Source organism: Callospermophilus lateralis, chromosome 4 (genome assembly GCF_048772815.1).
Source record: "Callospermophilus lateralis isolate mCalLat2 chromosome 4, mCalLat2.hap1, whole genome shotgun sequence".
NCBI classification, from domain to species: Eukaryota; Metazoa; Chordata; class Mammalia; order Rodentia; family Sciuridae; genus Callospermophilus; species Callospermophilus lateralis.
The window spans coordinates 134,000,297-134,072,385 of NC_135308.1; the positions used below are offsets into that span (position 1 = coordinate 134,000,297).

At 32.9% G+C, this 72,089-nt stretch overlaps 1 protein-coding gene and 1 pseudogene across 1 annotated transcript; one reads left to right on the plus strand and one right to left on the minus strand.

Annotated features, from left to right (window-relative positions):
* Nucleotides 1-27,797: 27,797 nt before the first annotated feature.
* On the minus strand, nucleotides 27,798-55,903 carry Slc6a15 (solute carrier family 6 member 15). The gene is made up of 11 exons (XM_076853191.1): nucleotides 55,600-55,903; nucleotides 51,585-51,742; nucleotides 51,112-51,238; nucleotides 49,853-50,034; nucleotides 42,188-42,298; nucleotides 38,517-38,758; nucleotides 38,223-38,415; nucleotides 36,345-36,537; nucleotides 33,826-33,985; nucleotides 29,298-29,460; nucleotides 27,798-28,178 (listed from the first exon to the last, which is right to left on the minus strand). The coding sequence occupies exons 1-11, from the start codon at nucleotides 55,886-55,888 to the stop codon at nucleotides 27,798-27,800; spliced, it is 2,199 nt and encodes a 732-aa protein (XP_076709306.1). The 5' UTR covers nucleotides 55,889-55,903.
* Nucleotides 55,904-66,382: 10,479 nt separating this feature from the next.
* On the plus strand, nucleotides 66,383-67,566 carry LOC143398534 (cytosolic 5'-nucleotidase 3A pseudogene; annotated as a pseudogene).
* The last annotated feature ends 4,523 nt before the right edge of the window (nucleotides 67,567-72,089 follow it).

Below are 72,089 nucleotides of genomic sequence, written 5' to 3' on the forward strand. Positions count from 1 at the left end.
ATAACAAACTCAAAACCAAATAATATTATTTATGTGTATGCATTTATGGGCAAAGGGATAACACAGAGATATATAATGAGGTAATAGGATAGATTAATTTAATAAAGTGATATCAGGTCAGGAAGTTTGAAGGCAGAGTTTCTTTTACAGAAAGTATCAAAGAAGATCTCTGAAATGGCATTTGATTCTTTATGCATTTATTCATTTATGAAACATGTCCTATAGGATAGGAAGATTTCTACCAATTGGGCAATATTTATGAATAAGTAGACAAAGATCTCTACCACCATTACCTTCCAGTTATTTTGGAAAATGGGGGGAGGTCAGAACCAAAAGCAAAAGATCAGGAAACAGTAATAAACATGGGAGAGTGTGATGTATGCTCTTTGAAAAAGTATATTTAAGTAGAAAAATAGCATCCTATTGCAATTAAAAAAATGTAATGCAGATAAGGTGGATAAGAAGCACTGTCAGAAAGTAGTCATTTAAATAAGGTGGTCATATAATACCTGTTGAGGAGATAACATTTGAGTAAAGACTTAAAGGATGCAAGAGATTTAGCCAAAGGTATATTTGGCTTGGATAAGAGTAATATGACAACATCTAATGCAAAATCTCTGCGTTTGCTTGGGATTATATGAAAGAACAAAGAGGCAGATGTGTCCATGGCAGAGTTGAGCAGGTGAATAGTAAGAGATTATTTCAGAGGCAATGGCAATCTAGGCTGTGTGGGACCTTATGGAATATTGTCATATCTTTAGGTTTGATTCTGCATAATAGTTCTATGTCTGTGTGTCAAATTATTTTGCTTCACAAATCCATGCTGCATTGTTTGAGAGGACAGATTTGCTAGCACAAAGTTGCACCTGCTCCAACTGAAACTCTCCCCCTTTTCTCTCCTGGCTTCCAAAAATCTTCCACCCCAAATCACCATCCACACATCTCCCCAACACATACATATTCCTATGTGCACTCAGAAAAGAGAACCAATTTATCTAAGTCAGTGGTTTTATTGCCATGGGTGACACTCAGATTCCTATCAGACTCAGAATCACTGATGGATCTTACTTACACACCTCAAAGTCCACAGCAGTGAGCCTGATTCAGATTAGGGTTGTGACTTAGGTCTCTAATTTGGTTTAAAACCTCATTGTGGTGGGCAGTCAGGTATATGGCCCATTGTTTTAGGTCCTAGCTACTAGTGTGGAGTCCATGGACCAGCAAACTTTGAAATCTGGGAGCTTGTTAGAAATACAGAATTTTAAGCCTTATCAGAAAAATTGAGAATCAGAATCTATATTTTAACAAAGTTCACAGATTAATTGCATTCATATTCAAATTTGAGATGCTTTGGTCTCAATTACTGCCTCAATTCTCAATTACTTTACATGGATGTTCATGTAGATACACTCAAGTTCTTCAAACCTGTTTCTTAGATGGAAGTAAATGCTGACCAAGGAAATGATATAATCTCCTTCCCAACAGAAACTCTATGTGAGACTTCTCATGTAAATCTGTTCTACTTTCTTACCCATATTTTTACAACCTGGAAACAATTTGTAAAATAGTTTATGTGGACAGAAATCCATCATACTAATTCTATGTAATATGATATTATAATAATATAATTATTTGTTAATTCACTGTTGAAACTTTTTTAAAGTTTCTCTAGAGAACTCTTGAAACTGAAATTTTCTCTTCTCCTAGCTAGAAATACGAGTGTACTCTTCTGGATGTTTGAAATTAGAAAATGTTTAAATTTATACAGGAAGAATTACATTAATATATTTCTCAGGGTTTGGCAAATAATATAAGTTTTTGTATTTTTTGTTCTCTGGTCTGGTCCTTTTTGTTTTTATGAATAGACACAAGGAATAAAATATTTGAGATCAGAATCTCGTTCTCCACAAACTATGTGTGTGTGTGTGTATATATATACACACACACACACATATATATATATTTAAACATATAGCATTAAATGCAGTGACATATCCAGCAAAAATAATAAACCTCAAAATCATATATAATTAGCCCATATAATTTCCACAGCTGCTAGAGTAACATCCCAAAATCCCAACATCACCACTAATGGATAAAATAAATATATCACAGAACATTTCTCTCCTCAAGTTCATGGCAAACAGCAATTTATAATTCTGATTCAAACATTGTATTTGAAAGCAAATATGCTGCAGAAATAGCAACCTGCAATATTGTATGTGGTTGCCAAAATTCCCAGTGGCTCACATTTGTTTATGTAATGTTGGCCAATTGAAAAACTGGTTGGTCTATTTTAATATCTGATTTTGAAGTTGAAGGAGTTTTTCATCATTAAAAGTCGATGCTTTCTGACATGGGAGAAAAATTCATTTGGAAAAACGTAAAGTTGATTAGTAAAATGACATTTAGCTCAATTCCATATGGTTCCCTAAAGATTATCACTCACTGGTAGGATTAACTTTGGAAGATCATTAGTGAATCAAATCAAAACTCAGTAAAATAAGATATTGGTCCAGGTGGTGAAATTAGTAAAATTCTTTGGGAGAAAGCATCAAAATATTGTCAGAAATTTATAAAGAGAGATAAAGATAGATAGAGAGAGAAAGAGAGAGAGAGAGAGAGAGAGAGAGAGAGAGAGAGAGAGAGAGAAACTGGCCTGCATCTTATATATTTGAACTTGACTCAAAGAATTGTCAGATAAAACATAATACATGCAAAAGGTGCTTATTAAAAGCAATTGAACAATTGTTTTCTGTGTGCTTAGAGAAATATTATGTACTATTTCATTCCATCTTATTAGGATTCTGTGAATTCATTTTTACTGCATTATGATTCTGCAAGTTCAGAAGACTAGTAAATTCTTTAGGGTTATTCCTCAGAAAACAAATACTCTTTGTTTATCAACCCTTCCATGTAAGGGTACACATTCCTGAAATATTCTCTATCCTTGCCCATATTTCCTAAGGATATAGTGGTATAAGGGCTATGGAGGATGAAGAGAATACATAATGTTTGTGATTTGATTTATTGGAATAGTTAAGATTCAAAAGGAAATGCTGTTATGCCTACATTTTTAAGATCAAAGAAATTGCTCTTCATAGCTAAATTAAATTGTCTTCATTTTAACTAAAACTGTCATAGAGTCTAATACTGGAAATTAAAATAACATGAAAAGTTTTCAATAGTGTATTAAAATAATTTGAATAATTCAGGAAGGAGGGTGGTAAAAAAAAAAAAAAACTTTCACTGAATTGTCTTAGTAAAACAAGAAAAAAAATGTGGTGTGTCAGTTTTCTTGAGCAGTGTAAAAACCAGAAGGGTAAAAAACTTTCTAATAATTAATATCATCTAACCTTTAGAAATTCTAAACAATGTTATCAAATATTTCCTCAAAATGTAGGTATGGCAACCCCAAAAATACAGACATTTGAGTCGTTGATAATTTGGAGGCTGTTGTCCAGAGGGGAAAAGTTTTAAAAAAAGTTCAAATATTTTGGACACTTATCTTCAAAGGAAAACAACCTCTTAGTGACATACACAACTTTTTCTTCTAGTTCAATAAATCCAAAACTTGTTCACTCACTAAAATTCCTCATGCTGTTTAATTAAATTTGAGATTTCAAAAGGTCATCCTTGAAGATTTTGATTAAGTAGAGCTCTATAAATGGAAAAAAAATGTTTTGAAAGATCCTAATAGAGTTGGATAGGACTCATATAGTTATGAGGATTTAGAATCTATGCCAAAAATGTAAATATACAGGATTATGTTAAAAAGATAATAAACAAAACAAAACAAAAGCCTGGTACTATGTAATGATTGACTAAATGTCTATGAATATTGCACAGTACTGGAGTGTGGAACTGCTTAAAGATTTTGATAAGTGAGACACTTTTTTTATAAACTGTAAAATCTAGCTTGCTTTAGGCCATATATTTTCTCAGAGATGAACCATATTGACCACACAGTGCAACTGGGCACTCGTGCCAGCTCTTGTGGTAAATGGAAACATTTAAGGCAAAAGAAAAACCCCAAGTAAAATCTCTGCAATTATTATTTCCCACACTGCATTATGCCATGTTTATTCTGACTGCTATTTCCTAGGAGATTGCTCCATCTATGGTTATTTTAGAATTCTGTTTTTGAAATGGAGGATAAAATAGGATAACAATTTTAGTGCTATTTAGAAGAAAATTCTCTAAAAATTTTCAGATTGTTTGATGAGATTATGTGATTTTATATACCTTTATGATTTTTTATATTTTCTAAAATTTCTAGAATATTTATGAATTTCTATAAATATCGGAAAAAAATTAAAGATACACCAAATGGTAATTTTAAGTGAGTTGAATATTATAATTATCAAGGATAACTTATATCAGTTGACTTATTCTGGTGACAAGATAATTAATCAAGTTAATAATTTGCATGTTTTCATTCTTGATAATATTTTTCCTTCCCCTTTTGTCAAGTTATGCCTTTGGGATGTCCTACCTAAGAAGCAAAGAAAAAGATTTGTGCAATCCTACTTCATTTTCTGTCACCGAGAAATTTGGTACAGATATCTGATATAAAATTTTGATGTACGTTTAGGCTATACTTTGCTGCCACAGGTTAAAGTTGACCAAGTTGGTCAAAACTGACCTTGTTCCTGTCTACTCTTAAGAATCAGCTGAGATTCTTCAGAGATCACTCTTCAAGACATGTATGAAGCCTCCTGGCTCCTTTAGCTTTCCTCTACCAGTGGTGCCACTTGCCAGGATAGAACAGGGTCTGGCTGACCATATGTGGCCATCAGAGATATTGCCATCTCTAATGACCCTCCTCTTTGCAGAATGTGCACTGGTTGGCTTCCTGTTCTCTAGGGTCCTCTTAATTTCCCTGATCAGCAGATTAGGGGACTCACCAGAGGTGCAGGACCTAGAGAAGGGTATTTCCTAGGAGATTGCTCCATCTATGGTTATTTTAGGATTCTGTTTTTGAAATGGAGGATAAAGTAGCATCGCATTTATTTCTGGGTCCTGGATGACCTTAGAGAGCAAGGGCAAAAATGTTGGCTGCATTTTCCTTGGCCCTTTTACTTCCTTGATTTTGGTCTCCAACTTTTTGGTTTTAAGTACCCAGCAAGCCAGTTTCACCAATCTTAAAGGGGAGTACCATATTATAACTTCTTTTAATTTTAATTATAAATTCTTATTAATTTTAATTATAAATTAATTATAAATTAATTTTAATTATAACTTCTTATAATTTTACAGTAACTCCTTTCATTTAATTGGGGGTAGTATTAGTACTGGAAGTCAACATTATATACTGTCTGTCCTATCAGTGATGGCTTATTATCGCAAATAAACCCAGATTGTTTTTTTTGTTTTTGTTTTGTTTTAAGAAGTAATACCTCTGCAAAACACTAACTGGCAATAGTTACAAAATTTACAAGGAAAATACAAAATGAAATGCTAGAAAAAAATGCAAAAACATAAAACACAGTCCTACGTGGACATTTCAAAGGAAAAACAATGTTTTTATATTTTTAATGTAACATGAGATGTACTTGTATGTCAGCCCTACCAAAAATAAAGCTGGAGGGTATAAAGGAAGTGTTCCTGTGTGAGAGTGATCACATGAGTCAAAAATTCTTCTGAGTTAATTTGAGTCTGATTTCATAGACTACAAATCTTCCTAACCTCCTACATTGATGAACTTGATCTGTTTTTAACTGATAAGATTATTGGTTACTGTAGTCATGGCTTTCAGAGACTGACTGAAATACTTATTGTTCTTGTGATAATTATTTATAAAAAAGTAATACTTTGCTATCCTAATTGATGTCTTAACATAATCTGTGCCCTATGTATGCCTTGTCCAGTCACCTGCCATCTGCCATTGTGGGCTTCTGGACTGCTCTGATGCTGAATGCCTTTGACTGTCCACCCCCAACCTACTAGAGATCAAGGACTTTGGGTTGCATCCCCCTACTTTGCCCTCTTTCAGACAAAGAAGTTTGGAGATGCTGTCACCCATTTTTCCATAGAAATGGAATGTAGAAATTATGATTTGAACATAACCCTCACTATTCTGCCACTGCAACTTATTTTTAAAACAGACATATTTCATTCTCTTCCTCTCTTCCTGCTCCTCCCTAATCTCTCCCCCTCCATAATCTCAAGGGAAACAGTTCCTGAATACACATCCAACATAGGAACAAAGTAATCCAGACTTTAGTAATGGTAATAGAAGATCTCAGAAATAACTATATCCCAAATCAACAAATGAATTACAACTCCAGATAGAGAACATGTAGAATGTAGCCTTTGAGTCAACACTTTAAAAATTGCCTGTTCCTGCTGATGTGCAGAATCATAGCCTTTGGGAGAGGAGTCCCCTGTGTTTCTTGTTTGCTAGCAAAAAATTAGAACTTCTTTTTCTCTTTCTTTCTTTTTCTTTCTTTGTTTCTTTCTTTTTTTTTTTTTTTTTTGAAGAAGTAGTTGTTGTTTAAGTTTGATGAGGGAGACTGAGGGTTTTTGGGAGAAGAATGTCTTTGTAGGGCAAGAAAATATAGCAAAGGCTGAGTGTTGTCTCTAAGGAAGTCATATTCTTTACCTTTTTTGGGGGGGAGGGCACCAGGGGTTGAACTCAGGAGCACTCGACCACTGAGCCACATCCCCAGACCTTTTTGTATTTTATCTCAGTCTCACTGAGTTGCTTAGCACCTCACTTTTTGCTGAGGCGGGCTACAAACTCAGGATTCTCCTGTCCCAGCCTCCCAAGCTACTGGGATTACAGGTATGTGTCACCACGCCCAGCTGAAAGTCATATTCTTTAGATCTAGATGTTTTACAGAAAGTCAAAACAAAGAGCACCTGGTGCAGTGAAATAATTTGTGTATCTGAGTTCCTGGAATTGGATATATACCCACTATATTTTTTCTGTTCTATTACTAATTTAAGTTTATTTTGTATGTTTACATTCTTGGGAAGAATATTTCTCACAGTAAATAATGGAGATCTTTTGCATCAAGCTCTCACGAGTTATTGATTAAAAATAATATTGGTTACTGAGCTCCTCCCAGATTTATTAAATCAGAATTTCTGAGAGCTAAGAAGCTGTGATTCAAATGAGCTTCCAAAGTCATTCTAATCACACTAAAATTGTAAAATTATTACTATAAAGGCATAAATGAATGTTGATTAAAGACCTTTATATTCATAAATTAAAATCATGTCATCACATTTCTAGAGGCAAATCCTTCATCTTTTTCTCAGACTCAGATAGTCTTCTCTGATCCAAAATAAGAAGGCAGGGAGGGGATAATGCAGAAGAGGCTGTGCCTAAGAAATCCCCTCCTCCTTCTCCTAATCTCTGACCCAGTGGTGAACTGACTGTTGTGTATAGGACAACAGCCATCATTTTATTGCACTCATTCACATCCATTATTTATTTTGAGGTACTTTAACTTAAGTAAATGTGATATTGTTTTTCTTCTGAAAGAACATTTTACAGAAGTAGGTACCCACAGTGGGTAGATGGTTGGAAAATACAGAGTAATTAATACTGTCTCTCATTGACTCATAGCCCTTTGGATGTGGTTTTTGGAAATAGAAAGAGGAACCTAAGAACAGTTGATAACATCTTAAAGTCTACATAGTAGGCAAAATATCCAATAGAAAATATAGTATTTTAATATAAACTAATATGACCCTACTGACAAATTATTATTAGGATACATTCAGGCATATGTGCATGTGTCCATTTCTCTCTAATTACTGACATACAACTGCACCTTTCAGTACATTCTCATGGAGGGGCTTCAGAGGGCACTGAAATTTGCAGTGCCAAAATCTAATCCAGACTTGTGTACTAAACCTAAACTCCCAACTCTCATCAAGAACAGTTATGTTTAAGCCTTCCCTACAATCCCTAGGCACAGTTAATATTACACAGAGTGGCTTAAAACACTGATATTTACTCTGGCAAGTGCTTTTCTTTACTGTAGATTGTGCTGATGCAATTAGAATTGCTTCTAATACTGGACTAGACTACTCAGATGTGAATGGCATTTTCAAAGTGAGAAATGGTTCTCTGGTAGCTTCAAGACAAGTGTCTTTCAGGAGGTAGAGAACAGAGTAGGCTTTGACACAAGGAAGCACATTGAGTTCTTGGAGTCTGCCCATAGGGAACTGGGTTTTACTGAAAATTCTTTAGTTAAAGGGTTTGAAGCTACATGGAACATTCCTAAACTCATCATAAAAGAACATTTTTTCCCCTAATTCTCACAGGTTATAGGTGAGATTAAGAACATTTGATTCATGCCAATTGGTCTTATGAACTTTAACCCCCTCCCCAAAAGATCAATGAACCATAAGATAAGCAATGTGCAGTGATGACTTACAACTTTAATGTTGCTTTCAGAGAATAGAAGGGGACCACCTGTTCATGAACTCATCCTAAATGAAGTGATACAATTATGATTGCCTGTTACCATGACTCATCGTTTCTGTGCAAGAGGAAGTAATAAAAGTAGACAAATTCCTCTCTACTTTGCAACAGTCACTTGGTTGTAAGCAAAACCAGAACTTCGCTCAATGGGAAGCCCAGAACTCTTCAGTTTTAGGAAAGCGGGGGTGGAGGGGGGGAATTTTACAGAGCTGGGGCCTTCCGGGAAACTGAGGCAACATGAAGATTACTGCTTCAAAACCCAATTATTGCAATCATGTCAAAATGATTTCAGACATGTCACTCAGTAACAAGAATGAATTTATTGAAGGGATGTGAAAGGGGAAAGGAGAGGGGAGACAATTTGCCTCTCCTGAACTCCAGTTGTATTGGGGATCCCAGGGAATTTTCCAGAGAATCCAGCCCAGGTCCAATTCTAGACTTTGACTGACAGCAAGGTAACATCAGCCTTTTAAGTTGCCACTGCCATGACAACTCTGTATCCTCTTGGCCCATCCTGCTTGGTTCTAATTGGATTCTTATAGATTTTATTGTTAGGAGGAAATATACTTATCTTCCAGAATCTGGTTTATGAAAAGAGTCACAAATACTCACCCCCCACCAAAGTTACTTGGGTTCCTCATATCAATGTTATTTCCTGGCTGCATTTCCTTTCAGATAAATAGGCAGTTGGCTGAGGAGTGTAACCTATCCTGTCTATTTAGGGCAGGCAGAGCTGAAGGCAAATACTTTTTGGCAAAGAAAGCATGAGAGGGTCAGCAGAGTGAGCCCATTTTATAGAATTATTCTCTTAACTTCATGTTCCCACCATACTCATCTGTCTTTCCCCTAATAGAAGGAGATATTTTAATTAGAACTAAAGACTGAAACCTGTAGACATAGAAGCTGAATATATTTAAGACAGGTTAGGGGTAAATAATAAATAGACATAGGAATTTGGTCTCTGCCTCTGTGTAACCTTTATTTCTTTAGGGAAAAAAAATAACAAGTTAAAATTATATGAAGTCTAAAGTACCTTAAATATACAAAAAACAAAGAAGTTTTGGAATAGATTAAGCAAGATTAGCAAATCCTTTATCGTTATTCAAGATGTATAAATGGAAGTACATGAGGGTTTATTATTACCCCCATCTTCCCTGTGTGTATTTGAAAATTATATAATAAAAGCTTCAAATAGGTTTTGTCCCAGAACATATAATCACTTTTTGTTTTTCACAAACTCTAACATATTGACCTTTTGAAGTGTTTTCCCCCTACAGTAATGTTTGGCCTTTTATATGTTGACATTTCTGTTGAAAATATTGTAACATCATACTGACGAGGGCAATGGTCCAGAATCTTTAGACCATAACCAATAAAGCAGCTGTAGTGAGTTCTAGTCCATGTTGAAAGTGGGAGAATTGAAAAGGAATTCTAAAAATATTCATTTCCAACTGATCCATTTAGCTGAAGAAGATACAATTACCTTCTTTCTCAAACATAGCGTTGGAGAATGAGCTTTGAGGAATGTCTGGGGTGAGTCTGCATGTCTCTGTGCTCAATAAGTTGCCAACTGTCTCTTCTTGGGAAAGGCTTTTAATCTGATGGAATGTTCTTCTTCCATTTTGACTCTGATGGTATGTTCTTTCTCCATTTTGTATTAAAATATCTCTTCTTCAAGAAGTGATAGAGCTAACATATGGTAGCACAGCATCAAAATTGTTCCCCCCAAATCTAGGAATACTGTCTATTTTTTACCTACAATTTTATGTTTCATCTTATATCCTTCCTTTAATCATCTGCTTCTCTATTTTCTGTTTCTATAATAATTTTTCTTTTCTATCTTATCAAGTTCCGTTATGTTAAGCTGTTTATGCTATAACATTATTTTCTCATCATTTCTTAATCATAATGGATTCTGGTTACTATTTAAGACACTTGTTATTGCTCCTTACAGTCAAAGATAATTACATATAAAAAATAGCCTTTCTCATTTATACTTATATAAACTTGTCTTCCATTATTTTCTTGAATGCAAACATAATTTATCACAGTATGTGTATTCCCATTGCGATTCTCATTTCTAATTAAATTCATCACTTTTGGAGATTCTCTTTGTTTTAGCTTTGACATTATAGTATGATGATAAATAGCTAGTCAAGAAAATAAAAACCACACTAGTTCTTCAGTGGAGAAAATTTAACACAGATATTTAGTTTAAAATGTATTGGCGTCTCCAAATATATACTAAAAACAAGTAACACAAAGAGAGTGAAGGGAGGAAACAATTACCATCTTTAAGGTTGCTGTAAATCCTTAAGGTTACAAATTTGTAAACTAAGAAGCTTGGAAACACACTCCTGTGAAGCTGTCTAGGTCTTCTTAGGCAGCAATCAATTGGAGCTGAAGTTCCAGAAGTGTGGAGGAGAGGTCAGTCAGCTGGTACATAGCCCCTGGGGAACACAAGTGGCTGTCAGGTAGGTGTGAGTACCCAAGGAACTTAGATCCAGTGCTTTGCAGAGACTGAGGTTCAAATCTCTAAGGACAGTGTTCTCCCCAGATGGAACTGGTTCCTTTAAGGAGACATATTGAAGCTATTTGGGGAAGGATCTGAAAAACTGAATAGTGGAACTAGATGCTGCCCCTGAATGAGGAGCTTTTGCTGGGCAGCACTGTCAGGAATTAACCCTAGCATCATGGAGTTCAGAACAGAAATGTGGGTTTGAGGTGAGAACACATACATAAATTATCACCCTGATGAATGCTTTCTGCTACTGTATACATTTTTCTCCCTATATTAGAAGATCCACATAAGAGAAATAATAATGTTATGCTCTCACCTAAAAAACATTTGATTACCCTTTATGCTCATGAAGATATGCTCACCTACTCTTAAAAAGGGCAGACACAGAATTCAATCAGTCATAAAATACATGCCTAGATATTGAATTACTTTCCAAATTCACTCATAGTCCCAACCAAATATTCTGTAATCTATAGTATAAAATTATACATCCATGATGATTATTAATAAACAATAAGGATAAAAATAGAATGGGTAACAGGTAATTGATACACAGACCATATCACTGCATACTAGGGAGAAGATGTGCTTACCTGCTATATAACTTGCTTATGTAACCAATCTATTGAAGCCAGTCAATATCAGACCCTGGTTTCCACCATTTGCTGGTTTCTGTAGTGATCTGCACTCACAAAAATGGGAATGTCAAGTTGCTGAGTTGACATTACTGAAGGCAGAGTTGGGACATGAGATGTGTCACATGAGCTTGCTCTAGCAGCCATTGCTTTCACAGTACTGGAAGCTGGAATTACACCTGCCCATTAATGCCATTAAAACAAAAGTCAAAGAGGACAGTATACTTGCTGGGGTGAAAAACCATAATTAGCAAGGATGAATTGGAGTTGTTGCACAGTGGGTCAAGAAGTTTGCCTATAATCTATGAGACTCTGTAGGGACTGCTCACATTCCTTCTATTTAAACTGGTAAAGGTGATGAAATATTAGAGCAAAGCACAACATGAATGAAAAAAAAAAAAACTAGCAAACATACAAATGCCATGAATCAGATCATTCACGAATAGAGGCTGAGATCACTGCCAGGTAAATAACAAAAACCAGCTTAGACTCTGACAGAAAGCAAAGTACATATGAACAGTGCAATGGATAAATATCATTGACTAGTAAGTGTGTGTGTGTGTGTGTGGGGGGGGGGGGGGGGGTACTGGGTATCAAACCCAAAGCCTGTTGCATATACCAACCAAGTGCTTTAACACTAGACTACATCCCCAATTCTAACTTTTAATATTTGTGTTCCCAAAATCTAACAGTATTTATGACATTTTTCTCAAGACAAATTAGCAACTGAACAAAATTTTTCTACCAGGATAATTACATAAACTATCATTAAACCAGCTGATGTCTTCTGAACTAAATTATCTAATCCATTAATGACTATGTGTTCCAAATAAACATATGTTAAAGATACAGCCCCCAAACAGTGATGACATTAACTTTGCTAGCCTAACAAAAATAAATAAATAAAAACTTCTGAGTATTCCTATTCCTGAGTATAGATTTCTAAATTCCTCCCTTTGATTTTCATTATATTGATAGCAGGCATTCTACAAAGCTCAAGATTAAACATTCATCTTCAATTGACTTTACAGCAGGTGCAAAATAATAACCAACCATTAATTTCAATACTGAGCTTGAAAAAAGAAAACACCAACAGACCAGTGTGCATTGTTTGCAGATTCGCAATAATATCCACACCCTTCAAAGTTTTCTCAAAGACTGAAGTGGAAGGAAGTTAAAAGCCACATTTCCCTGAATCCCAGTATAGTAGGGCAATGCAAAAATCTCAGGCAAGTGATGGGGTGATGTTTACATATGAATTGACCCCAAAACCTCACCTATGAGATAATACAAGAAGGTTTAGAGGTGAAATGATTGGGTTAAGAGAGCAATAACCTTATCAGTGCATTAATCTCCTGATAGGAATTCACTGAATGGAAACAGCAGGCTAATAGGATATGACTAAAGAAGATGAGTCATTAGGGGTGTGCCCTTGAAGTATATATGTGGTGATCTGAGGTTAGACTCTCTCTCTGCTTCCTGGCATGATGTCTTGAGCTGCTTCCCTCTGCCACACTCTTCCACCATGATGTTCTGCCTTACTTCAGGCCCTGAGGAATGAAGCCTGCTTTCTATGGACTGAGACCTCTGAGCCCCCAAATAAACTTTTCCTTCTTAAAATTGTTCTTGTCAGATCTTTTGGTCACAGCAGTGAAAGAGCTGACTAAAACAGGTGGGAAAGGAGGGTCATTCTGAAGTATCTGTGGGCAGGTGTGTGGGTATTAGCAGGCAAGCAGCAGGTGAAAGGTACTTTGGCAGTCACTGAGAATCCTGTGTCAGTCAGCTTTCCATTACTATAACAAATACCTGAGATAGTTTATAAAGAGAAAAAGTTTATTTTGGCTCGCAGTTTTGAAAGTTTCCGTCCATGATTGATTGGTCCTGTTGCTTTTGTGCCTACAGTGAGATAACAAATCATGGCAATAGTATGTGGCAAAATGATTAACTTTATAGTCAGGATGCAAAAGAAAGAAAGAGAAGAGGAAGAGGCTGAGGTCCTATATGACCTTCAGGAGACCAGAAGACCTTCCAACAGACCTCCACCTTTTAGAGTTCCAGTACCTCTCAATAGTGCCACAAGCATACGACCAAGCCTTTATGATAGGGACTTGCCCACAAGTGGGGGATTTATCCAAACCATAGCACATCGGATAACTACCCACTTTAGTGTTCCATCCCTTGAGATCATTCATGGAATCTTACCGAGGCTTTCTGGGCTCCTGAAAATGACTGGCATTGGTACAGCTGGCAGCCTGAATTACTGTTGACAATTGCCTTGCTTACTGTCATTTCCCAACTTCCAGTAAGTTCCTTTCTCAGTCCTAGCAAGGGTTTGGAGAGTCTCCAGCCATCCCTTTCAATCTCTTTTCTGCATCACACTAACAGCCAATCACCTATAAATGACAGAGGATTCTATCACATTTATCAGATTCTTTATCCTCATAAATAATGTGAGGAAGTTTGATGAAGCAGAAGGAATAACAAACAAACCAACAGGCAGAAAAGATCAATATTTGTTGATGTTTCTCTGAAATTACTGCAAGAATTTCCTAGTCACAGATATCCTTAGAGATGGATCGGAAAATACTAAAAAATAATGTTGTTTTAAGATTCTGGTAATCACAACTAAAATGACTTTTAATGCTACAATACTTTATTTCTATGAACCATCACATACCAATTGACGAGTTGGTATTCCGCAATATGATGAAATTGTTATTAAATTATCTAAAATGTGAAAGAACAATAGTGGTAATCCTATTAGTAGCTTACATTAGCACTTTAAAGTGCTTTGAGGTACAAGCTTCTGTAATTCCCTCATAGAACATTTACTATGAAAGAATTATTCTGTAATTCTTCCCATGCTTCCAGTTATTTTCAAACTATAGAAAAATTACCAACTAATGTATACACAAAATACCTAATAGAATGTTTCCTACAGGCAAGACCCTATGGTATGCATGTATTTTGGCATGTACCAAGAGTGTAACTTATGTGCTCTTTGATTTTACAGAAAACCTCAGAGTCATCCAAAATCCTCCATTCATATACCAATCTGTAACTGTAAATTCTAACCCCAATCCATCTATTCCTTTTCCTCTACATTATAGTCACACTTGCTAAGCGATTATCTTAATCACCCATTTAAAAACAGTCAGGGTTGCTGCTTCTTTTATGATAAAAGCCAAATGCCTTTAGGCAGCAAAGTCCTTCAAGGTAGGACTCAGGCCACGTCTCAAACTTTATCCCTACACTTACCCCTGCCTTCTCCCGGCTTCACCACTTCACTCTTATGCCTCTCTCCTTTCTTTAGCATTTGCTGTTTTATTAAATTCTTCCATGTGCCTTTTAAGGAAATCTTTATTTTGAAATATTTTCAATATAAATGTTGCCAGATAGTATTAAGCACTCTCATTTTTCCCAGATTAGAACACTTGTCCTAACCATAGTAAAATAATCACAATCAGGAAATCACTACCAATCAAATATTGACTAAATATTATCATCTAATTCACAAACCCTATTCAAATCTTACTGAACTTCCCATAGTATGCAATAAAGGATTAGGATCCAATCCAGTGTTGTATGATACATTTAATTGCATGTCTCCTTAGACTTATGTTATCTGAAACAATTTTTTTCAGACTCTTCTTGCATTTCATGTCTTTGACAGGTGTGAAGAGTATAAGCCAGTTGCTTTTTAGAAGCTTTATATTGATTTTGTACATGTTTTCTCCTCAAAAAAATCACAATGAGTAATTCTCATTTCACTTGTGATGCTAAATTTTATAATTTGTTTAAGATAGTGCTATATTTCTCCACTGTAGAATTAATTGATTTGTGTATGTATTAGGTAAAAAGGAATTTCAAAGTATTTTGTAGAAATATAATTTGAAAGTCTATAAATGTCCTATTCTTCATTAATCTTTCATCCACAATTTTTTGCAACCATTTATGATTCATGCATTTATTATTGCTGTGCTGGTTGTCAAATACTTACTTCACAATTCCACCATCCCCTTTGCATTTTTATTAGCTGGCATGATACTTGCCTTAGAGTTTACCATTTCTTCTATTATATATATACTGTTGCTTCTTTATGTATATATGCCTTGTAGATTTCTATTTCTCAGTGTTACAGATGTTACTATCATTATTTACACTGATCTTCACATTCTCCCATTTTTGGCCCATGAAAACCCCTTCAAAGTTGTTGAATATCCTATTGACATATCTTTATTGTTCTTTGAGCACTTTCTAATTCCCAACCCAACAGATTGTCCCAAGATCATCCTTGTATTTTTTCTGGCCAAGTCCTAGAGTCAGTCTCTTCCTCAAGGAACCCTGGTGAAGAATGGTAACTATAAACCAAGATTTGATTGCTAGTGTGCACATTTCAAATGGAGTATCATTATTTATTCATTAGGCTATAGAGAAAGTTGGGGAAAACAAATTTGTGTGTGTGTCTGTGTGTGTGTGTTTATACAATACACAAACTTCTTTATATAGTTATCTATAATTTACTTTATAAAATTATGATCTCACACTACAAATTCCAATTTTAGTCTTCCTCCTTCCTTGTTTATAACTGCATTTTTTTTAATCATAAGAAATTCGACTTCTTTCAACCTTCATTTATTTACTTATTTTCTCCCTTCCCCTGTATTGTATGTACCAGTCTTTTAGCAGTCTTGGCAAAAGCTCAAAGTTTATGGAAAGGAAAAAAAAATGATAAAGGAAAAGGAAAAAAAAAAGTAGGAAATCTCACCATGTCTTTTAACTAATTCACTTTCATCCTAGAATCCCTAGCTCAAATGCAACCACCATATAAAATGGGCCCTTTTCACACACGAACACACAGATTCTAAGTAAAATATTAGAAAATCAATTACCTTGTTTTTAAAATGGACTTTTTGTTCCATGCCTGCATCAAAGTTTTGATGCTTTATTCCAGGAAACTTGTTAAGATCTCAGATTCTGTAAGACCTGATCTTGCCACCTACTAGCATTGTGAAGTTAGGCAATGGATTTTAATTCTCAAGCATAAAATAGAACTCATAGTACTGAACAGCAAAGTCATACATAAGTCCTGGGGGAAAAAGATAAGATTGCAATTGTAAAGCTATAACCAAGAGCTTTACCTGACATGAGGTAAGCACTTAATCCAAAAATGTTAGTTGTTGCTGAAATATATTTTGAGTAACATTATTGCTACTACTATCAATCTCAATTTTTGTAAATAATAGTATTGGTACTCTCCATATTTATTTTCTCCAAGAATTTATGTATTCTAAAAATCATAATCATATATTATACTGGTGCCATTAAACTTGCTGAAAGAGAAGATTTATAGCAAAGAGAAATGCTGCCACACTTTTGATCATATTAGTCAAAATAGCATGAATAAATTTATTTTGCTAGCTTATCTATTACAAGGAGATATTATTTATTTTCAAAGATGATTCATGACGTGTTACACATGCTAATACCCCCCCCCCCACACACACACCTGCACACACAGGTATACACGTACCTAAGCAATGACAGAAACATAGGTTGACTCATCTTTTAACTATTTTTATTTTAATAAGAGTATTTTCAAAGTTTTTTTTTTAAACTAATGCCCAGAATTGCTTAGTTTGGTTTCTTATGCATATTTCATTTAGGAAAACAACACTTTTAATGTTTGTTTATCTGTTTTTCTTTTAGAAATCAGCAGTGTTCATCTTTATATATGTTTACAAAAGTTTTATTTCTACATAAAAATAAAAATATATATTTTTTAAATTACAGACTAGTAAAAGTGTAAAATACAAAGCTTTAAGCATAAAAATACCCAGCATTTTACACACTCATACACCTTCCAAAGCTTTAATTATCATTGTCAATTTACTTGGACATAATAAATGAAGATACTTGAAAATCTTATTTTGATTTGAGAATGTGCTACTGCCATCTTGTGGAATATTCTTGAATGACAGTGGTTTTATACTGGTTTTAAATTGGTGAGGTAAAGATTTAAACGCTATGATTCAATATTCTTTATTCTATTTGTTTATTGTTTGCTTTTTACCATTTTTGTGAATATAAAATATTTTAACTTATTTGTAAATTTCTGTTTTCTGACTAAGCTAATTAGTGTAGAATTTTAAAAATAAATTTCCTTCTCACATAATGTCCTTTAAATATGTATCAAAATTACAATTGTATATTTAATGGAAAACTGAAATATAATGGTAAGTATTTAATCATGTATAAAAATATTCATTTTAATGTTTAAATTGTGGCAAAATTGTATAAATTGGATAAATTTACTCTTTATCCAATTTTTCCAGGTGGAAAAATTGGATAAAGAGTAAAATAAAATGTCAGAAGTCTATAAGATTAGTTTTATTTGACATGTGTTATTTTAGGTACAAAGAATTCCACAGTATTAACTCATTATGTTGTCATACCAACTTAATGAGTTAAATACTGTCTTGATCCCTGATTTGAGATTAGAATATGAGGGCATGAAGAAGCTATGTGTATTACATGGTACCAGAGGTACTAAGGCACTATTTGAGCTCCTAGGCAACCTAGTTTCAAAACTACTGGTTCTCAATGATCAAGATGCTTATACAACAATCTTATATATTTATCCATGCTCCCTAAAAGAACCTAGAAATTGTCGTATTATGCCCAGTAAGATCACTTTAGGGAGTTTTAACAAATTAAATAGGCAGACCAATTATATCCTATAATGAGTATATTTGTCAGTTTTCTTTTGTTATAACAAAATACCTAAGGCTATGTACGTTATAAATTTTAAAAAAGGCTTAATTTAACACACAGTTTTTGAGACTGAACATCCGAGATCTCTTCAACCTCTGGTGAAAACCCCCTTGGTGATATCATATTACCTCTGATGGCCTCATGGTAGGAGCACAAATGAGGAAGAATGATGATATAGTGAGTTGGGAAGCCAGAGATACAGGAAGGGTCCATATTTGCTTTGTAATAACAACTACTCTTACAGGAACTAATGCCTATTTCAAAAGAACAACATTAATCCCTTCTGAGAACAGCAGTCCCAATTATCTCCCGTCTAGATTGTACTTCTTAAAGCTTCCACCATCTCTCACATCACCACACCCTGGGACCAGACTTCCCACACATGAACCTTTAAGCAGCTAACCACATGTGTGTTAGTCTGCTTTCCATTGGTGTGACTGAATACCTGGTAGAGACTACTTAAAGAGGAAAGGTTTATTTTGGCTCAGTTTCAGAGGTTCCAATCCAGGGTCAGTTGGCTTCATTGTTTCTGGGCCTGTGGTGAGGCAATACAGCATGGCAGAATAGTCTGGGAGAGCAGATTTGCTCACCTTATGGCAGCCAGGAAGAAGAGAAAGCAAGGAAAGGGCCGGGGAGGACATACACCTTTCCAGGACACATCCTCAGTGACCTACTTCCTCCAAGGAGGCCCCATCTTTTACAGTTTTCCACTGTCTGCCAATAGTCCATTCAAATATGAGCCCATTGATGGATTAATCCTTTGGGGAGATCAGAGCCCTCACAATCCAATCACTTCTCCAAAACTTCACCTCTGAACATTTTTGCCTTGGGGACCAAATTTTCAGCACATGAGCCTTTAGAAGACACTTCATATCCAAACCATAACAACATCCAAAACAAAGAGTGTGGGCATTCAGATAAAGCCATGTTTGTTCTCCTCTGATGTTTTCTTCCAACTTATCATATCTCTTTTTTCTACTTCTCTCTCTCTCTCTCTCTCTCTCTCTCTCTCTCTCTCTATATATATATATATATATATATATATATATATATATATATAATGTTTCTTCCATGCCAAGTGCTGATTAAGTTTTGGAAATCCACTTCTGAACAAAACAACACTTCTGAATTTGGGGAGCTTATAGGCTAATATACAAAAGAGAATGTGAATATAATGTAATGAGTGCTACTGCAAAGGTAGGCAGAGCACTAACTAGGACAACCAGCCCTACAGAAGGAAATACCACTTAAACTGAGAGTGGAAGGATGGTGTTTTGGTTTGGATGTGAGGGTTCCCCCGGTAGCTCATGTGTGAGACAGTGCAAGTTTAATGGAGAAATGATCAGAGAGTCTAATTCAATCAGCGAATTGATCCCCTGATAGGAATAACCTACTGGTAACTGAGTGTGGGTAGAGTGCAGCTAGAAGAGGTGGGGGTGTGCCTTTGGGATCTTATATTTTGTATCTGGCAAATGGAGTTTCTCTCTCTCTCTCTCTCTCTCTGCTTCCCAGTAATCATGTGAGCTGCTTCCCTCCAACACACTCTTCTGTCATGATGTTCTGCTTGACCTCAAGCTCCAAGGAATGGAGCCAGCTGTCTATAGACGAAGACTTTTGAAACTGTGAGTGCCCAAATAATCTTTTTCTCCTTTACAATTGTTCTTGTTAGGTCTTTTAGTCACAGCAGTGAAAAAGTTGACTAAAACAGATGGGTTGATTCTAACCAAAAACCAGGAAGAATGAGGAGTGGAGAGGAATGTGGAAACAGAAAATAGCATATGAAAGCAATTGATTAGAAGGAATTGAGAATAGTCAAAGGACTGTAACTACAGCAATTGCTATAGAATGTGCTAGAAGAGAGATTTGCTGAAGAGTAACATATCACGAAGAACAAAGGCTTTCATATTTAGGAGTTTGAACTAAGGAAAAGCAGAACCTAGAAAATATGGTGGTGCTTCAGAAGGTGTAAGCTTATGTAAAATGTGGAGTTTTACTTTGCATGGCTTAAGGCTTTATTTAATACACCACTATTACCAAGTTATTTTAAAATAAAATGTATTTTTTCTTGTATGTAGAAAAAAATATGAAAAATGTAAAAAAGGTCAACATAATTGAATCTTAAAAGGAAAATATAAATAAATAATAATTTAAATGTTGTTTTCCTAAGTGAAAGTAAGCATCAAGAAAACTGATATAATGTACTGATATTACACTAACAATCTGGATATTAGAAAAATATTTTGAAAAATTTCTTATTAAAATAAAAGTATTTAAAAGATGAGTGAGTTGATTTTTCCATTTTAGCTTAGACATTTATTGTGTATTACCATTGTGTAGAATGTCATGAATCAACTTTGAAAATAAATAGAACCTCTCTGTAATAGAAATGCTCACAAAATAAATTTATTCATGTCATTTTGAAAAATATGCTCAAAATTATGTAAAATATAAATTTATTACTGCTAAGAGCAATAATGTAGTTTACATTTCATAATTTTACTTCACATTCCTAGAGGCAAATGCTGATAACAGGACTACTGAAAAGGATTTTGGTCCCAGCTCTTCAAAATTCAAGTCAACCTTGAGAATTCAAGAAAAAAGGTACACAATGTGGCCATGTTTGACTAATCATTGAAGGACCTCACAGCATGGTAAAGGAAAGCGAGAGCTCACAAGTCCATTTCTTTATCTGGTCTTATCTGTTAATGTTATTATACAGGCAAGACTTCGTATTCCCTAAACCCAAAACTCATCTACATATGAATTATTTCTTCCTCTCTGATGACTATGATGGTCAGACAGAAATGTAAAATTTTCTTTAGTCTATTGTCAAACCATTGTCATTATCATTATTTTGTTTAGAAATAGCATCATTTAATGCCAAAAATATTTTCCCTCTAACCACAAATCTTTCATGGCCTTAACATTATCTGAAATTATATGATCATAATTATGCCTAAATTGTAGACAACTATTGAATTTCTATGAAACTATCTTCTTGTGAATTTCAGGTGCTTTCAATTGAAAGAATCAAGGCAAAGTCTCAAATTAGTGCTTATTGTCAATGAAGGCATTACAAAGTGTACTTTTCTGGTGAGAATACCAACAATGCTAAATGCTTCTATCTACAACCCCCATCCTAGAGGTATTAGCTCACTTTGATTGAAAATGCAGAACCAGTTCTAACAGTCTAATTCAAGCAAGCTGAAAAGTTGAAAAATTGAAAATTTTGAAAAATTGAAGTTTATCATGGAAACTACTCTGTTTTCTAAGAGAATTCAGAATAAACAAACAAGTAAACAAGAAAGGTGGATCAAAATTTTGCTGTTTGTGCTATTGGGATGACTGCCACATTCACCCAGAAGATAGATGTTTCTGCTTGTTTGGTTTAAGATTTGTTTGAATATGTAAGTATTTTTTAAGATGTGGAGGAAAAGGTGGAATATTTTGGGATTGGAAAAAACTCTCCATGTTTTGTGGCATGAGTTATTATGACTCATAGTTGTAAGTAATACAAAATAGAAAATAAGTCGTATATCATGATAATAAGGTACATAGTCCATAAATAAATCAGAGTTTTTTCTATTGAAACTAAATTTCATAATTAGTTTGCTATTGCCTTTAGTTGGCAAAAGAAATGGAGAGTAGACATTAATATTTAGAATTACTGCTTGCTTGCTTGATTGGTTGTCTCTAGTAACTCAGAATTGATATGATTAAATCTGACAGGAATGATTTTAAAAGGTTGAATTCAAATTAGTCTACCCTCCAAAAATGGGTTAAGAACGTATTCAGTGAATAATTAAACGTCTATTTGAGTTATTTAGCAGAGATTAGGCGACACAGGTCTCCTCTTATTCAGGGAGGCTATCTTCATTTTTTTCAATTTTGTCAGATATTGATTTAACTAACCTCAAATGTTCCCATAGGGATCCTTTTACTATTTTCTCAATTTAAAATGAAGCTTTAAAATAAAGTGGAGAAAAGACATATTCCTGATAATAGCATGAGAGAGTTTCAAGGGGAATAGTCACAGGCCTGGCATCTGAATCTGTGAATTCTGTTGACCTTGTCAATGATTAGGGTAAATGCTAGTGATGAAGAGATCAAATGAATGTCACATTGTTACTGTACTTGAAACATGTAAAATTTACTCCATATTCTCAGACCAGGATATAGCAAGGTACCATGTTTTACTTTTTTTTTTTCTTTTTGCATGTTTTCTTTTAAAGGGTGCTGAAAAAAATATATAACTAGTATAATGGCCTTTGCCTGAGAAAGTTCTATTCTCAGAAATATGTCAATCTCTTCTAAAGAATTTTTTATGTACCATCCCATACAGCTGAATGTACCAGGGTTTAAGAGTCATTGATAGAAGAATAGCAGCTGGGATATTACCATCAGTGTATGGAGCATGATTTCTCTTATTTACATAGTAGCACTCTTATTTATGTATGATACTACCCAGGCATCACATGGCACATTTCTTGCTGTTGATATAAATCAAGCATTTTCAGTTTTGGTGGTAATGATAAAAAGAACACTGGTGTTAAAACAATAGTGGAATCCCAAAAGAATTTAATTTAGAGCAAGAAAATGTCTTGGTCCCTTTTTTGCTTTTCTTATTACCTCCACATGACAAGCATTCTTAAGATGAAGTATTAAGTAGGAATGCAGGTCTTAATAACTAGATGAGCCAATTTCGGGGTCTGTCATTTGAGGGAAATAACATATAGAGTATATTACTCCTTTCCTAAAGTATATAGCTAAAAATATGCTGCACTCAGCTTATGGAATATTAAATATTTCTAACAGATTTCTATAGTTTAATGTTTTTTTCTTTTCATGAAACTTTTATGGCTCAAGCATTTACAACTAAATTTATGGAAAGAAATCTACGTAATTGTTATCATTGATATTGATTTTATTCAATAACTCTCAACCAACTCTCTCCTTTGAGGGAGTTCAGGAGACATAATAATTATAGAATAAACTCAAAAGGAAAAATATTTTGTTTTTCAAGTTTTATTATTATTATTAAATCCAACTTTTCCATACCAACATAATTATTTCCTAATTATCAGATTGTAGCATCTTTATTTTTATTCTGAGAAAAACAAATTAGGATTAATAATTCCTTTGTCATTTTTTTCTTTGTTCTCACAATTCCTAACCAAGAATGCACACCAAAATAAGTAAATAAAAATAGAAAAAAAAAAAAAAAACTCATGCCCTGCACCTAAATCCAAAAGGAATTGCATTCAGTAGTTTGAGAATATGAAAGGACACAGGTGACTGAAAACATCATAGCTTAGAAGAATTATATACTGATACTGAACTCTTTGGAATCACATACGTATTTGAAGATTTAATGAAAAAAAGTAATGTACCTAAAGTGTTCTCACAGGTGGAAGCTAAAAAAGTTGATCTCATAGAAGACAACAGTATAGTAATGGCTATAGACTAGGAAGGACAGGGGTAAGGGGGAAAGAGAAGGATGTTTTGTATAAAAGCTACCAAAATGCAGTTGCATAGGAGAAATGGATTCTAATATTATGCAGCCCTGTAGGTGATAATAGCTTGCATCTTATTATAAATTTTACAAAGGACTTGCAGAGAGAAGTTCATAGGCTCCAAACACAAGAGATGACAACTTTTTGAGATGGAAATGCTAATTAGCCTGATTTGATCATCATACATTATATCAAGTTATTACAATATATTCCATAAATGTGTATAATTTTTATGTACCAATAGAAGATAAATTTTTAAAAACTGAAAAATTAAGTTTAAAAGTGCACATAAACACTTTCATGCAAATATACTTTCATGAAATTATATGTGTGACCCCATTGCATCAAGCTATTGGTCTCCCCCATGACTCTCACACATAAGGGTGGATGCATTTTCTTTCTCACCCTTTTATTCCACTCTGAAAACTGCATTAGATTTCCTGCCACTCCAGAGTCTCCTTTCCTTTTGAAAGTCATAGACAATTTTGGGCTGCATACATTAAGTGTAAGACTGGGCCAAAGTGTATAGAAGCAGTGGAAAATAACACAAGACAAAGGTCTTAAATTTTAGAGTACAGAGAAAGATACTTCAAACCACTATTTATTGATTAGTCACTACAGTGCCTGAGAAAGGGTACATAAGGGCTGCACTGGTAAGGCAAGTAAATGAAAAGATGGACAGCATTTCTACCATAATTAAAATCATCCTCTTGGCTTGCTACTAAGAAGAAAGTATATTTTTAGTTAACAGATTCTGAAAGAAAGGGTGAACAAACCGACTGAAAGAACACTTGAAGAGGTGATTCCAGAAAAAAGCAAAAAGGAGAGGACCTTGTTCAAGTCTCTGAATTCTTTGTCCTCATTTCCTCCTCTGCCAAGTGAGAACATTAGAAGGGAAGGCGTTTAGATTCTCTTCCATTTCAAAAAATATTATTCCTAATTTCTTCACACTATTTTTCTGTAAACAGAAAGTTGGAGATCTATTTGCTAGTGCAAGGCAGGTACCCAGACTCTTGACCATACCACAAGGAAATGAAGTCCACACCTTGTAGAAATCTCTCTGTTCCCACATTCCCTGCAGCAGTATTCACTATAACCAACATATGGGAGCAACCTAACTGTCTATCAAGGGATAAATGGATAAAGAAACTGGAATAAATACACACAATGGAATATTGTTCAATTAAGTGGAATAAAACAGACACAGAAAGACAAATACCACAAGATCTTATTTATACGTGAATCAGAGAGTAGGACAATGGGCTGTGATGGGGGAGGGTGGGGGGATGGGGAGAAGGAATGATACCACTGATTATCAGTGATGAGCTCTGCTTTCTTTTAAATGTTCAAGTTTGAACATTAGAGAGGCAATGTTTATACACTACCAAATGTATAAAGCAGGTTTTATTTAAAAATAATAATAGTGGGCTGGGGATGTGGCTCAAGTGGTAGCACTCTCACCTACTATGCTCAGAGCACCACATAAAAAATAAAATAAAGATGTTGTGTCCACCGAAAACTAAAAAATAAATATTAAAAAATTCTCTCTTTCTCTTTAAAAACTAACAATAATAATAACAGACTTTTGAGGGAGAAGAGGATTATAGCTGGTGCACTGATGAAAATGCCTAATACTAGTGTATTAGGCGGATAGGCAAGGGTTGAATCCAGAAAACGGAAGAATTGAAATGGTAATTCCTTCAGAGCCCTTCCTCCACCCTTATCGAGATAACTGGCTCCTGTTCCAACCTGTTGCTAAGGTAACCTGTCCCAGGGATAATCCCTTGAGACCAGGAGTTGTTAATTATAGCCCCTTCCTGCCCAGATCACTCCTCCCCAACCCCTTCAGCCCACTTGTTTCCCACCTTTTGACCATCCTACCAAGCAGGAGAACAAAGGAAGCCTAGGACATATACAAAGGCAAAAAAAGCAAAACACCCTCACTTCTTGGGATACCTCCCTCCTGGGAAAAGTCTGTTATCTCTTTTTTAAATAAACACTGCTTTATATGGTTACCTCACTGTGCTTCTCTAATGTTATACTTCAACATGTGAGGGAGCAGAATTTGTCACGGGTAACTAGTGGTATCACTGGTATCCTAAGAAGTGAGAGTATCCTGTCCCTTTTATACATTTTAGACTTTCTTTGTTCCCCAGCCCTCTTCCTCCTTATCTCTCTCCTTCCTGCTTACCTGACTAGGCCCAGGAGATGCTTGGTCAAATGGCCAAAAATGAGAAGCAGGTGGGCAAGGGAAGGGTCTAATAGAGTGACCCAGCCAGGTAGTAGCCCAGGAGGCATTAACAATTCCCTATCTGCAATCTTTTGGGAGGGGTCATATAGGCTGGTAATCTTGGTAGTTAAAGGGCTCTGGAGACATTAACATTCCAATCTCCCAGGGGTGGTCTCCAACTTCCCATTCTCAAACTGGCCTCTATTTTCTCAATCAGACCTGATTCCCTATCTAAATGGACTGCCTGTCTTTAATTCTTGCTTCAGTAGGACAAAAGAAATAAGCTTGCAGCTATGTAGGATGAATAAGTGCAGGCATGTAAAGGATCATAATTAATAATTTTGTATTATTTTCTGAAAATTTGCTACATGTTAGGTTTATCTGCTTTAACTGTTATAAAAAAATGATAGCTTCATTTTTCAAAACTCACAACATTTTAACTTCAGAGACAGTTATTTAAGCAGCAAGCACTGACTCTGTGGTACACATGACTTCCTGGGAGTCTATAAGTATTTTTCAAAACTCATGAGGTTATGCTAAAACATCATTTCTTTATATTTCCTGTGTCCCTAAAGTGGTTGTAGCTCTATTAACTGATTTATTACTTCTGCTTGGAATGCAATGTCTAATTGTTATGAAATGCAAGATAATCCAGTTCAGGTGATTCAAGGAAAATCAATGTGAAAAACAAACACCATTTTTAAACTTTGTTTATTTGTAGATTAAAGTGTAATGCCATACAATTTTAACAATCACTTAAAAAAGGATTTTTATTTGCATAAAACAGAAGCAAAACAGAAATATACGAAATAAAATGCCATCTTGCTTCAAGTTTTCAAATCAGTACTTAGAGTACCAATATACATCTATATACATCACAAGTATATTATATAAATATACTATGAGTAATCTTGAAACCACAATAAATATCAAGTAGGTTTTTAGGCACACGGCATAAGAAAAATGCAGAGTCTGCATGATTCTTGAGAGTGCTGAGTGACTCATTCTTGGATCAATTTCACACATATATTTTACACAAAATATACAGCCATCACTCACCTGACCCACAGTCATCTCTAAATCTGACCTTTCATCCCAGCATTAGTGCCTTCTCACTCTTTGATACTATTGCTCTATACAGCTATTACATAAGAAAATATTTTGCAGTTTTCTTCAACTAAATGCCTAAGAAGGTATCAATGCTACCAAAATAAGTACAGCCTATCTACACAATATATTCATAGAAATGTGCAGAGAGGCACCAACTGATGTAAATGCTCATTGTAATATTGGGAGTTACCCTGAAGGCAAACCTACAAATTTGAAGGAATACCATTTTCAATTTGCCAGTACCATTAAATCCAGAAATTATTTGAAACTGAGGTAACACCTGTTTTTTTTAGAGATAGAAATACTTGATATACACCAAAAGTACTTTAAAAAAATCCTGACAAACATGGACCTCAGTCATTGTAAGCTTTGTCTGTAATCCTTTCTGCACAAATGTAAACCAAGGAATCCAAAGGAATGCTCTAGCTGAACTGATACATACTGTTAGGATTAAAGATTACAGCCCTGGAACACCTGAGAGCGCCCTCTGATAAGTGAAGCCTAATGCTTCTCTTAGTAGAGCCAATTTGTTCATTGATAAATGAACCAAGTACAGCCTGCTGATTCCATCCAGCTACAAGTCAGATTCTGGCATATCTGGCATATCTGGCATATCTGCCATCAAATAACCTATTCCATAACGTCCATTGGGAGCTGTATCCAGAGTTGGTGATCCACTCTGTTTTCGATAAATATTTTTACCAAAATTGGGAGATGACATTTCACTTGATATCTTTCCATGAATGAGGCTTGCATCATCTCCCTCTAAGTTTACAGGCTCTTTCAGGACCCTTCCTCTCTTATAGGTCACAGATGCTAAGTTACCAGAACTATCATCTATGAGGTTGCAGCATCGAACAATGAAGACTACTGGGACGGGCAGTATTGCCAGGACCATTAGAGAGATACAGACAATCATACCCCAAGTTGGATAATTCAGAAATTCTTCAGATGCCTGTGAAAGTCAAAAGAAAAAAATTTCTTAATATTCTAATATGTACATACATCAAAAAAATATATTTGTCTCAAGTTTGTAAGCAAAGAAATCTAGGCTAGGTTTGTGACTTGCTTGTGTGCTAGAAAAGTGTGGGGGTGACATTCAAAAACTTCCAAGACTAGACCCTAAAAGGCTTGCAATTTTTGCTTCTATTTCTTAGAGTGCTATCCTGAGCTCATGATGCTTCGAGAAAGGCAAGAAAGAAAGACCACTAAGAGAGCTGGCTCTTCAACCTGAACACAACTGTGTGAATTAGCCAACAAAAGATTAAAATTAAAAAAAAAAATTCCAGCTTACCCACAGAAGTGTAAGAACCAATAAATTACCATAGTTTTCAGTCATTAAGTTTTAGATTAGTTAGTAATAGATAACCTGTTGTATGTACCAAGTTATCTTTCTAAAATCTGAAAATCTAAAATTTCAAGCACATCTGGTGCCAAAGGTTTTAGTAACAATAGCAGGCTTGATCATATCTCAGTTGTGATGTGGTCATTATTATATAATTATTGACCATACATAGTATAAGGACAGAGTTATCTTGGAAAAATAAGCACTCTGATTTTATAACAGTTAATACACATCTCATAATTATATCAATATGTAGTTAATCACCTTGAAAACAAATATAGAGATAGTCGATACTGATAGAAATCAGTTACAACAACACTTTAAAATTTAGTTATTTAGATTATGTTTACCAAGCTAATGTGTATTTTCATTGTTGTATAATATCTGAGATACAATTTAATAAAACTATATAGAAAAAAATATTTCCATATTAACATGTTTTCTGGAGTTAAAGCCTATCATTATTAGTTCATCAATGTTCACATGAAAGCACTTGCTTCATCAAGGACAAGTTAGTGATTCCCATGTGCTAAAAAAAAATGCACAATGTCTTAAAAACAACCTCAGATATTCAGGGCACCTAACATAAATCTTGAGATCCCTGAACAAAGAAAAAGTAACACCATTAAACATCAAAAAATACTATGAAGAAAACAAAAGATGAAAATCTCTAAGGTGGCTTTTCATATACTTTTTCTTAAAACAAAACTCCTTTATTTTGTATTTTACCTTATCTTCAATCCATGCATTATAGCCAGGAGGACTTAACCCCATGTTCACGATACTAGCTATTAGTAATGACAATAACATTAGAGGAGAAATATATTTCCACATATAGTAGTAATATCTGCTGGGAGCAAAGCCCAGCATATCTTTTAGATCTTCTATAAACCTGAATAAAAAGAAAGTATTTAATTATTCCTCAGATTAACACAGTTATACCAGAAAATGTGCACTATATCAATGTTTGACAGAGATTTAACTGTGAATGCCTTGTGACATTTACAATAAGTCAAAAATTCATATTAGAAGATGACTTATAAATTAAGAATATTTATAAAGTAAAATGAAACCAGTTAAGTACTTCAATTCTCATTCAGTGAAAACCCTCTTAAGCAAGTTATTGAAAAGACTCCTCCTATAGATAACTTTCTATTTTATGAGCACAACATGTGCTCAATACATGAAAAAATCCTTATATTATTTTCACATAGTAATAACTCCTTGCTATTATCAGATATCCCTCATTGGTGTTCACATTTTCCTTATTAAAAAAAAATAAAATAAAACCCTTTTCACAGTCTGCTTGAATTGAAAGAAGTTCCACATTGTATCTAGCTGATGTATCTCTCAAGTCCATGTTTAATTCTAAGTTTCTTCTCTCTTTTTGTTTCTTGCCATTTTCTGTTAAGTCAACTGTGTTATTTGCAAAGTCTACCAGTCTCCCCACAGCATGGTTCACACGTACATCTGACTCCCCATTTCTTCTAAAATATAGTTAGACCTAGAGACATGATTAGACATGGTGTTTTGTTGTTTTTGTTGCTTGCTTGTTTGTTTGGAATTTTTTTAAGTCAAGTTACTGAGGTATAGGTTACCTAAAACAAAATTTACCCACAGTGTTTGATGGCAAGGCTGTCATGGCACAGAGCACAGAGCCACTATATAGTATTCTGTTTCTCTTTATACAGCTAATAGTGAATTTTCTATAGACATTCTGGATGTCTAAAACTAGTTCTTGGTAAATTCTTTACAGGGATCATAATAACAACGAATGTTCATAATTATCTGTGGTCACTATACTAGAATATCAATTTGGCTAATTAAAAATAGATTGTTCTTTCCTTTAATATCATAGATGATTCAAATAACATCATATTGTTCCAGAAAGTCAGATTTTTCCCTGAGAAATGATTTTGCTGTTTTATTTTATTTTTTTGTTTTGTTTTGTTTTGGCATGAATGATCCTTTTTCTTTCTTTCTCTGGAATAATCTAGATTGGGACCTGGTGCTGGCCATTATGCCTATTTTTCTGTGTGCTGAAAAACACTCAACAACATTCAAATTGTCACTTACTTCAGATAATTTTCTTGAATTATAGTTTTATATTTGGTCTGGCAAATGATTTTTATGTGTATATGTATATATTTTGAGTTAGCTTTCCTTTTAACTATGATTCTATTTGTTTTTTAAATTTTTCCTTCTTTTTAATGTTCCTTTCTTTCTCTCTCTCTTTTTTTTTTTTTTTTTTTGTTGTTGTTTGTTTTTTGGTTTTTGGCAGTACTGGGGATAGAACCTAGAAAAGCTCTACCAGTGAACTACATTCTCATCCCTTTATCTTTTTATTTTAAGAAAGGATGTCTCTAAATAGCTCAGGCTGGTCTTAAACTTGGACTCCTCCTTCCTTAGCTTCCCAAGTAGCTGGGATTACAGCCATGTGCCACCACCTGACACTTCATTATTTCTTCTTTATTTAAAAATATATTCCTCTTGGATTGGGATTATACTTGCCTGGCATGTGTGAGGCACTGGGTTTGATCCTCAGCACCATATAAAAATAAAATAAATAAAATAAAATCATTGTATCTATCTACAACTAAAAATAATAAAACATATATTCCTCTTTGCTATCACCTAATTCTCACAGAATTAGGTGCTTACAGTTTTATGCTTACAGTTTTATGTTCCTTTTAATTTGGTGTACATTTCTAAAGTGTTTTTATTTTATTCACAATTATTTCCTAAGTTGCACCTCTCTGTTTCAAATCTTTCTTTTTGCTATCATTTTTTAAATTTTTAAATAATTCTGATATTATGCTATCCTTTCATAGTATCTAGCAACTTTGAAAAATTATTTTAGTTTGCTTTGAAATAGCACTGGTTTTTAATTAGTTTTCCTGTGTGCCTTTTGTTATCTGCAGGGATAATCATTATACTCCTCTCCTTTTTTTTCCTTAAAATAATTGTTCTTAAGACAAAACCACCTTTGAATGAAATAAATTTTCTTGAATGTTTTGCAAAGAGAGATGAATATATTTTCTCCTTTTCTGCAAAGTCATCAAAGATTGCTTTACAATAACTCAAATCTACTACCTCTGCTCTCCACCTCATGTTTATATTCACTTTCTTTTTTACATCACTCTATTAAATGAGGATTGTGATTCCATCACATTCTCTGCAGTGCAACATTTGGTCTTGAAAGGGAACTTTAGTTTGTTAGTTTCAAGAGGTTTTGCCCCAGCATTGATAACTTTATCGCATTATATCCCTTTGCAATTCTTAAAATTAGAGCAAGGAGCCTATGACATTTCTCCCAGCTTAGGCATGTCTTCAGTTTAGCTGGGAACATTCAGCAGAGAAGAGCTGCCAATGACTGGGGAAGTATCAGAAACCCAGCTGCATGACTCTGTGTCTCTCCCACTGAAGTAATACCTCCCAAGTCCTGTGGATGAATTTTTTAAATTAAAAAAAAAAAAAACTCTTGCCATATTTTTTTGCCTCCAGATCATTATCCTATTCATTTTCATTTTCTTCATGTTTTTTCCTGATCATTAAATTGCAATGCTACAACATTTTCTTTTTCTGCATTTGAATTATTGGCTGTCTCAGACATTGAGGTTTTGATTGCCTACTTTCTCTCAATCTGTCTGTAGAAATATAGGTAATAGTGGCAGAGGAAATTGAGCAGAACCGAGCTCATAGAATTGTTGAAGGTGAACAGGAAAAATATAAAATTGCTCCAGAGTCATAATGGAAGGGAAAGTAAGAATTTTATACTGCTCTTAAGACAAAATATGACCTTTGAAGATGGAGAGATCCTGACCATATAATAAGAGTACCTTCAGGTTTGTTACAAACTGCTAAAATGCCTTCTACATAACTGCATTATTTTGCATTCCCACCAGCAATGAGCAAGAGTTTCTGCTATTCCATATCCTCATCAGCATTTTGTGTAGTCAGTGGTATCTCAATATTGCTTTGATTTGCATTTCTCTGATGATATATAATATGGAACATCTTTTGATATGCTTATTTGCCATCCATACAGTATTTTTATAAGGTATAAAGGTCAATGAATGTCACACAGCTCTATCATTGCTATTGCAATGATATAAGTATGTAATCATTAAATGTAGGCTTCCTGCCCTTCCTGGCCTGGAGCTTTTGACAATTGAAAAACTCATTTGATATCAGTTTAAGCTTTGTCACAACTCATTCGATATCAGTTTGATGTTCCTAATGTCAGTTAAGAAGATTCTGGTGTTCACTTAATATACATTCCTTCCTACTTTACACAGGCTTTGATAACCTGAAGATTTTCCCCTTCAGTTCATTTGTTAATTAGAGGCAATGAGTTTAAAATAATTTGGACAAAGGCATAAAATAATATGTGTCTGGGGCCAGGGTTGTGGCTCAGTGGTAGAGCGCTTGCCTAGCATGTGTGAGGCACTGGTTTTGATCCCCTGCACCACATAAAAATAAATAAAATAATGGTATTGCATCCATCTACAACTAAAAAAAAATTTAAAAAGAGAATGTGTCTTCTGAGATTAATCTGATGCTTCATTTCACATCAATTTATATATATATATATATATGTATATATATATATATATATATAATATATGTTTTACATAGTCCAGAGGTTTAGATATAAAGTGAATTCAAGTAATGTCTCCGTATGAATATGATGTTTGGGTACAACAAATTTTACATATATAACCCAGAACAGGATATATCATTTACCAAAATCATCCTCCTAAATACAGCATTAGGACACAAACAGTCCTCCCATAATATAGTTTTGCACAATAATTGGGAGATAGGCTCTAGATTAAATAGAAATGGCTTTGCAACCCAGATTGGCCACTATCCAGGAGTATGATGACCAAGTCACTAGGTCTGTAAACCTGGTTTTCTTCATCTATGAAATGTGGATAACAAAGTAACTCAAAAGAACTTTGTCTTGGAACAATGACAACATTCCCTAGCTCTTGGGATTTAATCTGATAATCAGAATTAAATCAAAGCTCCAGACTTCTACATTATATTATATCTACACAATTCTAAATACTCACCTAAGAGAGGAATAAATATTACTAAAATTGTTGAATGAACAAAAGCCTGTAAAAGATTTGATTTTGTAAAGAATTTTCCCTCTATTCATTTCTCTACTTTTCTAAATGAATTATGTATTGATAATTGGTGTTTTCAAACTAGAGATGAAAAATGAAACCATAAAAACAAACATACTTACTTATCAATGCCATAAACAAAGCTTACAGCAATATTCTCCAGTATGACTACAATTAGCAGAGGCAATGTAGCAGAATAATCATCAAACATTGTAACAAAGTAATTTCCAGAGCGTTGCACAAATATTAGGCCAATACTAAATGCCAGAAGACAACAGATAACTGGAGGAAATGAATAAATGGGAAAAAGAAAATGAGCCCCCAATCAAAGACAAATCTTTTAAGCTTCATTATTATTAGATTTAAAGAATAATTTTCAATCTCCACAATTTGTTATAGGTAATACCTTTCCTGATACTAGGAGTTAGGCTACTTGGGATTAACCTGAGCAGTAATATTAATTCACTATAAAAAATTACTCATCTCACCATGTCTGAGGAAACTCATTACCAAACACAGACAATATATAAGGCAAAATTGAGAGAAAATTTAAAAAGAATAAATTTCCCTATTCTAATTCTATTATTAATATCAAAGTGACCTTTAAGGTGGCATGCCCTCATAGATCTTCTTATATTTACTAAAGTTCTATAGTTTTAAACTCATAAGGAGTCTAATGTGGCTTATCATAAGATGTAAAAACCCAGGTATTTTATACTGGATTGAAATATAGTTCCCTTTAAAACATAACTGGAAAAATATGACCAGAACTTGCCTCACCACCAACTTACATTTATATCTTTATCTTGTCTGAACAGGTTAATTTGGAAACTAATGATGACAGGGTTGAGTAATCTGATTACCCAAATAATAATTAAGAAAAAACATCTAAATGGAGCTTTCGCAGTAATATATAACAAACTTCTAAATAGTTACACTTAATGTAAAAACTTTGAGAGGCTTTTGGGACCCATACAACATTCCCAAATTCTTGTTAGACTCTTTATTCTCTTTCTTCTTTTCTTTTCTTTTTTTTTTTTTTTTTTTTTTGTTGTTGTTGGTGGTGGTGGTGGTGGTCTTGGTGTTGGTGGAGATGTAAAGGAAAAGATAATCACTGATTCCCTTATCTGAGTTATCTGAGTCATACTATACTAAAGAAGAAAAAACTTACCTAACAAAGATAATAAGGTAACAGTTCAGAGTAAATATAGCTTGAAGTATAAATATGACCCCAACAGACAGGAAATGGGAAAAAGAGTGCATTTCCCTTTGCTCTTTCCAAATGAGTCTTCCAGTGGGAATCCCCTGAATTCTCACTGTCCCTAGTGTTTTCCCCTCTACATGTTACTTTTTCCTAAGTTTTGCATGCTCCCAACTATAAGAAGGAATGGTTTGTGAGAAGGTGGCAAAGACAAAACTGTAAAGAAACTTTTTTAACCGATATCAGGCATCATATTGATATTCAGAAGTAGAAATGGCTTTCTGTGAGAAAATAAAGAAGTTAAAAAAAAGGAGCTTATCATTTTTGTTCAGCTACTTAGCAGGACTTATAAATGTTTAAAAAACTGCTGAAATGAAATTGCTTTGCTCACACATACACATACACATGTGCACACATTCTTAAAGCATCAAGTGATAAAGGTATATATCAGAGTTATTTACACATACATTATTACTAAATTGTTCAAAGCAAAATAAGGTGGCCTTGGGATATTTGTGCACCACTGCCCAGCATTCAAAAATCACCTGTGTATCTTTTTACAATTTTATTCTACCTTCCTCGCCAGCCAGTACTGTTCCTATTTGTTCATGGCTACCTTAATGGTCTCTTTATCTTCATTTATATGTTAACTAAAGCTAACCTCCAATGGCTAAGAAGGTGCATTCCCTTTCCAATTGAACTGCTATCTTTTTCTCTAAAGTTCCATCATGTAATTAGATCACTAGCTTCTTCTGAACTATTATAACATCTCCATTAATCTATCAGTTCATTAAAATGATATAAGATTTATTTAATCTCAATGTTAGCACTATTGTGTTTTGAGAAAAGGATATTTTATATATTTGTATCTATTTTGTGATTTATTTTATATTCTTTATGTTCCTCAAATACAAGGATAACACAGTACAGAACTGGTGCTATAATAATCATATTAATATTAAACATGGTCATATTTATAACCATATTGATAAATTGTTTTATTTTATTTTCTACCTAGAGACATTAATTGCTAGTAAATTACAATTGTTACATATGAGTACTGGATTTGGGCTTATCATTAATGATAAGCATTTTTGATTGAAGATTATTCAATCTGAACTATTCTAGTTATAATTATTTGACTTGTATACAAAATAATCCATGGACCCTCCATGACTTTGTTCTAGTCTCAGTACATCATGTTAATGGCATTACTATTAATAAATAAAAATATAAATATTTACCAATGAAGAATTAAATATAACCTATACTAACCATATTCTTTATATAGTATGTAAGTATATATTAAAATTTTAAAATGTCAGTGGATATTAATAAAATCCAAAGCCTAACACTTTCCTGTTCACATCTCTAAATCTCTCACCAAGAATAAAATGACCTCTATCAGTTTAATGAAAAGTCAAATGCATAAAAACTCACCAGTAAGAATTTCCTTCCTCACTTTGAAAGTATCCACAATGGGTGTGATGATCCCTTCAATGGTCCCAAACATGCTACCAAGCCCTAAATTTATCAGCATGAGGAAAAACATCACTGACCAGAAGGGAGATGCAGGGAAATGTGTCATGGCTTCTGTGAAGGCGATAAAAGCTAAACCAGTACCCTGGACTGCCTGAAAAATACAGAAAAAAAAATGCAATGTTAATACAGAGCAATATCACCTTGGAAAGGGAAGGGAAATCTCTAAATAATGGCCAGGGGCTACTAGGAATAAGCTGACATAATTTAACTTGTTAGATCATGCTCTCCTTCTCAGATTTAATTAGATCAAGTAACCCAAATAATGAAATTCTAATTTAGCAGAATTGCTAAACAGTGTATGCAATTACACTGTGATATAGTCTAAAGATTTCACAAGGATCCTGAAATGATATATTATATTAAATAATATATAGTAATTTTGGCTCTGTTAACTCATTACATCCCATTGTCCCAGATATGGAATACCTAAAAAAACTAAAAAATATATATATCTTATGTAATTATAAAATATAGAATTAGTATAGTATATAATATGTAATATTATATAATAAGGATATAGTTATAATATTAACATATTGATATAATATATATAAGCTCTATATTATTACTTTCAAAATTTTCAACACACCTATATCAATTTCATTGAAATACAGAATTGAAAACTTGGTGTTTACTAGGTTAAAATATATGAATATGAGTAATGATTTATTATCATAGAAACAGAAATACAAGTGCATATGTACCTATTTCTGGACAAAAGCTTAGTATTGATCAATTAGTAGTTTACCAACTGGTATAAAGAAAAAAAATAGACTATGAATACTAAACTGTTTTAACTTAAAAAAGTGTGAATGTGAAATAAAAAAATATGAACAGAATAACTGGAAAATAAAAAGCCAATTTTCAATCTTAAAAGAAAAATCCACTACATTTACCCTTTTCTACTTCTGATATCTCATCTCATTACCAAATATTAAAAAAAGTTGGTCCAGCAGAATGAAATGAAATTACTAGCAAATATTAACATGAGTTTATTTCTGATAAACATCACAAATATTGAATTCTAAAATATCAACTTACTTTTAAGAAACTAAACCTCTAGCCAAACTTTGAGTTGATTGTGTTATTTTATGAATACAACAGATATATCACAATTTTTTTAGAAACTTGCAAAAGCAAATTAGGAATTATGTTTCCTTATGAAATCCAAGGTTATTATGTCAAAGGGGGCTTCATCTATAATCTCAAACATTATTCTTTATATCAGTCTCAAGTAGAGTTTAGTTATCTAAAGCCAGATGATAGTGGCCAATTTTACCACCATATCTTTATTTTTGACAATACAAGGAAACACTGAAAGCCAATACAAGGGTATTTATTACTGTTTACTAATCTCTTGCTTATTAAAATATGTAATAATGGCTAAGAGGAAAGACAATCCTGACTTTTTGAATATGGAGGTCATGGAAGGCATTCAGACAATGATTCAATGTATAGCAAATGAGTCATAATTCAAACTCGATGTTAAAAACAAGAAAGCTATCAAACTACTCATCATCCTAGGATAAAAAAAAGTCTTTTTATTTATATTCACATTTTAAATTGCTCTGGCTCAATCAATAAAATGGCTTTTTAAAATAAAGCAAATCTTCATGCTGTGAGAAAGTATGTTCTCTGCAATGAAGCATTTGAATTTTGAAACAGCATGATATCATCTGGACATTTTAAAGGCTATTTTTCAGGAAAAAATCTGCTGGATAATGCACATTTTAACAGTATAATAATTATTTCATTGCTCAAACATGACCTACTAACTTTATTTAGCTCATCTTTGATTTGGCAGGAGTTGAGATGAAGAACAAAAAACTCCTCTTCTTTCACTTTCTGAATGATGTCATAAACTAAGTGATAATCTTCAGCAGTAATTCGAGAAAGATTGATATGATGGGGAATAATATCCTGACTAATGTTTCCCATTTTCAAAAATTTTATGATCATCTCAGAATTTCTGAAAAATAGAACAACATGTGAATGAGCACGCAGGTTCTTTGCCACATATTTTCTGTACAATTATGCCATCAAAAGCAAATGGAAATTAATTGTCCATACTGTGCAATGCATTTCTCATTGACAACATTTGCTTTGAACCCCAGAACTGCAAACACCACCAATGTCGCCAGAACAGAAGTGAAAAAATTGATGAAAGACACCAGAACAGCATCAAAGTGGCAGTTGTTGTCTCTCTTGTTGTAGCTTGAAAAGGCAATGACGCCACCAAATCCCAGACCTAAGGCAAAGAACACCTGAGTAGCAGCTTCTCTCCACACCTTGGGCTCCAGCATTATTTCAAGCTGTTTGAAATTAAACAGAATAGAAATCAGCTACAAAATAATTAACTCATATGGCAGTAGTTCTATTTTTAAATAAATTACAATGACATTTATGCACCCAAAGGGTATTAAAATCTGGAGGATAATATGTTCTTAAGCAGAAATCTTTTCTTTTTCAGAGAAAGAATCAAAGAATATGAATAGGAAAGACTATCAAGCCTTTACATGGAGGCTTTACTAATATCAAAATTCTTTATCTTATATAGGAATTTTGAGTATTTTACAGCAAATTATCACAGAAGCATATGAAAGAGAAAAAAATTATCTTCAATTATTTCCAATTTGTCTTTTTTTTCTTTCCAAAGCAAAATAAGTCAATTACTAGTAAAGGTTAAATAATTATTTTACTAAATACTCTTCCATTCTGTGTATTCTGGTGGAAATCTAGTGGTTGAAGCAGAAAACAATCATCAACTTGGTAGAGTTGAACTATGTCAACGTTGTTTCAGAGTTTTTATTCAAAACTTTCCTGAAAGATTTTTTTTTGAGAATAGAAGAAATTTAACTATGCAATCTATAAGAAACCCTTTCAGATACAATGTTCTAATGTTCTGAATCTGTGAACACATATTTTAAGTAACTATGGCTTTACTTCTTAGGTTACTATCAAATTATTTCAAAGACATAAACAAAACTTTTAAATAGACCAACTATTATTAGATATAGTTGACATAGACCTCAATAGACATTTAAGTTCTATTTTAATAGTAACTAATGTTTAAATTGTACTTTTTACCTCTGTAGTGGAATTAACCCTATGAGAGCAGGGTCAAACATGGTTAACAAATGAACTCCACAGAGTTTCAGATCCTGATTCTGACATTTAATGATTGAATAATAGTGAGAAAAGAATTTCAGCCTCCTCAACAGAAAGACGAAAGAAACAAGACATGCATAACTATCACAGTACCTACCCTACTTTAAGTGCTCAATAATTGAAAACATATATAAACTATAGTAGCTGACACACTGATAGGCATCATATATAGCTTATCTTGTTTAAAATTCACAACAGCCCATGAAGTTGTGGTTACTATTATCTGATCTTTCAAAGGCCAGTAAAACTCCCTAAGATTTCACAGAAGTTTTGTGGTCGAAGTAAAATATGAAAATAGGTAAATTCCCAAAAGTCATGCTCTCTCAGGTGTTAGAATTTGTTGTTTCATTTTAGTCCTTATTATTTAAAAAAAAATTATTAAATATTCTTGTCAAACATAATCATGATTATATTTATAATTTATGAACAGTTAACCAAGAGCTTTGTAATATTTTGAACAACCAATTAAAAAAAAAAAACAGTTAACTAAGATACATACAACGTTCATTCACCATTTTGCATTACCAGTTTGAGAAATGCTGGTCAGACATGCAACTACCTATCTCAATTTGGCCCACTAGATGGCAGGAAATACCTATTTACTAAAGGCAGTGTTCAGATTTCTTCAGATTTCTTCGATTTAGTTGTTTCAAAGTATTTTGCATACTTAGGTGCGTTTTTTACTCTACATAAACATTATAAGTTAAAATTTAAAACTACTATCATTTTTATATTAGCTATCATATCCTACATGCCGACCTAATACAGTAACTCATTCAATAGTGAATGAAAAGTGAATTAAGAAAAAATTAACATTTTAATAGTAATTCCTACTCCAGGTTAAAAATCTTAATTTATGCTGCATTTTTCAATTGTGGGGTCATGTAAAGGTCCTATATCAAATTCTAAAATATCTGTGTAAATCAAATGTTTAGAATTGTTACAAGAAATTGACAATTTAGAAAGTAGATAGATTCCAGAAATTCACAAAGAATTTGGTTGTCTCAAGCTCAGAAAATATATTTTTTTTTCCAATATTATAGATATAAATGTTTGGGATCATTAAGTATGGCTCATTTCAAGCAGATTTTAATTATAATGGTGGCTGAAATTTATAATTCTAGTTTCTCCCTGAGGACAGGTTCCAACAACTCTAAATTACACAGGACTTTTGAACTCGGCAAGAAAACCAGACACCAATGTCAGCATTTTTGCGACAACAGAGTAATATCAACTCAGAACCAGACACAGAGAGAACACAGCTGCGTTTAGCTCCTATCAAGGCAGCTGCCAGGAGACGCAGAGAATTCCACAGAAGTGAATCCCTCCTGCCCAGTCACAGCCCGTACGAGCTGCACATTAGCCGTTCAGATAAATTCCAACTTCTGAATGACTTTGGAAGCTGTCTTTATACTGTCATACCTTTATGTCTGCCTATGTCTTTATACTGTCATACCTTTATGTCTGTCATACCTTTATGTCTGTCTTTCCTACTAGCATCAGGAAATTCATAGTGAGGAGCCTTTCATTATAGTGAATAACAAAAATTTGTGCTCCCCAAAATTTATTTTTGAAGGCCTGCCAAATCAAACTAACAAGTTATGATCAAGTCCCCAAGTTCTGAATAACCAGTTTCCCTGTGCCTAGCACTGAGTTCAGCTCTACTAAGTTGAATGACAGTGTGAGTTCTAATAACTCTAGGAAGCCCAGTGAGAATTTTTCTGAAATATATAAGCATTTATAAAAATTTCTAAGATAAGCACTACACATATTTTTTTCCAGGAGATACAAAGCCACAAAACAAAACAAAAACTAAAAAAAATTTAGATTTTCTACAAAACAATATTCTAGAATGTAGAGGGGTGGGCATCTTTAACCTAGGCCCATGGATTTCAGGTGATCTGCTAATCTCCTGAAACTCCAAGCAAATTAATATGCTCATTATGTTCGTATCTTCTGATAGCAATATACTATTGTTGGTTTTTCAAATGATTTCAGGACACAAAAAAGGCTAAGAACCACTGAAATAGAAAGGGAAGAATAAGTGAAGATTGAAAGGTTCTAGAATTTGCTGTGAAAATTGGAAGTTAATTTTAAGAGAAGGATTTTTGAAATTTAAATTCTGATCATCTTAGTCTAAAAGTAAAATGGGACCTTTAACATTGGAGATAGATAAAATTAATTATAGATATATAAACATTTTAGTTTTGCTAGGATGGTTAACATAATTATAATTTAAAAGCCTAATGTAGTCTGTAGTAGTGGCACTCGCCTGTAATATCAGCTGCTTGGGAGGCTAAGGCAGGAGGATCACAGGTTCACCAACATAGAGGTACTCTAAGAAACTCAGTGAGACCCTGTCTCTGAATAAAATATGAAAAAAAGGACTGGGAATGTGGCGCAGTGTTTAAGCACCTCTGAGTTCAATCCCTGGTACCCAAAAGAATAAGGGGGAAAAAGCCTAATGTACATATGTTGGAACAATTATCCCTGAAATGTAATGTGGAAATATATTTAACAATATACATGAATCTTTCCTGATGATACACTTTAAATAGAAGTATGGCACATACCTTGGGGGTAAACATGTGGCGGATACCATCAATTGAGCCATTTAAAAGGAGTGCTCTAGTTAGGAAGCATATAAGTACCACATATGGGAACAGAGAACTAAAATACATAATCTGCAAGAAAGAAAAATAAAATTATATGAGATTCACAAAAAAACTATTTTTACAGTTAAAACTGTTCTTCTTTTATATGTATTCAGAGTCACAGTTTCTATAACTAATACTAATATTAATGACTTATAAAGCCTTCTTTTAAGAATAGATTTTAGTCTTGATTCAGCCTTATCAAAGATCCTATTTGAGGCATAATGAAAAATGCTAAAAGTTTATTTTTCATTTTTAAATGGTAGATAATAATTGCATGTATTTATAGGTGCAGTACAATAATTTAATACATGTACACATGTGTATACATGTGTAAGCACCAAATAGGGGCAATTAACTTGTTAGGAACCTTCAAATTCCTTTCTTCTAGTTAGTTTGAGATATATAATAAATTATTGTAAACTATAGTCACTCTATTGTGCTACAGAACACTAGGATTTATTCCTCCTAATTGTATTTTGGAACCTGTTATTCAACCTCTCTCTATCCCTGTCCTCTCTCCCCATCTCAGCCTCTAGTGACCATCCTACTCTCAGTTTCTATGAGATGAACATCTTCAGTTTCCACATGAGTGAAAATGTGCAGTACTTATCTTTCTTGCCTGCTTATTTCAAATAAGATAGTATCCTCCAATTCCATCCACATTATTGTAAATGATAGGATTTCATTCTGTTGGCTAAATGGCCAAATAGTGTGTATGTGTGTGTGTGTGTGTGTGTGTGTGAGAGAGAGAGAGAGAGAGAGAGAGAGAGAGAGAGAGAGAGAGAGATATTAAGGAAACTTTTACTTAATCTCTTTTGAAATAATAGTACATAGATATAATACATCTAGAATAGTGTTGATTTCTTATAGTTCACAAAACAAGCAACATTGACAATAAAAAACTAATTCCCCCCCCCCCAAATTCCTACTTCTATTTAAGTTTTTCTTTTCTTTTAATCAAACTTCCATTATAATTCTGATAAATTTTACAAAGCAGAGAATGGTCTCTACACTGTCTCCTATACAAACTGAACAACTAACCAACTAACCGTGTAAAATTTTTACCTTCTGCTTCAGCAACTTTTCCCACTAAATTAAACAGTTCAGCAAATAGTTAATCACTTCAAAGGAAAGGTTCTCGCCAAACATTCTACCACCTTGAAATCTCCATAGGTCTAAAATGTTTCAGGTTTGAAAGCAAACTTCTCAATTTCCCCAAAGCTCTTCTCAACTATCTTCTTTCAGAAAATAGTCCGCCATCCATTCAGTTGCTGAAGCAAAACATCTAGAAGCAGTCCTGGACTATTTGTAATAGTCTTTCAACTGTTTTTTTCCATGCTACCCTCGGGCTATATCATTCACTTCTTTTCACAGAGTTTCTAATACCATTGGAATTAAAGGCTCATTGCTCCCTCTGGCTAGCAAAGCTGTGCACTAGAGAGCCTGCTGTCCTTCTCTCTCCCCTGCTGAGCTTTGGTCCTTCAGACCTTTGTTGTCTTGTGGGTGTACTAAGTTTGCACCTTTCCCTCTTTTGCAACTAACTTGATCCTCTTTATTACTTAAAGCTCATCTTTATCCTCTCCCATAAGTCTTCCCTGACCACCCAAAACAAGGCCTTGTGTTTTTCTATTCTGTATCTCCCATGTGCCTTTCCCCTCTGCCCCAGGAAAGGTAATGATATAACCTTGTTTGGTTTGGTTTGGTTATTTTATGACAACACTTAGCACTGCTGAAATTGTTTGTGTTCAATTATTTTCTGTACCCTCTCCTGGAATATAAGCTCTGTGAGGGCCAGGGTGTTTTCTATTCACTACCATCTCTCAAAGAGCTGACATGCCACAGTTATATGCTATATATCTGTGGAAGGAAGGACTGTGGGTTGGGAGGCAGAAAGAATGGAGAAAAACTTCCATCACATAGCATGGCTCAGGTCAGGAAAGAGACTGAATCCAATATTTACTAAAAATGACATATAAGAAAAAGCATGACAGTAATTTGCATTTCCTATATACTTTTACCCACTTAATCATCACAATTAAACATGTGAAAGACCCAAAGAAAAATGTTATGTATAAGATCTCAGAATATTAAAAATCAAAATAATAAATAAAATATCTATATTTTACTTTAATTAGTTGTAAAAAATACAGTTGTCCAATTATTATAGGTTGTTTTAATACTTTGATTATATTTCTTCACTTACATTTGTGGCTTTATTTTTCTCCCTGCTCACTTTCAGTATCTTTTAAATTTATCATTTGTCTTTATTTCACTTGATTTAAAGCTAGGTCTTTTATGATTCTTCTTCACAAGTGTTTAAAAATATTCAAAAGCATGAATTCTCTTTTGTATAATATCTTAAACTTTTTCTTTTTTGGACAAAACTCCAATCTGCTACCTCATTAGTGACTTAAATGAATTCCATTAATCCCACTTATTTTGAAAGTAGAAATGAAGGTTACATAATAAAATAATCTGAATAGGTAAATTATTTTTCCAAAAAATAAACTTTTTAAATTTTATATTTCTATTTTATTTTTTACTCTTAATTATTTTACATTTATATTTTACTTTTATATTTTTAGTAACATTTCAAAGTAGGCACTAAGGGAAGAAAAGTTTCCTCTTATATTTTTTCCAAGCTAATCAATTCCAACAAATCCTCAATATGTCCCTCTTCCCAATGATTATAACCAATTGATCACCAAGTCCAATTGATTCTGCCACAGATATTACACAGCTCTCTTTCCATCCTCAGTGACATGCCACTTTCATTCTGACAGTAGTTCCAGATTATCTTTCCTCCACATTCTGGCAGCTCCTCTCTGAATCTGAGAAATCCAATATTCATACTACTTCCAGCGTGAGCTTTCTAAAGATCTCATGGTGTCACTGACCTGATAAAAATCCTCAAATATTCCATAGTTTTTGTTAAGTCAAAGCCCATTATTTTGTCAATATCCACAAATACCTCAATATCTGTAATCAACTTACATCTCATGCTTTGTTTCCCACAAACTGCACAAATTGTAGGTAAAAGTCACACAGGAGTACTCAGTAATCCTTGGGCTTTAAGCATGCTGTTTTCTCTGTCTACAGTGTCCTCTCTGAATTTTCTGGAAATCTTATCTTCAACCATCAGATCTTAGCCCTAAAGTTACCTCCTCTTTGAAATCTTACCCCCAATTCAGGTTAATTTCAAAGGTTACTTTGATTCTATCAAGAACTTTCTCTATTACTGCACTTATGATACATATCTATCTATACCATTAAATTGTGAGTTTCATGAGGGAAAGATTATGGTCTATTAATATTTGCATATCCTTCAGTGCCTGATATATAGTATATAATCAAAAATATTGAACATTGAAAAGAACTTACATGAAATTAAATTTGCCTTTTTGTACATATTCCCTTAAAATTATTTTCATCCTATAGTATTTCTTAATTTCATATTAATTATATAATCAGACTTATTTCAATTTTCATTTATTGATTCAACACATATGTGAGTTCTTAAAGACACTGATCTGGATACAGTGATAAGATAACTAATATAACTTCCTAACAAGGAACAGAAATATTTCAATCATAAAATACAGAAAAATAACAATCAATATTTTAAACAAAAGTTGTACTTAGTAGCTCACATTTCAATCTTATTCTTCTGTGAGCAGATATAAGGATAAAATATTGAATTATTAAATTCCAAGATGCAAAAGATATATCTTAACACAATGCAGAAGCATTCCTGTTGTTTTTAAATAAATTTTTTTGCGTTTAATCATATGGCTCTAATCTTATTACATCAAAAAAGACAGCTGTACAATATCTTTAAAAATAGGATAAATTCAACCTTACTGGCTTTATATAGCACAGACACATCTAGATATTATATACATTGCTACCCAAAATTATTTTTTAAATATTTTTTTAGTTGTCAATGGACACAATGCCCTTATTTTATTTATTTGTTATGTGATGCTGAACATGGAACCCAGTGCCCCATACATATGAGGCATGTGCTTAACCACTGAGCCACAACCACAAGTCCCCCAAATTATTTTATTGTATCCATTATTACCTAAAGTTCCTTTATCATACATACTACACACATTGTTACCTAAAATTGTACACATTGTTATTTTCACATTGTTAACTAAAATTATTTTGTGAATTTGTGGTTTATTGCCTCTGCCACTAGAATAGAAATTCCATGAAAACAGAAACCTCATCTGCTTTATAAGTTTTTTATAAATTTTTTTATTAAGCGTTCAATAAATATTTGTTACACAATCAGTGAAAGCCTGAATCATCCCCAAGATGTCCAAAAGTATGTACTTTTAGAATAGGGGGATGAAACAATGTAATATATTCCATTGGCTAATTTTTTAGATTCCCTTCAACCTTTTAGTTAAAACACTTCACAGCAAGTATTTTAAGAAAAAGGCAGGAAGATCTTGAGTTCAAAACCAGTCTTAGCAGATTAGCAAGTCACTTAGCAACTCAGCAAAACCCTATCTCTAAATAAAATATTTTTTAAAAAAGGGCTCTGAGGATATGGTTCAGTGGTTAAGCACCCTTGGGTTTCAATCTCTGGTACCAAAAATAAATAAATAAATAAAGAGTTTAGCAATCAAAATATTGTAAAAAATAATTTTGTTTTGCTGAACTCTTAAAAAAACTAGAAAACATAATAAACTAGTTTTTCTTTACATCTTATCTTCCTTTTCCTTTATTATAAAAACACCCTCAGAAAGAATCATTACTTGTGAGATTTTGTCACCACTTTTAGTTCCATTTATGAGCTATTTGATTCTGGACAATTATTTATTCCTTCCAAGTTTGTCAACTTTGTGATAAAATGAGGATAAAAACATTCATCTCATGACGAATAGATACAATGAAGTAATATATGCAAAATATTTAACACAGTTCTGGCAGTAACTGCAAAGCAGTACTGGTAGAAAACATTATTTTGGAAGTAACTTTTAGAGGTTCTCATTTCTGTACTTTCTCTTTGAGTAGGGATCCCCTTAATAGACGATGCCATGGGGAGACAGTGTAGCCTCTGACCAATGATGCTGAGCTCTACCACTGAGGAACTGATTTGTTACAAGGTCTCAGTCCTGAAAAGCATTCCCCCACCCTCCATGATCCCCATATTGGATCATAGTTCTGTTCTCTGTATCCACACAGAACAACCTTATTCTTCTTTTGGTTTGACTAAAAGAAGATTGTGATCCCAGAGCAACTACTTCCCCTCTCTATAAAGAAGGGAAAAATAAGATTTCAATTAAACCCAGTAGATGTGGCCTAACTGTGGTGTGTCTACCTGACCCCAAAGGATCATGACACTATCACACCCCTTTTAAATCATGCAGTTTCCAATTAGCATGTGAGCATATGTGTTGCATGTGTGTTCTGATGAAGCATATCACAAGCTAACTCATGTTTTTTCTTTTAGTTGCTAAATTCTCTGAGAAAGTTTTACATATACAACATCTACACCATATTTCTTTACTCTGTACTGGTGTAACTATTTATTTGGAGGGATTTTTTTTGGGAGGGTAGGGCAAATACAGAACTTTATATATATGCATACATACATAAATGTAAACGTATATATACATACATGTATATATACATTCCTCATAACTTTCATTTATTATATTATCACCTTGTTCCAGATTGAGAAATTATAATAATTTTTCATATTACTGTTCATTTTACTTATAGTTAATTTTCTTCCCAACTGGACTATTAAATTCTTTCTTTAGATTTTACCCAAATGCCACTGTCTCCCGGAGTCTTCTCATCAAAACAATAAATTATATGTGCTATATACATTGTTATATTTCATTTGATATATTACATGACATTAGGAAAAAACAACAATATTGCTGAAGAAATTTCAAATGTTCTCCTCACAAAAAATGTTAAAAATTTTAGGTGACAGATATGTTAATTAGTTTGATTAAATCTTTCCACATTATGCTCAAAAATCATAATACTAACTTTGTACCCCATAAATATACACAACATTGTCAATATGTAATAACAAAAGTAAAGAAGTACTATTTTTAAAAAAATGAGCAGCTCTTTGGTGATAAGATAAATACTAAGAAAAAAAAGGAACAAACTTTGGTAGTAAAAGAACTTGAAAACAATGATTTTTTTTAATAGCTGGCTCATCACAATTGGTTCTCTTTTTATACATGCTTATCTTAGAAATCATTTAAATGTGGTCAGATCTGGATTAAATTCTATTCCTTTATTTATAATCTAACTGTAATGTGACTCTGACATAGAACACATTGTTTATGCTTACTTAAACATTTAATACAATAACAGTTTTGAAAGATCTAAAGATATTCAGATGTGTTATGCATTGTATTTACTGCTTCAATGGCAAAATAGCATAAAGTTTCCAGTGGGAAGATAAATGCAAAATGAACTATGATTTATAAGTTAAAATGTCATAATTATTTTTAATTTAAAATAACAAGAAGCAAAGATGAATTAGATAGACTTCTGACCCTGAAAAGTTCACTAGCTAGTAATTTCAAACATCAGAACGATAGGCATTTTAGCATTATTATCACTGAACACAGGTTCTGGATTTAGACAGATTTGTGCCATGAAACTTTGGGCAAGTTACCTAATTTCTCAAACCTCTTTTTTTTCTCTGTAAAATGGGCCTGAAAAATAGCAATTACTTCTGAGAGTTACTTATATAATTATAAACTATAACAAGTAGTTATCCCAGTTCCCAGAGCAAAATAAACATGTACTAAATAGTGACTTCTACTATTGTTCTTGCACAAATTGTTGTCTTTACCAACATACTATTATTGTTGGTATTATTATTACTATTATTATTAATACTACTGTTACTATTACTATTTCCATTCCTACTAATAAATGATGGTGAGTTACCCTGAAAAAAGATACATGCATTCTGTAGAACAGCAACAACAAGCCAAGACATCTAGAATACACTTAAGGTATTTTCAACTCCAGCTTCTTCAAATTTTCAATTTGTCCTGGTAGACAAGCTCTTAAGTCTTTAATATGACTCTGAATTCCCTGTTATTATCAAAACTACCTAATTGATGTTTAGAACTTTAAGAAACATTCCATACTACATAATTTTAAAATTCTTTATGCAACGATTCCTTAGAATCCCTACAGAAGAGAAATGCATGATATAAAACAGAATAAATGCATTATTCATTACACTACTTTCCCCAGTTTCCAAGATTGGAACTAAATGGTAATGAGAAAATTGAAACATAATGGCCAACTGAATAAATAACAACAATGACAAAAACAAAGGTCTTTTATGTACGGACAAAAATTTTGAAGATTTTGCTGAAATAAGGAAAGGTAACACATGACATTAAATTTCACTATAAAATACTTATATCTTTATTTATGTCCTTTCCTAAACACATTTTCAAAAGCGTTTTTCCACCAGTCTTTACCTAGAATAAAATGCTATACGAATTTGTGACAACTTGGAGTGGGAGGTAAGGGAATGGTGCTTAGTAGAATTAGGAGTGGCTCTAACATACTAACTTTTCCAGAAGACTGGATGCCTTTGATCATTGCCAAGCAAACCATGACCCAGGCAGCCAGCAAGCAGACAGTCATCTTCCAGTTCAAGCCCCCACTTTCAGAAATGGAACTGGAAATATTCAGGGCTTCTCTGTACCAGTAGTAGGTGGTAGCAGAACTTTTTTCACATTCTGGCTCTATCACTATAGAAAGAAAGGTAACACAAGAAATCATTTCAGATTATATAGAGAAATGAGTCCATTTTTTTTTTCAGTAAGCCTGCAAATCCATTCTTAACATTCTCTAGAAAAGTACTGCTATTGTACACCAGCATTTAAATTCACAGGAAGGATAAAAAACTGAACAATGCAAAAAAATGGAAAACCAAATGATATCTATCCTCCTTGATATTTCCTATTATGAAGTTCTGAAGTGAGAATATGTGAGATTCTTATCAAAATAATTAAAACAAATTATGTATGGTGCACCTATCACTCCCATAATGATCTGATTGAAATCCTTGGGTAGTACTGTCACCACAACTCTAGCTACTAGCCACACACTTTTGAAATAAGACTAGCCTAAAGCAATATGTGCTTTAAGTATAAAATTCAAACTGTATTTCAGATTTCATATGTTAAAATTTTAAATTATTATGTTAATAATGCTTATATTAATTATAGGTTAAAAGCATAATATTTAGAATAATTGGAATAAATAAAATATTACTTTTCATATTTTTTATATGTGGCTACTAGAAAATTTTAAGCTTCATACATGAGTTCTATTATACAGGATATTGTTCTTTATATTCTTGGGGTTTTTGTTTTTGTTTTTGTTTTTTTATGATGAGAAACCTACCAAAAAAATAGAACCTAAGATGTAAAGGCAATTACTATAGTTCACATTCATATTTCTACCACTTTTTTGTAGGTTTTAATAAAGATATAAGGTATCAATTAGGGTACACAATAAAAAAGACTCAACATTTATAAGTGAATATTTAACCTTAAATATTTAAATATTTAACCTTAAAATATTTAACCCTAATGATACAGGACAAGTAAAATAAGTTGGAAAGAGTCAGTAAAATCAGATGATAACAAAACTCTCTCTCTCTGAGTATGCCAATCCAGAAAAAGAAGGAAGTCTGCCATGGTGGTAATTTTGAAATATTTTTCCATATAATTTTCAAAAGGCAAAAAACAATTTTGAAAATATATGCTTCAAAAAAAATCTTACGATCTTTAAATACAAACACTACATTGCACATGTCTTACAAGTATGTGAAGCATTTTTCACCAAAGGACACTGATCCCAAGGTAGCGGTTGCTGAAAAGACTGAGAAAAGTAAAACAGAGTCCAGCCAATGATGACGTTGTAGTAGAGAGCCACAAAATAGCACACCTGCAAAATGAAATAATATGATTGCATTAAATCTCTCCCATGCCCCATCCTTTAAAAAGAGATGTAATACATAAAACTCCATTTAAATTTTTAAAAATTCTCCTCATTTTATTTTTTATTTGAAACACATTATATTTTCTTAAAAGTCAATGACACTTGAAGGTCTTAAAGCATGCATTATTGAGATTGAGCTACAGTCCGTCTTGTCTATTAGTCTATACTCCAGTAGTGTTCTTAAAACCTAATTAAACAGTTGTACAGAAACAATCACTCTGAGGTTTCATTTAGATATGAATTATACCATTACAAACCCTGAAAATATTACATACACCACCAGAACACTTACTACACAACTTGCAAATCCAATTCCACCCAGTTTGGGGCTTATGTAGTTCCACACACCAATGCTGCCTCGCCGAATTCTTTGACCCACAGAAAGTTCCAGGAAAAAAAGGGGAATACCTATTACCAGAAGTAGTATTAAATATGGTAAAAGATATGCACCTACAGAGACAAGAACAAATAAAACAGATTATATTTTTAATAGTCACAGTAGAGAATATATTAATTCTACTTCATGAAAGACAATATTTGAGCTTCTTTAAGTTATAATTATAGATGACATTGAAGAAAATTTAATTTTATTACTTTAAGCTTTCAAAATTTTTAAACCTGAATTTGACTTCTACAAAAACTTTTTGATAAAATAATTATGATAAAAGGATATTAATAGTTTAATTTTATTTTTTTTTGCTAAGATAAAATGGCTTCTTCATTTTCCAATTTAACAATTGACTCTTTAAAAACAACTTAATTTAAAATCACCTTAAAAAGGCTGGAGAAATCTCATTAAAGAGAAGAGAGACATGTAGAACAGAGGAAGGGAACTAAAAGGAGAAAGGAGGGGAGGGAAAGGAGAGGTACTAGGGAAAGAAACTGATGAAATTATATTGCTACACTTTGTTCATGTACTAATCTGTAGCAAGGAATCCATAATTGTGTATAATTATAATGCACTATTTTTTTAAATGGGGATAAATCAAAAAGTAAGTGTTTTCTAGAGTAGATTTTACAAATTCCTAGAAAGCTTCATATAATGTTTATAAAGTCATTTATTAATAGCTATATAAACTGATTTAAATCATGTATTCTCAATCTGAAAAACTGGAGTGAATGAGATTTTATGTGTATTAAAAGTGACTTTTTGTTTTCCAAACATAGTAATATCACAGAATAAAAAACAACTGCCTAATCTGAAATTTTTTAAAAAAATGACAAAATGACTTCTACCAGGGTCAAATGTCATTTTTCTCATATACATTACATAAAAAAAGCACATGTCAGGAAAAAATTTTCCCTAAAATCTGTGAGGGCACAAGTAATTGAAGAACTGAAATAGTTGATGTCTATTATAAAAATGCATGTGCCAGGAAAAGAGAATTATTTTCCATTTAAATTCCAAGTGAAGACATATGACTAGTGATATTAAAATATAACGAATGATTTGTCAATATTAATATTAGATCCAATTAATTAGATAAACAAGTTAATCATAAAACCTGTACTCATTTCCACATGAGAATAACATGCAAATTATTAATAAATACCTTTAAGTTGGACTTTTTACATTCATATTTCTTATCTAAAGTGTGGTCCAACTATAGTCTGTTAAATATAGCAGGCAGGCATTTAATTGATGATACTAATTCTCATTTTTATGAGGTAATTTATTATACCTTCTATACCTTAAAAAATGTGTTTAATGTTATTTAATAGATTTTGGAAGATATTCAGATTGTTCTGGCAGTTATTCAGCTGAAGTAGTAAATAGTAATAGATTACTTTCAAATTAATTATCTAAGTATCTATACATCTCTTCTTATATAGTAATTGCCCCAGAGTGGTTGATAGATAATTTCTACCTCCCTATTAATTTCAATCTTTCAGATTTTAGTTGACTCTACAAAGGGAAATATAAGTTAAAGCATGATGCCTGAACTTACAAAACAAAATTACCTAAATTCTAATTCTAAAATGATGAGCAACATTCAGGAGCTCCTGACTGGAACATGTTTCCCAAAGGACTGGGAAACATGTTCCATGAATTTCAACACGAGGATCAAACCTTAAGATAGTGAATGAATTTATGTACATGTGAACAGCTAAGGAAAATAAAAGAAAGAAAGAGAGAGACTTAAAGACTGGACTCATTGGGAATCTTCCTGTTATGCTACTATATACACAGCCCTTTCCTTTAACTCAAATGATTCTAACTTGAGTCTCATATTTAAAAGTCATAGTTAAAATATAATATTTACTATTAAATAACTCACTATTTTCCAGGCACATTTCTAAGACCATTACATATAGTTATTTATTCCTTACAAGAATCCAGTATTAAGCCCATTTAACTCATGTGGTTACTCGTGAAAGGTCACATGGTACCAAACGTGGAAAACAACCAAAGTGACTTCAAAATAAGATCGAGTTATTTTCTATACCATAGCACTTACTAAGCTTAATCACTGTGGTTGAAGTATGATATCTTCAGATAAATCAACTTATTTGGGGATCTATTATTTTTTCCTGTTGTTCATAAAGTGCCTCAAATTATTAATGAATAAGATTTTTGTAGCCTCAGGCTCTTGGGCTAAATTACTAAGAAACCTCAGTACTATACTACATGCTGAGTGTAACCTTTAGTCCTCTAATGCCATCTTAAATTATAAAACTTCTTGCTTTATGATACATGCAATGCAGCTCTCTAGTCTTTGCGTTCAGAAGGTAGAAAGCAACCCTACAAAATACAGAGATATTTTCACTGTTTCACATATGGAAATAAAATGGAAGATCCATGTTTGCTAGTAACAAATTACTAAATATGAAATCTCTTAGAGCTCCCAATCAAGATAGATTGGAATGAACAACCCGACTTTTCAATCAAGACAGCTTTCTTCCTTAGTATGGCTATTAGTTCTCCAAAGAAAAAGATCTCAAAATCAGAATTTGTCTTCTGCTAGTCCTGGAAAATTGAATGAATTTTGAGAAACAAAAATTTAAGGTTTTGTATGGTTGCTTATAGTTGATTTGATAATTTAAGTCTTATGTGATCCTAGTAACCAGCTGAGGAGACGACAGCTCTCAGTGATTGATGGGTGATGCATTAGGACTTTAGTATTAATTCTTACCTATCAGAAGATTTATCAGATAAGCTACTTTCCCCAAACCTTTTGTTTTGTACCTGGATGAATTAACCAGCTTAAACATATTTTGTTACTATAAAACCTTAGCTTTTTATCTGTTACTAAGGGGAAAAAAACTTCACATACAAATTTATTTTATTTAATTTGATGCAGCATTTGTAGATTAAGATTTCAACTACATTTTTTTGTCCAATCAAAAAAAATTATCGTAGGCTTGAATCAAATAGTGTCTATTCTTTTTGTGATGATATGTATAACTTATGGGATATTTGGGATTTAGTCATACTTATTTTAACAACTTTCATGTATATAGATAATAAAATTTCAATCCAAAGGTTACTTAATTTAACATTCAGTTTGATATTGATATGCTACAGAATTAATTTCATATGTCAACAATTTCTTCCTCTGTTTAGATATTTTTCCTAGATTTTGAAGACAATATCTACTAAGGAAGTCTGGATGATTATATGCACAAAAACAAATAGCAGGAATATCGATTATGGTTCAGTAATTTTTGCTTAAAATTAAGAATACTCATGTATTTAAATTGAATATTGTTTCAAAACTATAGAATTGTAAACCAAAGATTTAAGATCTTTAAGGATGAAGAAGACTGATATTATATTAATTATCTGGTACCATTCCTTCTACTGGCTCTAAAAGTCCTGGTCAGCATTTAAAGACCATATTCATTCCACATTGCATGTCAGTTTTGCTTTATAAAGAGTGAGGCAAATTAAAATTCAGAGTTAATGAGTCCATAGGGAGAAAATTCTCTCTGTCTTCCTTCACCAATGTTGGCTTATGTCAGAAACTTTAGGTTGTTCTCAAAGGGAATAAATGACAGGCACAATGGATGTAACATTTGTTAGAAAAGTTCCAGTCAGAAATCCAGAGATGTTTATAACATTCACAGAAAGAATTTGAGAATGTGTTACCCTTAAGCATTCCCTGAGTATTTGTAGCAAGCCATTCTGTTCCTATGGAAACCTAATCTGAAAACAGAACTGGGCTCACTTCCCACAAATGGGTCTCCCTAGCTTTGCAGTGGAATTCATAGTTTCAAAAATACTGAGACTAACAATGGGAGCTATTTGAAATAATCAAATGCAATTTACTACTCCAGTACTTTATCACTTAAAACAAAGAACTTACCACCTCCATTCTTCTGACAGAGGTATGGGAATCTCCACACATTCCCCAAACCTACAGAAAATCCAACTTGAGCCAGGATGTATTGGAGCTTACTGTTCCAAGCTGGTCTTTCATCTTCAGCTTCAGATCCTTCTTCAACTTCTAAATCTTTCTCATCTTGGACATCAACAATTAGTTCACTCTTCTTAAAAGCATCATCCACAGAGTCTTCATTGGAAAGAAGGTCTTTGACAGACTCAATAACCTCATCGTCTAATTCTCTTTTTACCACCTTGCTATTTTTAGGCATTGGAAAGTACAAGAAGTATTATTTTTAAAAACTCCCTTATGGCAAATGTGTTAATTCTCTTTTTTTAAAAAATGTTACTTGATATGAAGTAAAGACTTAGGAGAATATTAAATAAATCCTTGATTCAAGGTGATAAAGTCTTATGAATCCTGGGTCTGTTATGTCCAATATTCTGTAGATACCTGTAAAATTGTAAGTTGAAAATTGGTCATATTCAATGATGAAAAGATTACAAATACTGAATCACTACCGTTTCTTGTTCATATTTACAATGGAAACTCTTTCTATAGAATATAAAAATATGATTATCCCTGCCTTTCAGAGCTTAATATTTCTAAAAGTATAAAACATATAAAAGCATATGAGTTTCATACACATTTTCTTTTACCTAACTTCCTCCTTGCAAAAATCTTGGATCTCGGATACACCCAATAAATAATGTATATTCTATTCACTAGAAATTAAAAGGTTGAATTCTTCCTTTTCCCTCCCTAACTAAAGTCGATTTTTTTCTTACACATCTTATTTTGTTCCTGATACAATTACATACACAACTGCAAGCCAACCCCATAAATTTGTCTTCTACATTATTTCTTCTGTTCAAGTATTCTTTATTCCTCATACACTCGCTTATTTGATATTGTAATAGAAACTTATACAATTGGCTTTAAAAGCATATATCTAACAGAGATTAAATGACTATTCTGTAGCTATACTACGTGGCGCAATTTAAATGACCTGACATCATCACAACAGAAGAGATCAGGGATGATGGTTAAAAGGTACATTACAGTTGGTCACAAATGGAGTGAGAACACACCAAACATAAAAAGTAGGATGAATAGAGTAGGAAGCAGGGAAAGCTTGATACATGTGTGAGCATCTTCTAAACTCAAGGAAAACACTTATCACTTTGGGATTTTACCTTTTTTCTTTCTATGTTACATTTCACATCCTTTAACAAACTCAGACATAGGCTAAGTGTAGAGAGCACATTTACAGACCAACAGAATTGTCTGCTTGAAAAAGTGACTAAATAGCCAGGCTCAGCAGCGCACACCTGTAATCTCAGTGGCTTGGGAGGCTGCAAAAGGAGAATCATGAGTTCAAAGCTAGCCTCAGCAAAGGTGAGGCATTAAGCAACTCAGGGAGAACCTGTCTCTAAATAAAATAAAAATAGGGCTGAGGATGTGGCTCAGTGGTTGAGTACCCCTGAGTTCAATCCCCTGTACCAAAAAAAAAAAAAAAAAGTGACCAAATATTTGAGTGCTTTTCTTCAAAATCGGATGGGAAAACTTTAGAAAGAATAACCCTAAAATTCTGGCATTCACTGCTGGGAAAACAACTTCTCACAGCACCTATTTTAAAGATGCCAATGAGGCTTGATATGTAAACAGTTCATGAAGTTTGGGATTTATCTGCTTGATCTGCATTATTTACCCTAGGCCTCAGTAATATTAGTGGCATAAATGAATACAGCCATTGAAAAACTGAAATAAGCCAATTTTCCAAATATTTTTGCTGAAGAGCATAACCTAATATATAAAAAAGTGTTATTAGTGAAATATGAAATATCCACATTTAACTTAAGCATTTACTGTATTGTCTAAAGACAAAAGTTGTTAGCATACCAACAAAGGACACCTGAATTGGAGTATTGATTTCAGTCTTGACCTTCTTGAACTTGAATCCTAGTTTTATTGGTATTAAATTTATAACTTCCCATTGTTCTTTCTTAATTTCAGTTTCTTTAGTAAATAATGACCTATTTTTCTCCCATGCCAGTAGAAAGGTAAAAAAACAATGTATACAGATTTGAAGATACTAGTATAGTAAAAGCACCCATCATTTTATGGGGAAAAACTTCACAAGATATTGTTCAATATGGGCTTCCCCATAATCAATTACCACAGAAATTATTGTATATTTTTCCATGCATTCCTGCTCTTACAGTTAAAAAAAAAACATAAAAAAATCAAGATGAAATGCAATATTTTTTGATTCTACTACATATTTTTTAGAAAGCAAATAAATAATCATCTTCAATTTACTTGAGATGTCATGTGGCAAATTTTACATTTAAAAATTCTGATCAGAATACATAAAGGTAATATTTTCAATTTAAAAAATGTTATCTATATAAATAAAATTTAAATACAACCTTACAAACATTTTAAATGCACATAAATATATACATTCATATTTTAAATGCAAGAACCTTAAGCAAACTCAAGTACTGCGCAAACTCTGCCAAGGTGACATTATCTATTCTGATAAAATCAACTGAACTAGTCATCACCTACTGACTTCATCTGCACCTAGGAGCTGCATTAGCTGTCCTCATCATTACCTGGTAAAGGCTCCTCTCTACAACTGCAAAAGAGAACATGAGCCAACAAAATATCACCTATGAGCCAAATACAGCCCATTGTCTGTTTTGTAAATAAAATTTTATTGGAATATATCCATGCCCATACAAATTGCCTACAATTAATTTTATAATATGTCAGCAGAGTGATTCCTACAAAAGTGAAAATGTGTACCAATTATCTTATCAAAAATGTTTGCCAGCTTCTATTTCAGAAAATAAATCTGAACTAAAGATGTGGAGTTTGCCAGCTCATTCCATCTAAGTTCAATTTGTAAGGTAATATTTTATCAAAAACTCTGCCAATATAGAATGTTTCTGGTTCAAAGATGAATAGTTATGAAGAATGAAAAAGGTTTTCATATAAACAGGGATAAAAGAGTGGTAATTGAGAGAAAAACAAATGTAAAATATGAACATATATCAGGAAATGAGGGCTCTAGGGTTACAAAGAGATCGCTTATTTAAAACAATTAACTGAAAGGGAAAAGTTAGGTAGATGAATACAGGTGTGAAATGGGAGAACTCAAAATAGGAGTTAAAGTGACATTAGAAACAATATAAACTAAAATAAACACTAATAAAACTGTTTCTGGAGACAGAGAAGACTGGCTTAGAGTAACTACAACATGCACACACATACACACACACACACACACACACACACACACAAAACAAAAACATTTAAGAGAAACAGTTTAAGTAATGTACACAAAATGATAATGGAAAGTCAGATAAAGGTGACCCAACACATTTATAATTGAACTCTCCAAACAAGAGGCTAGTACTAGTAAAATATAAAATACTACAAGAAAGAATAATTCAAATTTTGATTAAAGATATGTGCATTCAAATCATAGTAACAATACAGAAGGGTAAAAACAGAAAATTTGAAAATAAAAAATTCCTAGGTATTTCAAGCAGAAGTGAAAAGTGAAAATAAAATGACTTCTCAGAACACCTATAAAAATCAAAAGAAAATAAGGAATTCTTAGTTTTTATTTTTACCCAATTAGTTTGTATTCTAATTATAAAAATCCCAGGCAAATATTCCATCTGTAAAAGAATGGATGAGTCTTACAAACGTTGAATTGGGGTGTGGGAGGGAGGGGCTTCATGATCATGAATTTCAGTAAAACAAAAGAGCAAACAAAGACCTCAGTTACAAAACACCCACGTTAAAGAATAAATGTGAACGTTAAACAAGAAAATAAGATTTATTGTCTGTAGAAATTATAAAAAGAAAAAAATTTAATTTGAAATTTTAAAGTAACAACAAAATCAGGAACTAAAATGGGAGAAATAGAAATAAATGACATGTTCTTATACTCCATGCAGAAAGTAATACTAAGAGTGAAATCCCAGTCTAAAAGAAGATACAAATTCCACCTCTTCACATTTTCTTATCTAAGTACAGTGTAGTAGGAATTAATGTGTCTTGATATGAAGGGACATATTAGTGCCAAACACTGAAATTTGGGTTGCAAAGACAGATTGTCTAAGTTCGTTCTTAGCTCTATCACTTATGGTTTTGTATAACCTTGGCTAGGTAACTTAACTATGCCTCAGTTTCTGCATTTATAAAGTAAGGATAGTAATATGTTTTCCTAATACAATACTTGGATAATGCTAGCACATTCAGAAGATGCAATGTATATATTCTTCTATTGTTATTATTATCATCACTTTTACCGGTTGTATTATACTAGAACTGGTTTGTTGTATATTAATCCATTAAATTTAATGTTACGACCCAAACCATTTCAGGGTTGTTTTGTTTTGGTTTGGTTTGAAATCAGCTATCTATTGCCGTATACTTAGTCATCTCAAAATCTAGTGGCTTTAATTTTATTTTTTTACTTGCTTAGGATTTGTGGTTTCAGCAATATGAGTGTCGCTTAGATGATCTGTTGCTCTACTCATCTTGACTTGAGTCATATGTCAAGTCTGTTAAAGGTAGATGGTGTGAGATAGTCTCATTCTTCGCCCTAGTTAGGCTATCAGCCAGAGCACTTTGATCTTGGTGGATGCAGTCTCTCCAAAATGGTAGCTCCGACTTATACTGTAAACTCAGATTCTCAGCTGCAGCCAAAAGAAGGTAAGCCTAATTGGAAAGTGCTATTAAAGTCTCTGTGTCCTTTTGCCACTATTTTACTACCAAAGTATGTCTCACAGCTAAATCCAAATTGATTCAAGAGTATTACGAGTAGAGAAATAAACCCTGCTTTTTTTTTTTTTTTTTTTTTTTTGTAACTGGGACTGAACCCAAGGGGGTTTAACCACTGAGTCACATCCCTAGCCCTTTTAAAAAATATTTTATTTAGAGACAGGACCTCCCTGAGTTGCTAAGTGCCTCACTAAATTACTGAGGCTGGCTTTGAACTCACAATCCTCCTGCCACTGCCTCTGGAGCCACTGGGATTGCAGACATTTGCCACCGCACCTGGCTAAATCTAGCTTCTTGGTGGAAGGAACAACTAAGTCATATTGCAAAGGGTATGAGTATAGGAAGGAGAAAAATATTGTTACCAACTTTGAAAATCATCTCCCACATTTATCCAATCAGACTCCCCTCCCTAAACTTCAAATATCAAGGTAACAAAGAGATCAAAAAAGTTGGCATCTCAACCAGTTCCATCAAAGGCCTGATGCCCAGGCTGTAACTACCACTGTAGTCATGGATCCTGGTGCCACTCTTTAGAACTACTTTCATTCTTGCCCTTTCCCATCATATTGCCAAGCACCCTACTTTGTCTTTGAGCCCCTAAAACTGCCAAAATTCTTTTGCTTTACTCTTTTGGCCAGCATCAGTTTCTACAGCTTGAAAAGGGTCCTTAAAAAATGATAAAACTCTTGTTTATTTTTGTTTTGTTTTGTTTTGTTTCTATTCATCGGTGTGTATAAGCATAAACACATAAAATATCAGAACTTTAAATTTGGATTTATATTTACATTTTTCTTTTTCCCATTTTGTATTGCTTTATCTTCGTGTTTAATTTTTGAAGTACTTACAAGCACACCCAAAGCTTTTTAAATCATAAATTTCTAACTCAGCAGTTCTCAAACTCAAGGATTTCATGTTAAGACGTCTCCTTTTGCAGATTTTATTTAACATATTTTAGGTTCTTGCCTTTCCACGCAAATATCAAAATCAGTTTTATAATTTCTTCCAAAATAAACAAACTCCACCTGCTAGGAAATTTAAATGGGAGTCCAACAATTGTATGGATCCATTTGGGGATCACTGACATATAAAGAGTTGAGTTTTCCAATCTATGAACTTGGTGTATCTTTCTATATATATCTTTTAAAATTTCTCTTGACAATGTTTTAAGCATTTCATTATTAGCAGTCCTAAACATTGTCTGTTAAACTTATACCTAATTAATTTATATTTTTAGATATAATTATAATTGCTTTCTTGATTCAGGTTGCTAGGATATGGAATCAGATTTTTTAAAAACAGGATTTCTGTCTTAAAATGACGACCAAGTTTTGTCTTTCATGTTGTCATTGTTCACAAAGAATATCCAATTACACAATCATACCTTCAGTGAGTGAAGACAATTTAACTTGACTTTTTCTTTTTTTTAATTTGCGCTTTCTATATAAACATGACAGCAGAGAACTTTGACATATCAAATGTACATTATCTTATACTTTTCTAATTAGTTACGTATGGCTTCTTTCTCTGTCTTATTTAGTGGCTAGAAGATCTACTAAAATGTTGCACAGAATTGCTAACAGTTGACCTCCTCATCTCTGCCCCAATGTCCCTAGGAAAGTACTCAATATTTCACCCAAGTACAGCTTCAGGTATTGATTTTGTTTAAATATATAGATGCACTTTATCATTTTAGTGAGATTACTTTTCTTCCTAGTTTAGTGACTTTTTAATGTGTTGAATTTTGAATCATAATTTTGTCTTTCATAATTCTGAACCTTCTTGATCTGTTAATACAGACTCATTCATTGGTTTCATGTCTTAAAACAATCTCTCATTTCTATGATAACTTCCTTGGTCAAGATTTATTATCCTTTTAATACATCATTGGAATAAATCTGTGATTTTTTTTGTGCATTGATCTCAACTGTACTCATGGGTATGTGGGTCTGTGTTTTATTCTTGGATTTTGCTTCTCTGGTTTTGGTTTGGTGGCCCCATGAAAAGAGTTTCTTGTATATTATCTGAGACAATATATGGAGGGTTACTTTTTTTTTATTTCATCCCTAAATGTTTGGCAGCATTCACCAATAAAGCCATCTGGGCCTGAAGTTTTCATTATGGAATATGTTTGATTAAAAATTCAATTTCTTTCATTGATATAAAGCCATTTAGATTATTTTCTTGTTGTTAGTTTTAGTAAGTCATCTTTTCTGAGGAACTTGTTCATTTAATTAAAACTATCAATTTATTGGCATAAAGACACCGGATATTCCATGACTCCTTTTTTTAAACACCTGTACTCTTATCCCATTCTTTATTCCAAACATTTGTAATAGGTCTTTTCTCTGCTTTTGTCTCAACCAGTCATGCCAGTATTTTTACCAGAAAATTATCTAAATATTTGGACAATTCTTGTCCCATCATTCTAGGCATTGTTTAACTCCCAAACTATTGTAATTACCTCTTTAAAGTTATGCTATATTAAATTTTAATTAACATTGTAAATGAAAATATGCAAAGACCTGAAATAGCAGGCAAGCAATTGCATCTTAAACATAAGAAAGACTCTTAGAGACTTCTATGCACTGATTATGGTTTGGCATTTGCCACAGTTTAATATTCTATAAGAAAGAACTAGAGAACACACAAATTATCTTCTTGACTTTAATAAGTTCAAATTTTACTGGGGAAATTTTTCATAAATACAAATCTATCTGAGCACCAAATCTAAAATTCACTATGGACACAATGAAATAAATTTTCTCAATTTTAATAAATAAGATAGACTGCCTGAATAAAATAAAAATGTTGATCATATTACAGGAAAAACTGAAACAACATGCTAATTATTTTCTGACTAAGGAATAATTGAATCATGAAAATGAAAAGAGATACAATGAAATGGATGTGAGGTGTCCCCCAAAGCTCATGAGTGAGACAATGCAAGAAAGTTCAGAGGAGAAGATTGGGTTGTGAGTATCTTAATCCAATCAGTGAATTCATCCCCTGATAGGGATTAACTGAGTGGTAATTGAAGTGGTAGGGTGGGACTAGAGGAGGTGAGCACTGGGGGTATGACTTTGGGGTATATATTTGTATCTGGCCAGTGCAGTCTCTCTCTCTGCTTTCTGATCACCATGTGAGCAAGTTCCCTCTGCTATACTCTTCCACCATAATGGTCGCCCTCACCTCAAGCCCTGAAGAATGGAGGCTGCTGCCTTATGGTTTGAGACCTCTGAAACCATGAGCCCCTAAATAAACTTTTCCTCCTCTATAATTGTGCTGGTCAAGTCTTATAATCACAGAAGTGAAAAGGCTGACTAAAACACTGATCTTGAAAAATAAGGCAAAATATTTTCTAAATATAGAATTTAGCCTAAAAGTTTATTTTGTAAATTATATATCCCTGCACATAAGCAGAAAGATAACACTAAGCAAAAAGAAACAAAAATCACATATCAAATCAAAAGGGAGGGAACATTTTTTGCAAATGACAATACAAAAAGGCACAATAAAAAGGCACAATTTATACTTCATTAAATATGTGTTTGCCAAAAAGATGCACTACAAGACACCTATCAAAATGAATAATTTTTTTAAACATTAATAACACCAGGTGTTGGCGAGGATGCAAAGAATCTCCATGAATCATACACCATTGATGGCAATGTCAAATTGCACAGCCATTCTAAAAAACAGTTGGAACTTGCTTTCAACCGCAGTACTAGACTTCTTACAGTGACCCTCAACTGTACTCTTAAGAATTTACTCCAGAGAATAGAAACTTAAGAAGTATGTACACAAATGTTTATAGCAGCTTTGTTTATAATAGCCCAAACTGGAAACTACCTATATGTGCTTCAGTGGGTGAAGACTTAAAACCTCCTGTGCTACATCCACACCATAAAGCACCAGTCAGCATTAAAAAGGAGAGAACTCCCATTACCTGCAAGAATTTAGATGAACTTCAAGGAAAAAATAACAAGCTTTTTAAAAATTAAGAAGCCAATTTCAAAATAATACATATTTTATAATTCTATATATACAACATTTGTGAAATAACAATTACAAGGATGAACAATGATTAGTGGTTGCAAAGAGGGCAGGTGGTGTGCTATAAATTGGAAGTGGGAAGGAATATTTCAGGATGGTACAACTTAATGGTAAGGGTGACATGAAGTTTTATGTTTGAAATATGATACAGAGTATACATGTACAAATATAAATACACACAAAATCCCTATATCGTTAGGAAAAGCTCTATGGGTTATACAAATGTCAATACTTTGGTTATAATACTATACCTTGTTTGACACAGACATTAATGTGGGGTAGTTTGGTAAAAGGTTCAAAAGATTTACCTTTGCACCTTCTTGTGAACTTGATCAAAATTAATTATAATCATAGACAACAATTTCCATAAAGTTTATATTTTTGTTGTCTCCTAAAAACCAAAGACATATTTTAAATCTTAAATACATTTTAAGTAGACAAAAGAGCTTATAAACACTTAATAGTTTTATTAACTTTGAAAACACCTCAGACATAGGCACTGCATTCATTTCCTAAAGTCTTTTAAATGTAGATGCTTAAGACAACAGACATATCTACTTTTAGAGCTCTGGAGACCTCAGAGCCAAAATAGGTTTCAATGTACTAAATTTATCAGATTTGTATTTCCTCTGAAATTATAGGGGACAGTCTGAACCTTGCCTCTTACCACCTTCTTCATGCCTTGATCTATGGCCACATCACCTTGGTCACCTGGCCTATACTTGTCTATGTATATCTAATGCTAATCTCTCTCTAATCTTTATCATCAACACTTATGAGGGCATGTTGAACCCATTAAGTATCCCAGGATAATATGTTAATCTCAAGATTATATCTGCAAAGCACATGTATTCACATCAGGTAACAGAGTTGTCAAGGATTAGGAAGCAGACATGTCTTTAGGGGTCATTTATCAGCCTACCATAAGCTATTATTTGTATTCATTTACATATTCATATTAGCATGTACTATAAATTATGAGTTTGAAAGCACTTAACATATTTTTTCATCTTCAATTATTTTCTGTAGTATATTATTTGCAAAAATGAACACTAACAGTTCCTCCCAACTTTGTATATGTCTACTACTCCTCCAATCAAGGTATGGAGTCTATTTATTATTCTTTTAAGTTGAGGATAGCTCTGAATTTGACCAGCAGAATGCAGGAGAAATGGCACTATGAAAGTTCCAAGGCTATGCTGAACAAGCCTGCTAAGTTCTGCTTTCTGTCTTTTGGAAGCCAGACACCATGGGGGTTGGGGGGTAGGGAGGAAGTACATCATCCTTGCTAGAAACCCCACATGGAAAAGGAGAGAGAAAGAGAGATAAATGGTTTCAACCATGCACCAATTATTCTAGCATCTAAGCTGAAGCCCCAGGCATGATAACACAACTTTGACATTGTAGCCCTGGCCAAACTGCCAGTTAATTCCAATTTAAACAAATGAACCAGACAACTGAGCCCAGCCAAGCCATAGAATAAAGAGAAATAACATCATTCTTCTTGTTTTAAGATACTACGTTTTAGAATGTTTTTTTGTGTGTTAATAGATAACTGAGACATCTGCCTATAAAAAAGAAAAATATTTACTGGACACAACAAAAAGTATAAATGCTTTACTAAAATGTAAAATGCTGTCCAAAAAAATCATTTTCACAATGAAACTAGACCTGTGTAGAAAGGTGTGATATAGATTTGTAAATTCACACAGTTACTTTCTTTTAAGGACAAAATTCATAATAACTTCCAAAGCCATATTTAGTCTTATGTATGTAAAGCTCCATATGGTGGATCTCATTCATGCTCAAAGTAGAAATGAGACAGGGATTATGACTGAAAAAAAATCTGTAGATATCAAAACGTTCAAAAGAAAACAGTTTCTGCAGAAAGGAGAGAGGGCTTGATATGGCAGCATGTGAAGCTCCAGCACTTCCAGGGCTCACAGCCCTGGCAAGTGGCCTCCTTTTTTCCAGCCTGGAGGCACACAAGGCCCTGTCCCTGAACCCAGCGACTGTGGCAAGTGTGGGTGAGATAGCCAGTGCCAGTGTGTGCACCCTGATGGCCCGAGTGGTGCTGGCTCAGTCCACATTCACCTTAAAGTTAGAAAGATGAGCAGCAACATCAAGAACATAGAGATGAGAATTTGTCCAAACCCATGGATGTCCAGTGAATGTTGCTATTTACTCACAACTAATGGAACCAAAGTAGATCAGATACCCAAGAAATAACTAATTAAGAGTCTGATATACATGTCAAAATGATACCAGAATTCCAGAAAAGTTGTGTAAGTCAAGAACTCTATAAAAATAGACAAACTTATCTGTAATCTTATCAAAGAAAGAACTGCCAGACTTCAGAGAATTGCAGATATTTATATGACTAAGTAAATCTTCCTACAAAGGGGAAACATTATCCTACATATCATATGTCACTAAAATAATGAAGAATGTCCAAAAAATGTAGTGAAACTAAAAGAACAGGATTATGCCATGGAAGTTGATCCTGTTTGGAAGAGAAGCACTCTTGTATGGCAGAATGGTATACTAAATCACACTGTGTGAAAGCTATACCAATCTAAACTTAAAGAAATTGTGGAAAAATCAGATGGATATGAGAATACCCTCAAGGAAGGATATGAGAATTTCTTAGCTAAGTTCCAATGGCACAGTATCCCTACATTCATATTTTTGGCTGGTATCAGTGATATACTAGAGGAACTTACCTGCAAAGCTGTGATTGATCATGCAAATATCAAAGTGGTATTCAGCTTCGTGGGTTTTGATGAAAATGGCATAGTGAAAGGATTCAAAGAAGAACTAATTCATGTATTTAAAAAAAACAAGATGGAACCATGAAGAATACAGAACATTTTAGCCAACAAATAGAAAATAGCAACATAATTCTGCTAGGAGACTCCAAATGAGATTTAAGAATGGAAGCTGGGTAGCCAATGTGGAACACATTCTGAAAATGGGACATCTAAATGGTAGAGTAGATGCACTTTTAGACAAAAACACAAACTCTAATGATATTGTTTTAGTAAAATACAAATTGGAGGTACCAACTCTATTTTACAGAAGATTCTATAAATAAGAATTTTTCAAGAACACCTTTCTCATGGGAACAGGTGATATAATAACTCCTCGTTTGTCCATCTTGCTGAAAGACTATTATTTATAATATAGTCTTGCTCTTGAAAATTACATAATTAAAATATTTTCAGATATGTTGAATCTACAATTGGAAGCTCCTTTTCCCTACGTTTTCCAGTACACTCCTCATTATACTTTTAACATTAAAAAAATCTTAAAGCCAAATTGAGAAAAACAGCTTCTTTATTTTCCAAAGTAAATTTTGTAGCTTAATGTTATCATGCAGTTTTTGAAGGACTTTTTTTTTGCACCAGGAATGTTTGTGGAAGTTTTTAAAAGAAGTTTTATAAAGCTGTGAAATAATGTGCATGATTTTAAGTACTGCCATTTTTAAACTTTGCTAATAGCATCACCATCTCCTGAAATTGTATAATAGTCAGTTATTTTGTGTGGGGAAAACCAATATTTACCAAAAATGATTGACACTTAGTATTTGAAAAGACCTATGGTGTTCTTGTCACTAATTATTATGGGATGTTCTATATGAAACACTGATAATAAACATGAACTGAAGAGTCTTTTAAAAGAGAGAATGCTAGCAAAAAAACTTCTACATATATATAGATAATTGATAATTTAGATAGTGAATCAGTTCCTTAAATAATGCAAGCCACTGCAACTTACCCAATATAAAACAGATCATTTAATATTTCTATATCTATTTCTGAAACTTAAGTATGCTGTTTTAATTCTTTCATCAATCAAATGTCCAGTCCCAGATGGTTTCACTGGAGAATCTTATCACATGTGTAAATAAATATTATCATGAACTCTAGTCTCTTCAGACAACAGAAAACAATAGAACACTTCCTAATTAATTTCATTAAGCTAGTATTACTCAGATACCAAAACCAGGTACAGACATTACCAGAAAAGAAAACTATATATCAATATTTCTATAGAGTATAAACAAAAATTCATTTACAATGTAGTAGAAAATAGAATTTTGGTAAAAAAAAAATATATACCATGATCAATTGGAGTTACTTCAAGTACTTTAGACTGATTCAGTATTCAAACTTCCATGTAATACCCCATAAAAACACAGTTTAAAGAAAAAAGTCACTTGAACATATCCACTGATCCAGAAAAAGGTTTTTATAAAATTCAACATCCATTTATGATTAAAATCTGTCAAAAATTAGAAATAAAAGGGAACATTCTAACTTCAGAATGCTACAAAAAATAGAGATAACGTAATATTACTACTGAAAGTCTAAATATTTATCCCCTAGGGGCAGAAACAAGATAAGAATGTACATTCTCACACTCATATTTATTGGAAGTAGCAGACAATATAATATTGCAAGAAAAACTAAATATAAGGAATATAGATCCAAAAGGAAGAGGGAAAACTTTCCGTATTTAAAGGCATTCTGGTGTAATGTGATAGACATCATTATCCAAACTACATGTAAGAAGACATGAATTGGTGTGAACATACTTTATACATAGAGGTATGGAAAATTGTTCTATAAGATCACTGTAATGTCATGTGTAGCTGATAAAAAAACCCTGACCAGTTAATTTTAACATTATCCAGAAATGTATTCTCAGTAATTTGAACAAATTAGAAATTAAACGCATAATGATGAACTCAAAAAAGAGTAAACAATAAAAAAAGAATTGTGATGCATTCTTCTGTCATATATTTAAAAAAATAAAACCAATTAAATAATTTAATTGATTAATTAATTAATTAATAGAGGTTAATTATATGGTATTTGGAATGTAATGAAAAAATGGAGGATAAGAAAGCACTTTTTTGGTCTTTTCATTGATAGGCTAATGATTTTCTAATAAAACAGGAGGTAGCAACTTTCTGAAAATGACCTTTTGAAAGACATTATTGTGATATATATCTATATGTATCTATATAGAGAGCTATCTATCTATATATCACATATATCTCTCAGCCCCATGCATGTATACACTCCTGAAATACAATATCACAAAACACAACATGTAACCTTAGTACATGTGCTATACTCTGATATTCTGTTTTATTGTATTTCTATAGAATTCATTATAATAAACTGATTTTATTATCCACTACTAGATCAGAACTTATAGTTAGAAAACTACTACAATAAAATATGGTCACCAGAAAAATTAATAAATTAATTAATTAAAGGCATTCTGATTATCCATGTTGAAAATCCTAAGGAAAGCACCCTGGTGGTCTAGTGCTTAGGATTCAGTGCTCTGAAAATCATAAGGAATCTAAAGAAAACAAAAAAAAAACTCCTAGAATAAGTGACTTCAATAAAGACACAGGATACAAGATAAACATACATATATATTTACATTTCTACATGTTAACAATGAACAAGTGGATACAGAAATTTAAAATACAATAGCAAGCCCGGCCTAGGGCACCTGTGTGTAATACCAGTAACTGTGGAGGCTGGTACAGTAGAATTGCATATTTCAGGTCAGCCTCAGCAATTTAGTGAGGCCCTAAGTAACTGAGCAAAACCTTATCTAAAAAATAAATAGATAAATTAATTAATTAAAAGGCTGGGGATGTAGCTCAGTAAGAAAGCACCCCTGAGTTCAAGCCCAGTGCCCCTAACCCCCCTAAAAAACACCCAGTATTTATAACCCTTAAAAAATTAAAATAATTACATGATAATGTAACAAAACAGGCACAGTAATTTTTTTCTGAAAAATACCAACTGTGTTAAAAGAAATGAAAGATCTAAATATATGAACAGACATACTATGTTCATAGATTACAGGACTCAACATAGTAAATATACCAATTTTTTCTTAATAGATGTATGGATATTAATGGAATTCCTATCAAAATCCCAGAAAAAAATAATTATTAGTAAGATTATTCTAAAATTTATATGAAAAACTTAAGGACTTCAACAATATGGAAACAAAAGAATAAAGCAAGATAAATTATTTTGCCCATTCCAAGATTTACATAGCTATAATAATGAGGATTGGGTGGGGTCAATAGAAATATAGATACAAATCAATGAAATGGAAGAGATGACCCAAAAAGGGATGTACTCAAATATAACTAGTATATTTTTGATAAAGGTACAAAAGCAATTTCAATGGGTTTAACAAATAGTTTAGAAACCAACTAGACATAAAGTATGATCTAGATATAAATATAACATCATATACAAAAAAAACTCAAAATGGTCCTATATTTAAACATAAAATACAATACTAAAATTTGTAGAAAAAAAAATCATTAGAGAAGATCTTTGAATTCTATGGTTAAGAAAAGAAATTCTACACATAATATCAAAAGCTGGATCAAAAGCAACAACTGATAAACTAGGTCTCAAAATTTATTACTTTTGTTCTGTGAAAGGACCTGTAAAGAGGATGAAAAATAAGTTAAAGCCTAGGAGAAAATACTTGAAGACCACATATTGGATAAAAAAGTAGTATTTGGATATATAAACAACTCTTAAAACTCAACCATTAAAAATATAATTAGAAGACAGGCAAAGAACATAAAGGAACATTTCACTGAATATTATGTATAGATTTTAAATAAGAATATGCAATGAGATTTACTATTATCATCCATTAAAAATGCAAATTACAGCCACAGAGAAATGTAACTCTCTCTCACATATATATATAGCATATAATATGTATAATTATATACAATCATATTTCATACATATTATATTATATAATTATGCATATAATATATACAGTTACATATCTATATCTATATATACATATACACATATCAGAATATCTAAATATAGTGAGAGTCATATTCTGACACAGTTACTGAGAAAATGGTTTATTAATTTATTGTTGCTGAGAACATAAAATGGTACCGCTACCATGGAAAACAATTTGGCATTTTCTTTAAAAACTAAATATGCAACTACTAAATAACACAGAAATCACACTCCTAAGTATTTATCCCAGATAAATTAAAAAGTATGTTCCAAAAAGACGGTATCAACGTCTCCATGTCAGCCTTATTCACAATAACTCTTAACTGTAAATAACCCATATGTTTTTCTTTAGGTGAATGGTTATACAAATCTGGTATATCCATTTCATGGAGCAATAAAAACTAACTACTAGTACATCTAATAAATTGAATGAATCTATAGAGAATTGTGCTGAAAGTGAAAAAAGCCAATATAAATGATTGTATGCTATATGATTCCATTTATATGACATTCTTGAAATGACTTAAAAATAAACATGGAGAAAAGATTAGAGGTTTCCAGGAGTTAAGGAGAGGCTGGGGACAGGAGTGAAGTACTATGGTGTGAAAGGACACCACAGGGGATCCTGTGATAGAACTGTTTTGTAACTTGACTGTATCAATATCAATATTTTGATTATGGTGTTGTAATCAAGTTTTTCCAAGATGCTACATTTGCAAAAAAATTGTAAAAAGCTGTTAAAACTCTGCTACTCCTAGTCAGTTATGTGTGATTCTGAAATCATAACAAAACTAA

Bases quoted from the DNA above. Each gene is read 5' to 3' on its own strand.
- Slc6a15 (XM_076853191.1), bottom strand. From the start codon at position 55,888: ATGCCTAAAAATAGCAAGGTGGTAAAAAGAGAATTAGACGATGAGGTT. The intron at 38,759-42,187 runs GTATGTGCCATA...AATTTCAAACAG, and splicing joins GCCACATGTTTACCCCCAAG to CTTGAAATAATGCTGGAGCC. The intron at 33,986-36,344 runs GTGAGTTTTTAT...CATTTCCTCCAG, and splicing joins GAGGAAGGAAATTCTTACTG to TTATCTGTTGTCTTCTGGCA.